We start from the raw sequence: 60,967 nt of genomic DNA, 5'->3' as shown, positions 1-60,967 counted from the left end.
ATTTTTTAATCTAATGAATCAATTTTGTGTTGCTGATAAAAAAAAATGATATGTTTCCAACCTAGAAAGTTTAATATGGATATATGGAGGCTGACTTGAGTCAACCTAGGAGTTCTTATCCTTTTTTCTCTGTCCCCCTACCTTCTCTTTGTATTTTCTCCTCTAATGGTTTATTAATAAATTTTATTTGAAAAAAAAGGTATATTGAAGATGACATGAAGTTAAGACAATAGGAAAAAGAGTCTGTCCCAAAGCAACTCAAGTGACAAAGCAAGAACTGGTAATCCTACATTGTTTAGCAAAAGTACATACTCTTTATAGGGAGCATTAGATACTTCTTGGGTAAGAAACCTTAAGTAGTATAACAAATTATACAAAGAAAGAATTGTAAAGTGTCTTGAAATAAGAATACCACACTAGCTTCCCCACTCTTTCCCCCCTAGACTGGGCTTCTTGGAATAAACTGCTTGCAAGGCTAATCCTAGTGAGGATTCACAGGCTTGGCCTATTAATATACACTTCAATGCCTCCAAATTAGTTGCATCAAATACCTGTTTTGATGAAAATGATATAGTTAAAACTCTAGCATAGATCCCAACATGATATCATCTAGAAAGCTCTATTAGTTGTCATAATATAGACCAAATAACAAAGTAAATTAATTGTGAAGCATTCCTTTGCATCTATCTTTTAACCAAAGCCAATAAACAAGAACTGGAACCATACCATGTGATGTATGTTTTCAGATCACAATTTTGTTGCAATTTGAACCATTCATAAAAGACAGAAGCTACTTTATATATATATATATATATATATATATATATATATTACTTTTAGCATGTATAACAAGAAGCTGTACACAGGGATTAATCACATGATATTGGAAAAACTTGTAACCAATGAACTAGTATCACACAGTGGCAACCAATCAGGTGGTATTAATCAAAATTCATGGGGGGTGTTTGATTGGTCAAATTCCTTCCGGTATCATGTATTTCTAATGAGCATAGATTTTCCCTTAATTAAATTGATTCTAATGAGCATAGTTGTTAGGTGACAGTACAGTGCCTGCCAACCTAGGCAATAGAATCAGAGTAAACTAAATTCTAGGTTAGTTGCTTAGTTTTTTATTCTTTTTTCGATAATAGGTAAAGTAAAATTCATTATAGAAAGAAATCATGTACAACAAGAAGCCGTACACAGGGATTGACAAAATACTGCCCAAGCAGCCCTATACCCTCTGGCCCTGATTTACAAAATGATTTTCAACAGCAAAAAGAGAATTGTAATTTCTATCCAAACACTTTGTTTACAGTGTTTACAGAAAGCCAAGAACAAATTTTCCCACAATTTTCTGAAAAACTGAATCTGAATACTTTGTTTAAGCTTGAAGATTCTCTCATTTATCTCCTGCCAGGTGCACCAAAACACTGCTGCAGAGGTCAGATTCCAGGCAAGCTTTCCTTTCTTGGATAGTCCCCTTAAATACAAGCTATTCACAAAATCCGCTACTGATTCCAGGCAGAAACCTTTCACCTCAAAAAGGCTCCAAGACCACACCTCAAAAGAAAACTTACAATGAAGCATCAGGTACTCACAGATTCCTTATGCTCCTCACGAAGCACACAGTTAGTGGAGTCCAACTGCATACCCTTCCTCACCAAATTGTCCTTGGTTAGGATTCTATTCAAATAGGTAGTGCACATAAAGAAAGACACCTTTGTGAGTACATTTTGAAATATTCTGACCCTCCAACCTGGATAAATAATTGTAGAAGGATTTAACTGAAAAGATTCCAGATTTGTCCCAAACCCAAAGCCTTCTATCCTCTCTTCCCAAGTCCACTTGGATGCTATACAGCCTCTGCAGCAAATCAAACATTGCCTCTACCTCCCAGTCATTCAAATGCCTCCTGACCTGAGGGGCCCAGACCACTTCTCCATTATGCACCTGCATATTCTCAGCCACACTTGCTGCTTTGTTTGATGCTACCTCATAAAGGGAATTATAAACTTCCTTCAAGGGTCTGTCTCCACACCACACATCTTCCCAGAATTTTACTCTAAAGTCGTCTCCAGTTTTGAACTGTACCCCTTTTGAGAAAAGGTGTTGCACTTTCTCAACCACCCACACTGAGCACCCATAATTTTGATTTGAAATGCCCAGCTCCCACATTGAACTACTAGAGCCATACTTTGCCTCCACCACACTTCTCCAAAGACTTCCCTGATTATTACCAAACCTCCAGAACCACTTGCTCATGAAGGCCATATTGACATCTCTCACCCTATGCACACCTAAACCTCCATGCAATTTGGATTTACATGCCTTAATCCAGTTTACTAGATTGTATTTTTTCTTCTCATCCTTCCACCCTCTCCAAAAAAAATCTCTCATTTTCTTTTCTATACAGTTTGCCACACTAGTCAGAATTGGGTACAAACTACAAAGACAACAAGTATAATGGTAATGAAGAAAGCACACTTTTTAGCAAAGTTATTTTGCCTCCATATGACAGACACTTGGCTTTTCAAGAGGCCAATCTCTTAATTCTTTTCTATTCTCTCCACAATAGGCTCCCATATTGTCTTGGAGTTACATCTTGCTCCTAGCAGCATTCCCAAATACTTAGATGGAAGCCTGCACACATTGCAGCCCCACTCTGCCCAACTTTCCAGCTCTGGAACTTCTCCCACAGCCACCAGCTTACTTTTGTGAATGTTCATATGTAGACCTGAAACTACCTCAAACCATTTGAGGAGTGCCATTATGTAGCCAATCTGTTTGCTAGATGCATCACCAAAGATCAGAGTATCATCGGAAAATTGCAAAAAAGGAACCTCCACCCTTTCACTCCCTACTGCAAAGCCTTCAACAAAACCTCCCAAGACAGCCCTTCTAATCATTCTACTCAGGGCTTCTGTTACACAAATAAACAAGGGGAAAGAGGGGCCCCTTGCCTTAGTCCCCTTGAACTTTTGAATCTCCCACAAGATGTTCCATTCACCAAAACTGAAAAGGTTGGCGTGGTCGTACAAACCTTCATCCAGTTTCTCCATTTTGTACCAAAATTCAATCTTTCCAGCACATAATCCAAGAAGTGCCAATTGATGTGATCGTAGGCCTTCTCAAAGTCTAATTTACATAATAAGCCAGCCCTCCCACTTCTTAGCCTAGAGTCAATTAACTCGTTTGCTACCAACACCCCATCCACCATAAGACGTCCTACAAAAGTTCCTTATCTGAAACTATGCTCTGCAACACTGACTTTAGTCTCTTTGCTAACATTTTGGCAAGTATGTTGTAAATACTACCTATCAAGCTTATTGGCCTATAATCCTTGAGCTCTTCAGCCCCTTTCCTTTTTGGAATGAGTGATAAAATTTGAGTTCAGACTTTTTTTAAGTGTTGCTGGATGATAAAATTCCTCCACCTCATGAAATCCCAGCATTGTTTAAAAAAGGCCATAGTGAAGCCATCGGGACCCAAAATCTTGTCCCCTTCCATCTCTTTAATTGCATCCCATACCTCCTCTTCCCTGAATTCCCTCTCTAAACCTCTAGCTTGCTCTTCTGAAATGGTATCAAAATCAAGCCCATCAAGTTTGGGCCTGTCTTATCAGTTCTCTTTATACCGGTTTTCATAAAAGCTCACAATATGATCCTTGATCCTGCTTTCCTCCTCAACCACTTCCCCGTTCACTATCAATCTCTTACGGAATTTTCCCTCTTTTTAGCGCTAGCCATTTTATGGAAGAACTTCATTTTTTTTATCAATAACACCAGCTTCAATAAATTAAAAGAAAAGAGGGAATATGGATACAAGAGGGGAGATAAAATATCTTAGCACCCCAAAAATAGAAAACAAAGGGAGTACAAAGAGAAAAGATTAAAAACTAGCCCAAAAAACAGACTCCCTATTCACTCCTTGCTTGGCCAACCCATCCGCAAATGAGTTGGCACTCCTCTTCACCCAGCTGTACTGAATCTCAATGTCCCTACCCAGCCATAAGAACTGTTTTTTTTCATTGTTAAAGTTCCACAAACCACTGTCCTCTGTCTTCAACCAACTAACCACCACTTTCGAATCACCTTCTAGGATCAAACGGCTAATATTTAATTGCTTTGCTCTTCGAATTCCTTCAAGCGCTGCAAGGATCTCAGCTCTAAGAGAGTCACCTTCTCCAATAGGGCCAGAGAATAAAGCAATAACAATCCCTTCCTCATTCCTGAAAACTCCTCCAATCCCACAGGGCCCAAGATTCCTTACACCGCTGCCATCAAAATTCAGCTCTATAAAGCCCGAGGGGGGAGGGGACCAAAACAGACAAAGAGTCCTCTTGCATCTAGCAATGGAAGCAATCTCTTCCCAGTTTCTTAGCAAGTCATCCATAGGAAAATCTGAAAACAACTCCAAAGATTTTAGCCAGTGGACAGCCCTTAAAAGGATTCGATCTAACATTTTTTCCAATGTTCTTTCCTTGTCAGAAAAAATACGTGAGTTTCTTTCTTCCCACAATGACCAGCATACCACTGCCTTAATACACCTCCACATAGTCTTCCCTCGCTTCTCAGGCCAACTGAAAAAAGGAGAAAACAAACCTTGGATAGTCTCTAGAGGATACCAAGAACACCTAAAGCGGGAGAAAACCCACTCCCATACAGTTTTAACAGCCTTACAAGAGACCATGAGGTGGTAGCCAGATTCCCCATCAGTTTTACAAAGAGCACATCTATTAAGAAGTAGACAATAGTTGGGTCTCTTTCTCTGAAGTAAGTCTAAAGTGTTGATTCTTTCCAGGAAAATTTCCCAACAAAAAAAAACAACCTGAGGAGGAATAGGCCTGCTCCAAATTTCCTTAACCGGAAAGGACAACCAAAAGGGGATAGGAGGCTGAGTTAAGGTTTCAAAGAATAAAGCACAAGAAAAGGTACCAAAGCTAGAAGGGGTCCAAAATCTGGTGTCTTCCTTAGCAGGGTTTAGGAAGACAATCTCAAGGGAGGCTAGCAAAGTTACCATGCTATCCATGTCTATATCCCTAATTGCCCTACGCAGGCCCAGGTTCCACCCAAACCCAGAAGTGGAGGCTGAAGGGACCAAAAAAGAAGATATGGATTCATTTTTCTAGTCTGATAGAGCATAGAAAGAAGGAAACTGTTCCTTCAGAGGAGAATCCCCGACCCAAAGTTGTTCCCAGAATTTTATTCTGTTACTAGAGTTTAGACCATACCTGATCCAAGGGGAGAAAACTGGAAGCAGATTGTGAATGGATTTCCAAGGAGAAGCAACTGAGGCCCTTGCCAAGATCCCAGCCATTGTCTTCCAGCCCATGTATAATAGCCACAATCTTAGTCCACAATTTATCCCTTTCCAATGAAAACCTCCACAACCATTTCCCCAACAGAGCCATATTCCTTTTCTTGAAATAACCAATCCCAAAACCTCTTAGTTTTTTACACCTAGTGACCACCTCCCAACTCACCCTATGATCTCTCTTCTCCTCTCCAGGCTCCCACAGAAAGTTCCTTATTAATTTTTCCAAAAGATTGGAAACCTTTGAGGGGATCTTAAACACTGATAGATTGTAAACAAGAAGGTTAGCTAGGGTAGAGCTAATGAGAGTGACTCTCCCACCTAAAGAAAGATAATTTCTCTTCCAGGCCGCCAGACTCTTTTCAAACCTCTCCACTACCGAAGTCCAAAAGCTAACTCTCTTAGGATTATCTCCTAAAGGGAGGCCCAAGTATGTCAGGGGCCAGTCCGAAATTGCACAACCTAGCTCACCTGCAAACTCCCTTAGGTCCCTTTCATTCACATTCACTCCCGCCACACAACTCTTATCAAAGTTCACCTTGAGGTTAGATATCTGCTCAAAGAAGTTGTATTGTAAACTTTAGATTCCGGATCCAATTGAAGTTCCCTCCTTCATAGAACAGGATAGTATCATCTGCAAACTATAGAAGTGTTAAGGGAACCTCCTCCCTTCCTACTCTCCACCCTCTTATCAAATTCCTCGAGTCTGCTCTATGGATCAACCTCCCAAGCACATCAACAATCAGGGTGAAAAGAAAAGGGGAAAGAGGATCTCCTTGTCTTAGACCTCTCAACACAAGAAAGAAAACCACAGTCTCGTTCACCAGGATAGAATAATGACAAGTCCTAACATAGCCCGAAATCCACTTACACCACCTATCTCCAAAACCAAAACTCCTCAACACCTCCATCAAGAAAAACCAATCAACCAAGTCATAAGCCTTCTCCAAATCCAATTTGCAAACCACTCCCTTTTTCTTTGACTTCCTAAAGCTCTCCAAGCTCTCATTTGCAATGAGAATATGATCGGTGATCTATCTTCCCTCCACAAAAGCACCTTGGTTGGGTGCAATAATAGAGGGAAGCACCTTTATCCTTAGAGACAACACCTTTGCAATGATTTTGTACAAGCTAGTCACCAGACTGATAGGTCTAAAATCCTTTGGTTGTGATGCATCTTTCTTCTTTGGGACCAAAGCAATAAAAGTTGAGTTCAAGCCCGGATTTATTACTCCCCTTCTGGGGAACTCCTCAAAAACTGAACTAAGATCATTCTCCAAAATATCCCAGCAGTCCTGGTAGAAGGCCATTGTGAAACCATCTGGACCCGGAGCCTTTGTCCTATCCAATGAGAATACTGCTTCCTTTATCTCCTCCATATCAAAACTTTTTTTCTAGCCTCTCTCTTCTCTGCACTTAGAGTCGGCCAATCCAATCCTTCCAACCACACTCTCCCATTCATAGGCCTTCTAAAAATAGATTCGAAGTGGTTTACTAGAGCCTCTAAAATTTCTGTGGAGTGGGGACAACACTGCTCCATCAACTTCCAAATTAGAGATGAAATTCTTCTTTCTCCTCCCATTTGGCACTGAATGGAAAAACCTTGTGTTTCTGTCTCCCTCCTTTAGCCACTTACACCTGGATTTTTGCCTCCAACTGATTTCCTCCTTAACCAAGATGTCCTCCATCTGCCTCCTCAAAACCCAACTCAACTTCCTTTCTTCATCTCCAAAGGAACCTCTCTCTTCCTTCAGGTCCAAATCGTCAATTTGCTCCACCATAAGTTTTATCTCTTCTAATCTTCGAAACTCCAGCCTATTCCACTCCTTTAATTGTGATTTTAAGTATTAGAGTTTCTTGTGGAACCTCATTCCCTCCCAATCAACTATCGGATTATCTTGCTCCCACCACTCTCTGATCTTCTTAATGAAACCCGAATGAGTCAACCACATGTTTTCAAACCTGAAAGGGGTAGATCCAACTCCTCTTATTTCCTCCTTGACCAACACTATAGGTCGGTGGTCTGAAGTAAGTCTTGGGAGAGCCCTAGAAGTAATATTGCCCCAATGTTCCTGCCAATCTGTTGAGAACAAAAATTTGTCCAACTTGGAGCAAATTGGCCTTGATTGAAGGTTGGACCAAGTGAAGTTATTATTTAGGAAAGAAAGTTCTTTAAGTTCAGAAGAATCCACAAATTGGTTGAACTTCCTCATACTTGTTGTCACTCTCTGTCTGGGGTTGTTGGTTTCCTCTATAAATCTCACTACATTAAAATCCCCTCCCACACACCAAGGTTCATCCCATAGGCCTCTAATGTCACTCAATTATTCCCATAATTTCTCCCTCTGCCCATAGTCATTGGGGCCATACACTTTTGTTTTTTTGATAAATAACATCAATTCCATTAAAATAATGAATAGAGACAAGAAGATCCCCTTAGAGGCACGAGGAGCAGCCTCTCCAAGCAGCAAATACACAAACTACAACAGAGAAAACACGAATGTTGAAATTAAAACAATAGTTACAATTGTTCCCAAAACAATGTTTCCCTATTTATCCCTTGTTTTGCCAAGACATCAGCAAAAGCATTAGCTGATCTCCCAACCCATTGTACTGTTATAGACATATTTCTTGTCAACCATTTGAATTTCTTTAACTCATTTTTGTAGCCCCAAGTGACATCCTCCGAATTATTTAACCAGTCCACCACTGTCTTAGAGTCTCCTTCAAACCGAAGCTACTCCACGCCCACTTCTTTTGCAAGAAGTATTCCTTGTATTGCAGCTAGCAGTTCTGCCCGGATAGAGTTCCCAACTCCTAAAGGGCCAGAGTAGATTAAGACAACCTCTCCAGCCTCATTCCTTAGTACACCTCCCATCCTAGAGGGACTCGAGTTACCCTGGCTACTCCCATCAAAATTCAGCTTCAAAGAACCAAGAGGAGGGGGGACCCAGCTAGTTATTGCCCTTCCCTTGTAGGAGGAACAGCTTGCTACCAACTTCCAATCCTTCCAACAATCAGTAAAAGTAAAATGGTTAAATAATTCTAGTCTCTTTAACCAATGTAAAGACCTAGACAAAATGCAGTCCTTTAAGGTTTGACTGCTTCTTCCTTTTTCTTGGAAGATTCTGGCCATACACATTTGTTAGTACCCATTCATACCCATCGTCCACTTGTCTGAACTTTAGGGAGACAAAATGATCTCCAATTAGCTCCTCCACACCTATGAGTAAATCTTCTTTCCACAAGGTCAAAATCCCTCCTGAGGAACCCCACGAGGGAGCAGCCACCCACTTTATACCCCTAGAACTCCACACACTCCTTGCCCATCTGCAATCAAAATCCGTTCTTTTGGACTCCTGAAGCATTACCACATCCAGATTAAACTTCTTAATTATCTCTTTAATTGTCGCTCTCTTCCTAATGCTGCCCAACCCCCTCACATTCCAACTTAGGATTCTCATTGAAAACCCTTAGCCTTAACCCTAACTCCTCTAAGATCTAGTTAAACCCTTTTCTTCTATCCCCTTTCACCTCAAACTTCTTATCCCCCTCAATATCTCTTTTCAATCTCTCCACTTCACTCAGCTTTCTCTTCTTTATCTTGTTGTCCTCTTTTTTTTGCATGTAGGCTTTTAGACCATTCGGGTTCTTCAGCTTGCACCCCTACTTTTTCACAAACTCTGCAACTGACTCTTCCCAACTAGTTTCCTCTTTTTCTGAAGTTGCACTCTCCTCACTCCTAGGAAACTTCTCATTCCTTCTCACATTACCTCCAACAACAGCCCTTTTTGTCCCCTCCATGCTCCCTCTCTGCACTTCCTCTCCACTTCACCCAAAAGGCTCTCTATGATTTCCCATATTTTTGCCTCTCTGCAAGTTTTCTCACCCACTCCCCCCCCCCTTGTGGACACACTGTGGCTTCCAGACCAAGGGCTTCCAACTCTTGGTTGGGAGGAGAATCTAGAACAAGGGACACAGAGCGCTCATCAGTAGCCAAAACTGAATTGACAGAGTTGAGGGATTTACCTGAGGCAGAGATGTGAGGAGAGAGCGTAGGCGAAGGAGTGGTAGTCACTTCCTTTTTTGAGAAATTAGAGCACTCTGTCTCCCCAAGTTGGGGGAAGAAAATCCCTGGCGCTGTATCAACGCCCTTTCTGTACCCAAGTATGTACCTCTTTGTGAGGTACCCTTGTTCAGCTCTGAGATGACCCGAGCTACCTCCTTTTTGGCCTCTTGCAAAGCACTAGAACTAGGGAAGGGCTAAACCAAATTTGGGTTAAGATCATTCACCCGCTCCTCCCCCTCCTCCTTTCCCTCCCCCACCAAATCAAATAATCCAAGCTGAAATAATCTCTATTTTGTTCTTCAGATAGAGCTTCGTTTGCCGCATTGCCTAAACTCCCACAGGCTTCCGATCTTTCATCATAGTCAGAATCTGAGCCGCAACTTATCCAACCTTGGTCAGCCTCTTCCTTCTCTTCTGTTCTAACTCTCAAATAGCACAAGTTCGAGCGATCAGAAACGTTGTGTTTTTGTGCGTCGCCAGCCAGCTATCGGACCCAGCACAGAGGACGGCGTCCTTCTGCCTTGCTCGCCATCTGAGCCCCTCCAGAGTCAAGAGGGCGAGACCTAGACGATGATAGATGAATGTTGCCATCTATCATCGCCCCATGCCTACCCCGCCCCACGTGATGACTTAAGTTGTCACATGGGCTTTTAAAAAAACCACCCGATGCTTGCCCCGCCCCACGTGAAGGCTCACCCACTGACCCATCCGGCCCAGCCTTCCTTAAAGTCGATTCAGACAATGACTTTGAGCTCACCCGAACCTTACCCCTTTTAGCCACGTCAACATAGGACAGGCCACCCTCTTTAAGCAACCAAACTTCAAAAAAAATTGAATTAGAAGCCTTAATAGGAAAGCTTCGAGATTTGGGGCACCCCTGTGACTATTCCCCTTCCTATGTAGTTCACCCACACACACCAGGCTTTCCTGCCAGCCCCTGAAGGCCACGTGTACACCAACCTGCAGACTTGTCAACTCCTTCAACCTCTGTTCGTCTTCCCCAAAGCTTCGCTTCATCTTTTGAAGCTAACCAGACCTTGTACCAACCATCTTCTGAGAGAACTTCGAAGGCACAAGGCAAGTACTCCAGCTTGATCCCAGTAACCTTAAGTTCCACAACTCTCAAGTTTCTTAAGTTAACCTCCAACAAAACTACACCCAACGCTCTGACAATTTTCCTTAGTATTTGATCGTTCCAAAGGTTGAAAGGAAGACCAAGAAGTTTGATCAAGAAGCTGTCGACTCTAGATTCAACTTCGTTAAAAACTGGAGCCCAGTTCTGGACCTGAATCAAACTTCCCACTACAAGGAATGTACTGAAATTCATTTTCTTATCGCCATCTAATAAAGCTTTCTTTTCAGCAAAAGTCAACAACACTACATCTTCATCTAAGCCCAACCTCTCTGCAACTACTTCTAAAACCTTCGTCCAATCTTCTATCACCCTATCTGCCACTAGGACCATCCTCTTCTCCCAGCTCCCACTCCCTTCTTCCAAAGCTACTCGTCGGAGGACAGCCGAGCTAGACACCAAAACTTCAGGGTAATGCTTAAAGCAGGGCACCTGATTACAGAGGACAGAAGGATTACAATCCTTCAAGCCAGGGACTTCTTCCACTCTCCCTTCAACCTCCAGAAGAAAAGCCCGAAGATTAAAAGCGAAGGAGGCCCACCCTCTCTGCTTCTGGCCTTCCGGAATACACAACACTTGCCTTTTGTTATTACCAAAGAGTTCGGTAACCATTATAAACCACCCGTTTCCATTCCTCTTTAGCACAGTTTCAACCTCTTACTCCCACGGGTCAACAAGTTTCTCCAACCTTCTTCCCGTAAAGAAATAACAGTTCCATCTACAAAACCTTTCAACCACACACACACCTCCTCCAGTAGGAGAATTGTCGCCCTGCTCCCTTCTCTGATTTTCAAGTGAACCTTCTTCCCATTTGTCCTTCCCTGCTCGAACAGAAAAGATTTGGCTTCAATGATCAACTCCAGTCTCCATTTCTCTGGCAGCTTGAACTTCCTCTCCTCTCCCATGGTACAAGTGAGATTAGAATACCAATGTCAACCCTGCAAAACTCATCAGAATATAAAGCCATTCTCGGTCATACATAGTATAATCTTTCATAAATGGCAAGCCAACTCGAATTGATTGATTTGGGTTTCTGTTATTTAACTTCATATAGATTGAGTTTTTTTTTTCCTCAAAGGTTTGAAGAACTTCATATTTTTATCTCCCTCCTTCAGCCAGAAACACTTAAGAGCATTGCCTCCATCTCACTTCTTCTTGAAAAGCAATTTTATCAAACTCCAATTTTGCATCCAATCTTTTCCTCCGCTCCTCCTATGAGTTCTCTTTCTTCCTCTGCTTTGTCAATCCCTGAAATTGGTTCTAGAAAAAACTTCTTTTGATCCACCCCTTTAAAAGTTTCTTTTTTCTAAGTTTTAATTTGATCCTCTAATTATTTCAGCTTTTTGCTGATCACATGGCTGGCTCGCCCTTCCACCTGTAAATCCTCCCACCACCTTCTCAGCTGATCCACAAAACCTTCCTCCTTGAGCCACAAATTTTCAAACCTAAAGGGTGAATGCTTAGGCTATAAACCACTACAGTCTAGACAAATGAAGGTGTGATCGGAAAGAGGTCTTTTTTTTTAAAATAAGCAAGACTTCATTAATCAATAGAGTAAGTCAGTTCAGTTACAAGCTTCCCATGGAAAGGCGCAAGCTGTGTCCTCTCCAAACTACATGAATAATTCAGAATATATAGAGAACAGATTAAAACTACAGTTAGGCCCAGTACAATTGTTCCCTGTTTGTCCCTTGCTTTGCAAGACCATCAGTCATGCTGTTTGCTGATCTCCCCACCCACTGTATTCTCACAACCAAACTCCTAGTCAGCCAATTGAACATTTTAATTTCATTCTTAAAATACCAGACTACAGAGTCTGGATCTTGTAGCCAGCTCACTACCACCTTGGAGTCCCCCTCTATTATCAGTTGTTCCACTCCTATCTGAATTGCTAGTTGTACACCCTGGATAGCAGCTAGGAGTTCTGCACTAGTAGAGTTTCCAACTCTTAGGGGACCAAATAAATGAGAACCGCATTACCTCTCTCATTCCTCAGTACTCCCACCACTGATGAGCCTGGATTACCAAGGCTACTGCTATCAAAATTCAGCTTCAAAAATCTTTCAGGAGGGAGTTCCCAATCCACACTTACTCTAGACTTTAAAGATGAGCAATTTGCTACTGCTAACCAATTCCTACGAATATCATTAAATAAGAATTGGTGGAATAAGTCCAATGATTTTATCCACAAGATCACCCTATTTAGAATGCACTCCTTCATCTCTTCTAGGCTTCTCTCCTTCTCTTGGAAAATTCTGGGTTTCTCTCTTCTATGATGCCAAGGGAAGAAAGAAGGATCAAAAATCAAACTTACATTAGTTGGCCTAGGCAACCTGCACCCAAATAACGAGAGAAGCCACTCCCATAACTCTGCAGTAAAGGGCAACAAGATATTAGTAAATAGTGACAATCCTCACCATGTGACCTGCAAAGAATACACCAAGTAGGTGAGAGACAAAGAAAGGCCTTCTTTTTGTAGAATATCCAAGGTGTTTGTTTTCCGGTTATACACTTCCCTGCAAAAAGCTATAACCTTGGGGGGAGCGGGACTGCACCAGATTTCCTTGATCGGAAAAGGACGGTTGGGGGAGATTGAGTAAGGGACTTAAAGAATGAAGACAAGAGAAAGACCCATTCAGCCGGTGTGTCCAAATCCGTTTGTCAAGTTCAAAAGGGTCCAAACAAACTTTATCAAGTAGGCTTATCAAATTTGTTAGACACTCAATTTCCTCTTCCCTTAAACCTCTACGGAAACAGAAATTCCGGTTAGGTGCCAATGGATTTGTCAAAGGGGAGTAAAATTTTGAAACAAAATCCTTTTTATACTGAGAGACAGAGAATAGAGAAGGAAAGGGGGCCTTCAAAGGGGCCTCTCCAATCCAAATATCCTCCCAAAAAAGGACAAAGATACCATCACAAACATCATACCTAATAAAACTGAGAAATTGAGGAAGAATACCATGAATTGCTTTCCACGGTGTTGCCAAAGTTGCCCGCCGAGCTACACCAACATCCCATCCGTTTTCTCAGCGACCATGAATACTACCTACCACCTCATGCCATAGTTGACCATGAATAATACTACCTACCACTTGCCACCTCCACAGCCACTTCCCCAATAATGCCTTATTTTTCTTATCAAGTTCCCTAACCGCAAGCCCCATCCTCTTTGTTCTGGCAAACAACCTCCCAATTTATCAAGTGGTATATATATATATATATCAAAACATATTTAAATTTGATATATTTAAAACATTATTTTCAAAAAAATATTGTTATCTAAAATAAATTTTGGGGATTCAGGTCCCCGCAGAGAACCCATCCCTATCGGGGATTGGGGATGGAGGACAAATTTTATCGAGACAATGACGGTTCAGCTCAGAGTCAGAATTTGTAGGCCCAAAGTACTGTTGGGGTAGGTGCCAGCTTGGAATTGATGCCAATTCATGGGCGGGTGTTGGTGCATAGAGTGTGGGTTGTTGACATTTTGAATGTTTATAGCTCTGCAGTGGAAATCAGAAATCTGCATTGGGCCTGTCCGTACTTTTCCGAATTTTATCCCCAGCGGGGATCAGGGATGGGGATGGGGGTTAATTTCAGAACCGGGGTTGGGGATAAAGAATATGATCCCCACCCTGAACCCACCCCATTGCCATTCCTATCTCCATGTTGACACTAGCTACACAACTCTTTCCAAAATTAATACTCAAGTTGGATGACTTCTCAAAGCTTCAACATTTCTATTGGCAAAACCTCAAGAGAAAGGTTGAAGAGCTTCTCTTCCCATTCTGTAGACACCACAAACAACCCAATTTCACCAAGGTCGCATCCTCCTAATTGTTTGTCCAAGTGTATTTGGCACCCAACAAAAGTAAATCCACCAATTCCCACCTTCCCATGAAATCTGTAAAACCCCCCATTCCTCTACTTAATTTGTTCATCCTTTTTTCTCGTAATTGAAGAGAACATTATTGAAATCTCCTCCTATCACCCACGGTCTGTCCCAACCCTCTTTTATTGCATCTAGTTCAGCCCAAAATTCAGCCCTTTGTATTATCATTTGAGCCATAAACTGAGAAAAGAACAAACTCCCAACCTTCTTCCAGGATCCGAAACAAAATTGAGGTTGAGAACCACCCCACCTCCTTACCCTTTGCCTCTAATGAATTTACATCCTAGATCACCACCATGCCTCCTACTATGCCAATAGATGGAAGAAACTCCCAATCACAATCACGCTCTCCCCAAACATTCCTTATTGTCTGAGCTTCCATTACTTCCAGTTTGGTTTCTTGGAGACAGAGAATATTCGTTTTTCATGATCTTAAAAGGGATCCTACCACTATACTCCTTCGGCCTGAATTTAGGCCTTTTATTCCATGATACTAACTTCATTTAAAAGGATAAAGGTTTAGGTGTGCTGCCCTAGCCCTTGCTTCACCCCCATCAGTCCCTGCCGCTTCTTCCTTCCTTCCCACTCTAACTGCTGACCCTACATTGTCATTGAGGGCCCAAGAGAACCTAAACAATTCCCTCTCTATTCTCCTCCCCTTTCTTCCTCTCCCCTCTAGCACCCTCCTCTCTACCTCTATTAGATACGCCTTCATTAACCCCTCCATACCTTTTAAAGATACCCCCAAGAAAGCCCCAAACTACAAATATTTCAAGAGAACCCAAGCAGAAGGTTCCTCAACACAGATTCTATCCTCAAGTGACATCCCTGACCCTTCATTTGTACTATTTTCCTTGCAGCTGAAAGCCTGAAACAAAGACCTCACCAACCGTCAGCCACTCCTTCGTTGGTAAAAAAGTAATAGGGCTCACATCCGGCAACTCTTCTACAACTTCCAATGAATCTTCATCCTCCCCTTGCATGGCCTTCACCATCTCTGAATCAGTGAGAGCCACCCCAACTTCTTCATCTACTGAGTTAGTCTCCTGGTCCTCTGACCTTTGTTGATCATACCTAGTTGAAGGGCATTCGATGGCATCAAAAGGAGCCACCAACTCCATCTTGAGTTGTCTTTTCGCCTGAAACCCCAGCTTGAGAGCCCTTGTGGCTGAGGAAGCATTCAATGACGTAAGGAGTTCAGCTGGAGGGTTTTAAGGCGATTTTTATCGAATTAGTTTGCTCTTGGGCCGGGTTCAAAAATGGAAATGGCTCACTAGAAAAATTGATTAGTTCCTTAGTTTAATGTACCTACATATAAATTGAAAAAAAAAATAGCAATTATCTTTACTAATAACATAAAAATTCCTCTTAGAACATGAGAAATCATCATATCTAAAAGACAATAGTATTTTAAATCTATTAATTTCAATATTTTGAAAATAACACTATAGTAAAATAAGTATTTCATAAAGCAAATCCATATCAAATAAGCAACTAAAAAACTATAATTTTACAAAAGAGAAAGAAAAATGAACAAAGCAGCTATTTTATTTAATATCAGAGAGAGAGAGAGAAAGAGTTTGTAGAAAAGAATAAAACTCTTTTATCCTTCTTTCCTTTTCTCTTCTCATAACCCTTGGATCTTTTTAAATTTCAATAGTAAACATTAAAACAAAGCATAAGTGATACATATAATATATGACAGAATGCATCAACACGCATACTGAAAAGATCCAGCTATAGTAATAATGTTATAGTAAGGCATCTGTCTTGTGATTTTTATTGCACAGACAGGTACCTTTTTGATATAAATCAAGGCATTCAAACTACGCATCCAACCAAGGATGCCTAGTCACCTAGGCAATATTGATGAGTAAACTCCACAGTGCATTTATTGCATGTACAAACTTTTACTATATTTTTTGTATACCTTACAATGGTCAACATCCTCCAGATTAGAGCTGGTCTATTTTATGTGAAAACAATATTTTTGGGGAGAGTAGCACTGGGAATAGCTCTCATTTACACAATTGGGGATGGGAAAATGATTGTGTTCTCCTTGTACTTTATTCATTCTGAATCTTTATTAATAAATTTCATTGATCCAACCAGAAATTGTCAAACAATATATAAATCCAAATATATTTTGGCTTACACAAACATTAAAGGAGTTTTATTTAACATATCTTATAATATGTTGAAATTTGAAATGAACTTTGTAAGGCACAATTCAAGCTATAAATTTTGCAATGCAAAAGTTCACTAACAAGAATTTCACGGGTGTAAATGAAAACTTACAGTGAAAGATCAGCAAGGATAAAATCAGCCTCAGTAGATCCTCCAAGTGCAATGCGAACCACAGTAGCAATTTTTCTTCTTAATGTTTCCATTAGAATCATGAATCTTGTCTATCATATAATTGTAATGGTAATGTCAACTCTTGTAAGGGAGGAATATTCTCAGCAGCAAAGAGCATTATGTGAGGCATTCTCTTGTCATCATGATCATAAAGGACATTTTGTGCATGAAGGTTAGGTGAGCAACTACGGTTGATGAATCTCCCTACATTCCCATATTGTGCTGCATCAATGGTGAAGCCCACATCCTCCACAACTTTACTAGGACTTGTTTGCAAATCTGGTACCAAAGTTGAGAGTTGATCCCAAAGAGTGTGGTCATTATAATTGTGCCTAATATCAAATAAATACTCATCATTGTTGGTTCTTTGCTTAGTCTCCTTATCCTCAAGCAACTTTCCTATATACTCACATATAAAACTTCCAGATGGAATGGAAGTTAAGGATCTGACACCCCAACCCCTGGATTCGGATTTGAAGATCTCTAACTGGAACTTGATGCCATGTTGGCTAACTCTGTTATGGCAAGATGAAGGGCACTTGCATGAAGGACCGCACTCATAAACAAGGGGTTTTACTTCCACAATAGCACCATTATAGTTGAAAGGGATTTCTCCTCCATTCTTGGCTGCACATGAACACTTCTCCGAATCTGAGCACCCATCTGTACAATCACAACCCCTAGGAGGAGATGGGTTGTACCAGTTAGGGTATATCATCTTGGTTATGTACTTGAATGGAAGAGGTTTCTCATCATCTATGGTGTTCACAGCACATATTGGAATCTTCTCTTTCCTATAAGAAATGTCATGCACACAAAGACCATCACGTGCTTTTAATTCCTTCAACTTCTTCACTTCTTTCAAAGCAAGCTCTGGCTGACCTGGAATTCTTCTCAATTGATATTTAAATACAGAAGAGCCATAACGTCCTTTTTCCTGCCAAAATTTTTCAACCTTGTACAGCCCATCATAGGTGTATGTTGCAACAAACTTACCCCTGGTGTCCAAGGAATCAGAGGCCTTCATTTCTTTATAGCCACGAATAACCCTTACAACAGTTCCTGCATCCATGCTATTCTTCAGTGACAGGTTTCCTCGCTCAAGCTTTTGATCTTCGGCTTGCTTATCTCCAGTTGCTGGCTTTCCTCCTGAGCCAGAATATACCAAGACATCAGAGCTGTCCATGTCATCTGCATAACCACCAGAAGCCATAGCAACAATACTTGTTGCAAGGATTTTTCCACCTCGATTTATATAATCTATACCACCTTGAAATGGTCGATGAAGACCAACAATAGCAAGTTCCACCCTGTAATGAAACTCATCACCAACTTCAACCCCGGGGACAGGTCCCAAGATCTTTCCAGTGTTAACCCATTTGTTTTTATCCTTGAGAATACCTGAAGCTGCAAGGTCAATTCGCTTGGAAGGATTTCCTTGATCCTTTGACTTTGATTCCTCTTCATGCAAGAGCTTTCTAAATATCACTTGGAAGAGACGTAGAGTCTCCCTGACTTTGTTACGGGCACTTTTATCACTTGAAGTACTAGGACCAAAGGGAATCAAGCTCAGCTCCAAGTCCTGTGATCTTTTAACTATGGGGACATTTTCAGCTTCTTCTCCATGCTCTAGGAAATCTTCCTTGTCCCTGAGAACCATTTGATCCATCTCTTCATAAGAAGTCTCCCTGGCAACCATTTCACCCATCTCGTCGTAAGCAGTCTCCCTGACAACCATTTGGCCCATCTCTTCATGAGCAGTCTCGTGTGTGGGTGAGAACTTCTTCTTCGAAGATTTTCCTTCTGAATCTCTTGATCTGTCTTTCCTTTTCCTGGAAGCAGAAGCAGATTTATCCTGCTCCCCATTTTCACTTTTCTTTGCTTTATTCTTGGGTGTACCAGTGGTTGGGGTAGATTGAAAAGCCCGTCTTCCCTGCCTCCATGGACAGTTTGGCGCAGCCATCAGAGCCTGCACAATAACCCTGTTATCATAAGAACCAGAAGAACCTTCCGGTTGAGATTGACTTGTAGCCCGACTTCCATCTTTAGACTCCACCACAAGCTTTAGCTTATGACTTTTGTCCTTATCATGTTTTGCTGATTCCTTACCCTCTTTTCCTTCCAAAGCTCCAACCCCTCTCTCAACTTTTTTACTGACTGATGAGAACTTGTTCAACATACTCTCTCTCAAAGGTTTCATGTTAGTTTCTTTTGTATCTTCATGTTTCAACTTACTCTGGGAAGCTGTTCTGACTCGAGCCTTCCCAATTTCTTTATTTACATTCCCTTTCATTTTGTTGTTTTGATCATCTCCATCCCGAATTTTATCTTTGCATTTTTTGGCATCATTCCTGATCTCAGAAGGTGCTTTCTCTTCAAACTGCTCAGTCATTTCTCTGTTTACATCCCTTTTGTATTTATCTTGAGCTTCTCCCTTAACTTCATTGGTAATATCACCTTTCAATTTGCTATTGATATCGTTTTTACCTTGAATTTTATCTCCAATTTGTTCCCTGCTGGAGTTTTCATCAACCAAAGACTTGCCTTTGGATGAAGAAATGACTCTCAAGTGTATTTCCTTACTTACAAACAGAGCATTTCTCCCACAACCTGGTGGGAAATCTCGATTGGCTGAGATTCTTCTCCGAGGAGGATACTTCTTTAACAACTTCTCATTCTTATCTTCAACAACAGGACTGGATGGTCGAGTCTGATCTGAGAAATTCTTAGATGATTGCAATTCCAAAATACTGGTTGCTTGTGGTTCTGAATTTTTTAGTGTGTTCAACAGTTCTGGCTGATCCAAAGCATTTGGCAGAGGCTCTACCCCTTGTGTTGGTTCACCCTCTTCTGCCTGACCTGAACCATTCAACAAATCAGGAGCTTCAAAATTCTCAGTAAAGCCAACATGTATGGCAGGGCTAGGTTCTAAGACAGCAGCACTCTCCACCCCAGATTTTGAGTCTACAGCAGAAACAACTGCAATAGGATCTCCTTCTGTTTGACTGTCATCAGTTCCCGGTGTGATTCCTCCATATCCTTTGGCAAAATCCGAATCAGCAGGCATACGCTCCAAAACAGCAGAACTGTCCACCCCAATTTGTGAGTCTTTGATGACAATATTTACAACAGCATTTCCTTCTCCTGAACTGGCAATAATTCTAGGCACAAATCGTCCACATCCTTTGGGAAAATCTCGGTTTGCTGAGATCTTCCGCCTCTTATACTTGGGAGGAAAATTGTTAAGCACATGAAAACCGTTTTCCAAGGGATGTTTTCGCAACATCTCAGCATTACTGCTACTACCATTAACTAAAGCACCAATTTTGGATGGTTCTGTGGCAGTTTTTACTTCCTCCATTTCAATCTCCACCATATTAAGGGTACGCGTATGGCTAATAACAAAAGAAAAAGATCAATCAGAACAGAGATGGTACTAGAGAACAGCAAAGAGTTTCAAAATTGAACTACAACGAACCTAAACAGATAAAAAAGAATTCATATTTGGAAATTCAATCTACGCAATTTGTTTATTAATTTTTAGGTGTTCTACACATCCATGCTTGAGCATTCATACGATCTAATATGCTACCTACGGTGACAACCCGGGATTCATCAAACTTGAAAAAAAAAAATAGTAAACACACAGAAAGAACAAGACAATCACTAAAAATAACAACCAAGGCAATCCAAAATTGCACCTATCTGACCACACTACGCCGTGGAAACGATAACCGACAAACCCTAATCCGTGAAAGGGGCCATAATCTCATCAAGGAGATGAAATTTGAAGACAGAATAAAAGAAAGGGCAATTACCAGAATCTTCGATGCCGCGAAAACGCGAAAGATGCGACGAAGGTTACCGCAAGGAGAGAAGTAAAGGAATGGTCCGGTGGTTCCAGCAGTGCGAGATGCGAAGGCGAGAGAATCCGTTATAGACTGACTATAGGAGAAACAATCGTTTGCATAATAGCTACTTCGGAACGTCTGCATTTTGACACGCCATAAAATTCCGGCGACTCCACACCATGACTCGCCACGTTATTAGTATTTTTCTCTTTTTTTTTTGGGTAAAATGCAAAATCCTCTCCTTAAGTTTAGTTCGTGACAATTATAAAAACTCCTTCTTTAACAAAATCCTTCTCTAAATTTTTAAAAGATTAAACAAAAACTTCACTTTCATCACTAATTCCGACGAAAAACATTAAACCGATGCATCAACTTTTCCAAATACCCATTTTACTCTAACAAAGTCGCCCACACACCCCAACAAGCTAGCTTTCTTCTTTCTTCTTCACTCAACACATCCCCCAAGCGAGCTAGCTTTCCAAATACCCATTTTACTCTAACAAACGTTAAACAATCATCACGTTCTGCATAGTGACAATGGCAACATGTCTATCTAGAGACCAGCTTCAGTCGGTGCAAGGCCAGTTCGAACATTCTTTGAACAGCTTTTACAGCCTTGCATCGGGAACATTTCCATACTTCTATGCTTTATTTCATAGGGAATATATTCCCAATGTAAGGCCATGATGGTTGTTTGAACGGGCTTTGCATCGACTGAATCTCATTTTCGTCTGTATGGCCTTTTGTCGAAACACCTCTCCATCTACACCATCAAATTATCAAAAACATCCTATCCCTTCACATTCTCCTATATTGGTGCATAGAAGTTGCATCAAATTACAAATGGTGTGGTCTTGACTGCCACTAGCTCCACCCGGCTCTTCTGGCTCCCTCAACATCATCGATCTCAAAGGTGGTAAGGTCTATTTTGATGCCGAATCCAACCACAACAACCTAGACACCACCTTCGTCAAATCTATAGAGGAGATCCCATACAACATCTCCAACACCAGTGCTCAAGGTTGCTCAGTCTCCCAAGGCACCGAAGCATGCGCCACCATTGGTGCTAGAGTCATCCATGTCCCTGGATGGTGAATTGTCTAATCAAACGATGGTTGACAACAACAGCATTGTTAGATTTACGGTGAGAGATGGATGGTAGCGATTTTGGATGTGTTGCTGCTGACTTTGCTAGGGTAAAATAGGTATTTGGAAAATTTAAGGGAGTTTTTTTGTCGAGTTCTTTAAAATTCTAGGGGGGGATTTTGTTGAAGTGAAACTAAAGGGGAGGTTTTTATGATTGTCATAATCATATGTTTTAGGAAATTGACCAACTACTGTGTGTATATTATCTTAAACTTAAAATATTCTTAAGTTGTTAAATAACTATGTGTTTGGTTTGAAGGGAAAGGTAGGTAGGGAAACCTTTACATACATTGTATAGGTTTCTCTTCTTTTCCCTACTTTTTCCTTCAAACCAAACATAGCCTATTGTCTAAAATCTCTCTTTTAACTTTTTGTCATATTCTAATTATATGTGACAACACGTGATTGATATATTTTTTAAATATCCTTTTATGGTTAGGATTACATTAAACAACAAGAAAAATCAACTTCTAGTGAACATTCCAAGCTAATGTTGTTTATTGGTTTAAATATAGAAAAAAAAAATGAAAAAAATGAAAAAAAAAAACGTAGAATTATTAACAGCTATTATGCTGAGCCTGAGTTGGGAAATTGGCAACCTTACTTGACTGAATGCGATTTGCTAGATCTTAATGGCGGGGGAAGATTTTCAATATCTAAGTGTTGATTTTCTGAGCAATTGCAATTTCGTTTTCGTCTTTTCTACTAATGGCTTGGGCAGGGCTCAAATTGGAAGGAATACAAATACAAATATGTAGATTGGAAAATCATGTATTTTTTTATTATTTTGTATGTATTTGTATTTATACTCTTTCCAAACTGAACCTCAATATCAACGGGAAAGGGGTTTTACATCAGAGAATACAACAAGAATGATAAATTCGTGCCACTTTGTGAGCTCATTCATGTAGCAAGCTTTGATATTGGTATATAAATTCACCCCTTTCAACTACCCAAATGTCTAAAAATTAGGAGAATAAATAACCACCTGGGTAGCTGCCAAAGAAAAACCACTTAGATTGTGCACGGTAATATATATTATGTTGTTACATGAAACGAAGGAGAAATTCTACAAATGAAATCAATTCTTTCACTAAAAAAGTGATCGTAGCTATTATCTCTCGAAAAATGGGTGTTACATGTCTCGAGTTAAATCGCAGCCATAGGCATCTATTAGGTTCTTCTCTGTTTTCTCTATAAAAAGTGGGCCAAATTCCACCTAACTTATAACTGAGCACTCGAAGAACGTTGTGCTCCAATACATACACACAAAGGCACAAACAAAGGTGAGTAATGGATTCTGTTGAGGTCAGGTCATTAAGAAGTTTCATCTCCTACCCAATACCCATTGCACGACCACATAAACCCTATGCTCAAAGGTAGCAAATCTCCTTCATTATTACATTAACTTTGTTCGTATTGAATGCATTCACTGATTCATGCCACCTGGTTAAGTCGAGTTCGGATTTTTTTCTCATAGAGTAAGCCTTACACCGACCTCCACATCATGTATTATTGGCCACACATTGGTAACATTTCCTGTATTTATATTTATTATTCGGAGAGGTATTCCCATTACAAGATGGGATGTGGCTGAGCTTGATGTGAGGTGCACTCTGTGAGCACTGAGTAGCATATCCCAATTCACCTCACAAGAATTGCAACGTGCTTTGTCATTGAGAGGTTTTACCGTCTCTTAAACATCATTGTTGAAGCTGCGAAATGTTTCCTCATCTTAAAATTTTTCATTAGTTAGGTTTTATTTTGAAATTTTGATAAATAGTGGAGGGCAAATTTGATATTTCATTTTTTTTTCTATTGGTGCTTAATAACAATGTCAATTGTTAGAAAACTTAGGGATAATTTAAGACAATATGTAAATGGTAAGGGTAGAGTTAGTTAATTTCCTAAACCATAGGGGAACTTTAAGAAAGTTGCCATCCTTTTTATTTAAATAAAAAAACTAGTTGGGACTTGTGCGATGTATATGTTTTATTAAAAAAATGATAAAATAGCTTTATAGCATTTCCAATTACACAATGCTTATCTAAGTCCAATTCAAGCATTTTTCTGTTATGTCTAATTTATTTGCTCACGATTCAAGTTGTACTTTAGTGAGAGTGACTAATTTTCCATGTTCTAGATAAATTTGTATTTTTTTTTGTATCTTAATACTATTTTTTATAAATTTTTAGGATTTTGTGGTTTGTAATTATTTTTGTATTACTTTAAGGTAAAAATATTTTTTTGGTTTATAATTATTTCTTAATAAAGTTAGTTAAGGATAAATTTGATATTTAAAGAAAATTAATGGATTACATCAACATTTTCTATTTCAAATGCTAATGTAAGTAAAATATCTGCACATTTTTTTTCAAAACAATATGAGAGGTTTTTGTTAAGGTCAAAACATATATAGGGGAAGTTCATAGGGTTGTTAGAAAACTCAAGGAGATTTTTATAATTTTTATATTTTTAAATAAAATTTAAGTTGATTTTAAATTAATTAAAACTATATTTAAGGTTAATAAACTTGTATTAATTTTACTTTTTATTAATTCTTATTTTGTTTATTTAATTATATTAATTTTTTTTAATGGAATTTAAGTCCGTTAGTAAAAATTAATTGTAAAACTAATAATTGTTAGATAATTTTGTATTAATTTTTAATTTACTTTTTTACATTTTATTAATTTACTTATTTTATTATAGTAGTAAAAAACCGAAAAACTGGAAAACCAAACTGATCAAAAACCTCCACAAAAACCGGTAGTACCATTCGGTTTCAAAAAATACCCCACCCTGACCCTGAGCACCGTACAAGTTATAGATGATCCAGATTCTACAAAATGATAACAGGCATTATAATGCCTTGGACCAGGATTAGGAGCCCTTCAATAGCGGCTGAAGAGGCCAAATTGAATGATTTGTTATTTTGTCTTCCAGTTAATAAGCATTAGGTATGCTATAAGCTTTTTAATGGATGAATAAGATAGTAATAAGCCATTTATTCAGCCACTTCAGCCATTAAGAGGGTATTCAGTAAATACCCCAAAGTTATTTTTAAATTACCGCTATGTGTTCTTCAGTTTCCTATAGGTGTGCAACTAGGGGTATCAATGGGCCGGTTTTGGGTTGGATTCCGTCCAAATCAAAATCAATTTGGACGGATTGGATGGACCAACAAGAAATATTGAATTTGGAAGGACTGGATGGACCAATATGACATATTGGATTGGACCTGGTCCGTCTATAATGAATTTATATTGGATTGAGCCAATATCTGATCCATTGATAGAAGATAAGAACATAGGTGTCAATGGACCAGGTTTACATTGAAACCAATATAAATTAACAGGAATTTGAATAGATTAGACAGTCTCTGGACCGATCTAAAATATTCATTGAACTAGATTGAACCAGGTCCATTTGTAATGAACTCACATTGGACTGGATCGGATTGGACCAAATCCAGTCCAATTGACACTCCTATGTGCAACTCAGAGGGTTTGGCTGGGTTGAAGGCCCTATTATAAAATATGGGCATTTTGGGCTTAGGTCCAGCCCAGCACCATGTTAAAGCTTGAGCAGGCTACCCCAAGCTAAAACTGGGAAAACGCAGATTGGGTTCGGGCTTAGGTGGGTCGGGTGTAATGGTGTTTTTGTTCACGTTTGGGCCCTCGTTGATGATGTTCAAAATAATCAAGTTTTGATTGACATGGGAATCAGTAGTGGGTGGGTTTCAAATCCAGTAGCCATGATTAGGGGTGTCAACAGTTCGGTTAACTGAATTATTATGGGACTATTTTTTTTTTTTTGAATCGGACCGTATCATTGCTTTTTGGAAAATCGAAAACCAAAATCGAACCAATTTTAATTGATTAATCGATTGGTTTCGATTTGATTTTTGATCAATTTGATTTTTCAGTTTTTTATTTTTTAAATTATAATATATGTTATAAATAAATATATAATTATATAATATAAATACTATTATGTAATGTATTGTATTATAAATAATAAATAATGTATATATTACAATATACCAATCGATTTGATTAACTGCTGGTTTTTTTATATTGATTAATTGAAACAAAATCGATATCCTTGATTTTTTCAACACCGATGACTGAACCAATCGATTCAATTATCCAGGTTTTTTTATTCGTTTTCATCGGTTCATTTTTTTTTTTTTTTGGGTTTTTGGGTTATCCATGACACATGCAGCACAAATGTCATAACTTTCTACATAAGCACTAGTTGTGTTTTTGAATTTGACTACTCAAGCACGAAAAAAACAGCTGTTAATTATAATTCCCAAAGGGTTTGTTGGGCGAGGATGAAGCTTAAGTTGTTCTTGTCCTGATGCAGAGATGCAGAGGAGGGATAAAAGCATCAGACGTGAAGTTGGGAAGCCATGAAATGGTGTGGATCGGTATTTGATGATTGTTGGCTTATGCAAATATATAGCTATATAGGTACGGCTACAGAAATGCAAGTAGCCAACTACTCACTTGACTGCATCAGCAGCTGAATAATAAATCAGTGGATTCAGTGCCCTCTGCTAATGAGGAAATTAAACTATATTTCAATCATTTCTTGCTTAACAGACAAAATTTGGAGAGAACATGGGAACTAACACCATGGTTTCAGAAAACTATATTTCTAAGTTCTTAAAATTTGGGTGAATTTTGTGATAAAATTTTGTTCATTTAGTAATATTTGTATTAGTTCAATAATATTCTCAAAGTTTGGGCGGAATAATATCATAATCCTGAAATTTCAGACAAAGTATATCCACCTCAGACATTTTATATTTCATGTTGTTGGCTTTGTTCGGAAGCAGAATTTTTAAACATTTCAGTTCACCCACATTTAAATACCATGGCCACAACCATGCATCTGAATATAGACAAAATTTTGCAAAATTTTAGAATGTTTTAATCCTGGTTAGCAATGCAAAAATGTTGAACTGTGTTTGTCCCCAAAATTCTATTTTGGCTTAAATTTTGAATTACCTTGAGATTTAATGGAACTTTATCTACATAATTCAGTTTTGAATAAATGAGTATTTTTTAACACTATTTTATTAAAAAAAAATTAAAATATACCACTGGTGTTTTTTTTTATGGCAGAAATAGTGAAATTTTGATTTATTTAGGTGGTGTTTGGCATCGATGCCATTGCTCCAAAAAACAATGACACATCAGCGCCACGCTAGAAAAATCGGTGCTCTAGAAAACAGTAACATGTTTGAAACCATTTTTCCACAAAAAACAGTGCTCCAAGTCACACCTTAGAAATTAAGAAGGCGTAGTCCAGGGAAACACCAAATTTAGTATTCAATTTGGAGCTTGTTGCTGCCAACGAGAACATGATGTGACAGTAATGTGGACTTCCTATAATGGGCATCAGTGCTGAAAATAGATATAGAGCACTGATACCAAACAGAAGATGTTGCTATTACCCCAGAAAACGTCCTACCTAATAATAACATTTCCAAACAAAAGAAAAATCACCATTACTTCAAAAAACGGTGCTTCCAACCCACACATATACAATAACAGTGCTGTAAAAAAATGGTGCTGTATATTCAACATAGATGTCAAACATATGTTTAGTTTTGGTGTGAACAACCGAAATAACTTAACTTTCCCTTAAAAAGAGAGGGAAAAGAACTTGGCTGCAACTACAAAGTTAAACCGTAAAGGGTTGTCACTTGAGCATGCTTTTTGTATAGGAGTTGGGAGTAGTGGTGCTAGGTCTGGTCCTAAAGAACCATCTTTCAGTGTCAGTCCTCAGCATCTAATTTTCTACACGAAACTTGCCACGAGATCTGACTGATGAAGTTACAGTCCGAAGGTAGGTTTTGGTTGCTTAGGTGCTAGCAATGAGAACCAAACAAAGGCCATCAGAACCGTCCAACTGACCTAGCGTTTCCCTTCAACAAGACAAATTAAGCTAAACTTCACCATCTATATAGTTCTATAGTTTAGAGCTATAGAAAATTTATTCAAAGAGTAAGAAATATATTCGGATGATCATAAATTCCAATAATGCATTCCTTCATTCGTTAACGTTGCCATGCCCATCCCTACATTTAGGGTGTCAATGGATTGTTTTTGGGTTGGACCCTGTTCAAATCAAAATCAATTTAAATAGATTGGACGGATCAATAAAACATTGGATTGGGTTGGGTTGAACCAATATTTGGTCCATTAAAAATAAATATACAAGTATCAATCAATCAGATTTGAGTTTGAATCAATTTAATTTAAAACCAATTTGAATAAATTGGAAGGTCTAAACATTGAAATGGGCCTATCTAAAATGATCTAAAATATACAACCGAATTGAATTGGACCTGGTCCATTTATAATGGATTCATATTGGAATGGATTGGATTGGACCAAATCCGGTTCAATTTACACCCCTGCCCACACTGGCATATCCTTTGCCATATACATCTAGTAATTAACTGGCACCATATAAAGAGTAAAGATTAGGATTTGACAGAAAATGAGAGAAACAGAAAATTTAGGGGCAGTTCAAGTAATTTCACAAATTTTGCTAATAACTTTTCCCCAACTTTCTATTTCTCTCTTATTTCCTATTCAAATCAAGCATAGCCCTACTATTGATAAAAAGGAATCTGAATTGCCTATTGTTCCCCTGAAAAATTAAGTTAATGAAATCCACCATAAGCTAAGGCCTAAGACTTTTTTTTTTCTTTTTTTGAATCCAAACTAGGCAGATATTACCACTTCACTTGGTAAGTCACAACTCTCCCTCTGTATAATGTCCCCTTGGCTGTCCATGGCAGCACATGTATAGTGTCCCCTCATGAGAATCTGGACAAATATCTTCAAGAGAAGAAGGTTCTCTCTTTTTCTAACTTATCCAAACAAGCAACTTTCCCTCTGCCAGACACTTTTGTCATCTACCAGGTTCACCAAACCCAACTTTTCACTCACTATTTATATTTTCCAAGATTACTTGCAAAGAACTACCCAATAACACAGCGCCACCTGTCCGGGTTAGTAATAAATCCAACAAAAAGGAAAGTCTAATGGAGGAAATAAAAAAAAGCAAGTTAACAGAGTTTGTTAGCCAACCAGACTGTAAAGAAGAATTCCCCGTCTGTATATTGAAAGTTCCAGGAACCCAAATGGAAAGCTTGAAGAAGAGAAAACTACAAAAGAAAGTTGATTCAATACACAAGGTCATGGGTTCAATCTTCAGCCCTTAGAGGGGAAAACAAGAGAGAGAGAGAGAGAGAGAGAGAGGATCTCTAGCTATCTCGAACATGAACATTAATTCATAAAACCTTATACAGCCAGCTGCTGTTGTTGATGGGTGGGATCATCTTCATTAAAGCAACAGTGGAGCTTTAGGGGAGATTCAATGTACATCTCTCTTTGGATGTAGGAGCAGTAGGTGTGGAAGGTGCTGGGTGTCACATTTAAATGGAAGCTCAATCCAAATAGGAAATCCACTTCAAGATAGTTCATCTCTGTTGTGATAATACCTCCAACTTTAGCATAATAGGCATTGTTGTAATACCTGTAAATTCCCACAAGACAGAGAAATTAGAATTTAGCTCTCTATCAGAGCCAACAGGGAAATTCCCAAAGAATAAAAACAAAAGAGAAACCATTTTTTGTCTTGATCTTTGAAAATACTAAATGACCCCTCAAGTCAACAACAGTGGTACATATCAGGGAAGTAAGGCTAGGTGGGTTTCACAGGGAAATATCGGAAAAGAAAAAGAAAAAAGAGAATCAATATAGAAAGGCTTTTGTATTGATTTCAACTCCATGGAATGTAGAGGACAGCAATGCATAGACAGCATTACCGCATCTTAGGTGGCTGTCTGATAAAAGATGGTGAGGTTCACAACCTCACATGGTTGTATTTTATGCCCTCTTCCGGCTCTGGCGGTGGTTGTTTTTGTTCCATAAACGGTGCGTCTAACATGCGCCGGATTTTCTCCGGTACATTTTAGTTAATTTCAGATTCTTTGGTTGTCCATGGCTCCATGCTAAAGCTAAACTAAGCTATTTGGGTTTTGTCAACTCAAATCTTAGAACTCATTTTCATAAAAATACAATGGTAAAGAAAATCAAAAGACCCAAAATATATAACCTGGAATTCTGAGTTTTCAACCTAAAAAATCCCAGCAAATTCAAACAGGTTTCAATTCGAATCAACTCAAATCCTTTCGTGAACATTTATCTCAACATGGATCCAAAAGCTTCCTAGTTACAGAAAAAGCAGAGCAGAAGAAGCTACACCTAGATGAAGAAAACACAATCATGATAGAGAGGGATAATCATCAAATTTGAATCCAATTATGAGAATTGTAACTACTAGAAAAAACCATTGAGATCAAACGAAGAAAGAAAACAAAAATTGAGATCAATAAATAAAAGGGGACCCAAGAATTTGAACACAATTGGTAACTTACATATCGTCCATGAATTTGGCGGCAACCATGACGCTGGTGATGAGCAATCGATGAACGTTGAAAGAATTGATGGGTAAAGACGGTTGCTTCTGAGCGAAGCGATCAAGATAAATATAAGCGACGACGAAGCAAGAAGGGCTACAATTTGCGTACTTGAAGATTCTCTCAAGGTAGCTCTGAATTGAGATGGTCGGCCGGGTGAGGCCATGAAAGACGGAGATCTTCTGAGGCTCGAATCGGCGGCTGACGTCGTTGGATTCCGACACTCTCTGCAGCATAGACGAGAGGAAGGTGATGACCTTCGGCATCACATGCGGTCTCTCGAGCTCCGCCATTGATGAGTTGTTGTTGTTATTGATTGTTACTGCTGTTTCTGTTGCAGAGCTGCAGATGCGAGTGCTTTGAAACTCTCTCTCTCTCTCTCTCTCTTCTTTCCTTCTTAGCTGTCTTGACAAAGTTGACGAGAGGCGGGTTTCGAGTATATAATGGCCGCTATTTACTGGATTGTCATCGTGGTCGTTAGTAGTTAAATCTATTTACTAAAATGTCCTTATCCATTTCAAGTATGACCAGGATATCCCCATGTATGATTATGTTCTTATTTAAATATTACCCTTTTTTTAACTTAAGCCTTTATTTAGAAAATATAAAATAAATCTAATGGGTTCGTCTAATTTGGCTAACTCTGTCTTTTGTTGTAGAGATGGCGATTATACCAAGAAGACATAATGATGTATTTTTGCAAAGGATCCGGGTATTTTAGGAAAATGGTAAAAGAAAAGATAGTAAGAAATTACCAGACTTTACAGCAAATTGCAAGCGTGATCGGCTTCGGTCAGGCAAGCCCGTACCTACACCGTTTCCAACTATACCTTTCTCAATCTTGGATTGGGAATTTCTCTCTATGAAATAAAACACCTAAATTCCGAGATATTCTCAATACAAGGCTGCTCGAATGGGCTTTGCCCCTGAGCTCTTAACATGCTGGTAAGATACAGATATCCTCCCTATTATCCATGATTGCGTTCTCTCAAATGCCCCTGCTCGCTTATAAAATTACTTTAATACCATTTTCCTCGAATTTACTTACAAACTCACTTAACTCTGCTGAGTTATGTAACTCGTCCGAGTTTACAAATGGGTGGGTTAGTGGGGGTGTAAAAACTAGTGGAGAGTGGAGACTGAAGAGGTGAAGTGGAGTCTCTCTCTCTCTATCGATCGACAAGACAACAATGGGACAGGAACAATGACAGAACGATGACTGCCCCAGGTAGCGACGATATGGTGCTACAGTTGTGAAGTTTAAGGTGTTGTCGGAGTGAACATGGTTCTCAATGTGACAAGGATTGTACTGAGACGATTGATTGATGCTAATGCTATTTCCCCACTTTTCCCTCTTCCCGGAGTTCCAACCGTCTAGGTCTAGCTTTTCTACCTATAACACTGCCCCAACCACGATGCACCACTTGTCAGTTCCCTACACGTGGATGTGGGAGCCATCAATCAGGCTGATGTGGTATGTCGTAATACACCCTTTGGAGTATTTGGAATGCCCTCCCACTCCCCTCTACTTCCTCTTCGGTACTTTTTATCTTTTTACTTCTTAGATTCAATGTTTCTTTCATTTTTATGTGAATAGAATCAATTGAACTGACATATATGAAACAATTTAAGCCTCAACTATACTTAAATTTCAGACCAGTTGATCCACCTTTAGAATTAGAATTGCATCCTGCATAATTTTGTTCATCCCGGCGGTTAGTAATAAGGTTTAAAGTATCGATGCGTATTATGCTGGTGGTTTTCCAATATATTCTTACAGGGGTTGTATCGGGTCAATCACGGCCGGTTCTTCTGAACTGATTTCGAAAAAAAAATAAGTGAAACATAAAAAAAAAATCAACTTGGGCTGATATGCCGTCGATATTTAGAGCCTTGGTTAACAATATAATAAATAATGAACAATTCTTCAGAATTATAAGAAAAGTAGCACATTTAATACCGCATTATTACTATATTACACCTTATTATCCTCATTTGTTATAATTTTACCTTCATGCAACCTTTCTCTACACCTTTTATATTGAACGACGGTGTTTAGTGTCTTTAGTCATTACAGATAATCCCCACAAAGAAAATGAAGTTTATTAAGGAGTCAATGCCTCTAAATCTGAAATTCTGAATCATCTGGAAGAAAAAAAATAAAAAACTGATAGTTCTAGGTAATTTAAGTTAGTGCTTGGGATCGATGCCAATTTTCTATAAACGGGTGTCACATCAACGATTTCAAAATCACTGATTATCTTGTTGTTTAGTGGCCCATTTTTGAAAAATTGGAAAATTGATTATTAAAATCAGGTTGAAAAGAAGAATCATGATTCCTCTTTTTAGGCTGTTTAAAATTATTTTTGGATGATGTGGCATCCCATAAACACCAAAATCACTGATAATTACTACAAAACAAACACAATAATGGTATCAAACAAGCAATTTTACTGATTTCTAAGAAATCAGTGATTTTTGAAAAATTTAAATAGAGGAATCAACGTCGATCCCAAACACCACCTTAAATTTGTGGTGGTTGGGTAGATGGAAGGAGGTGATATTGAACATACCAGTAAAGGGGCCAGTCATTAATTATTAAATAATACATGAGATTAAAAGGCAAAAGACGTACTATAATGTATTGAACTTATAAAGAGGCTAGGGGAATTTGTTTTCACACCTGGAATATTCCCAAGTTTACCAATAATCTTTTAAAGAGGCTAGGGGAAATTAGTCATCTTATTGATTGAAACCAGAATTTTTAGTTCATATTAAACCAATAATAATCAGTTTCTGCTAATTCTTCATGCTAGAGACATGCGTACACATTTAATGGAATTGTTTCATTTTAGTTTTACATAACATTTGATCTCAAGTAGAATGAATCCATTTCTTTTTTAGGTACAAAAAGGGAGAGCACTAACAAAGACGAGGTAGTGCGACTCCAGAATCCTCCCACATAATTCTCCTTTTCTCCCCTGGGTATATGAGATCTCACCTATTATTTTCTATGATATATATAGGGGAGGGAATCTGAGAGTTAAATAGCAAATTATTTTTTTGTTTTCATATGCTCCAAATAATATATGCCAAAATTTCTCTTGTTTCTATCTTCCTTAGGCCTTTAGAGATTCTGACCCACCAATCCAGAAAACTTTCATTAGGCTTGGGGCCCATTTGAGAAGGATTCATGCATTAGAAGCCAGATTTGAGTAGAGAATGTGCAATTTACAAGTAGATAGTTGAAAATCCAAAGTTTATTTGGGGTCAATGTTTAATCCTAAATTAGCAAGTCTCGACCTTGTAGGTATTTTCTCTATGTTCAAGAACCAAAGAAACAGCTTCGCTTTTGGCTGAACTTTCAATTTTCTAGCAAAAAACTTCATAGCTAAAACTTGCTCATTCTCCTTGCCAAGTACTAACATTAGCTTGAAGCTAGGTTGCCGAATTGATGGTGAATTCCTCATTACTACTTAGACCCCATTCAATTCATCATGTATATTAATCTTTGAGAGAAAAGAACTTTTCAGGATATTTTTGTTTTGGAAAGTGATGAAGGAAGATTTGGCCCGACCTTGTAACCACTCAACACGTGACAAAGGCAATAGCTCGGCACAACAGCACACTCAAGGTGCGAGCTCCGAAAGGAGGAACCAGCGGTCCGAACTCCCTACAAGGAGCCTGAACTCCCTGCAAGGAGCCCGAGCTCTCCCTTAGACCCCGAGCCTTACGAACACAAAGGGCAACAACCCGAACTGGCCTGCCCCATGGCAGTTCGGGCCACACCTCCATCCGAACTCAAGACTTCACCTCGCACACCACTCTAGCACTTCGCCTCCAGGACGCCGAACTGAACAACCGTACCGTACCTGACACCGAAGGAGTTCGTATCCTGAGGCGGCGCACCTGACTGACTTGGGATCTGACACTTGACAGCCGCACTTCAACGGCCACCTGCCACCACCACCTGCCACTGCCATTTCCAGTTACAGAGACGGCTCTGACAAAGAGAGCAGTGGCGGTTCTGCCCCAGCAGAGGTGATGACACCCGAACTGGCAGAAGCGCAGGGGTAATCATACCCGACCTGACAGAAGCTTAGGAGTGAGTGCGCGAAGTGGTTATAAAAGGCCCCCTTCCCCCCAAGAAGAGAGGTATGTGATAACTTTGCGCCATCTAGTTTTTATCTTGCCTTTGAGGAAATACTAACTTGAGCTTCGGAGCATTCTCACCGGGTTCTTCCCCGGAGATTACTCGCTTTCTCCTTCGTTTCAGGCACCTTTTACTTCAGCCCGAGGCAAGATCTTTGACAGTTAGGACCGGCCGGATTGCACACCATCAAAAAGGATATTCACCGGGATACTAGAAGGATCCCAGCTCATAGAAGAGATCAAAAACTCACTAACCTTGCTGTTAATATTGATATTCTTTGATTCACTTAAGTTTGAAGTTTGAATAAAGGAAAATTAGAATGCAATCATCTCGGTCCAAGGGGTGTTTATACCACCTTTTGGTGCAATTTCTATGAATCTTGGCTCACAGAGTGATTATGAAAATTAGTGCTAATAAGATCTGTTTGTCATTTTTCAAGTGGGTCTCACACAATTACATCAGAAAAAGGATCAACATAAGAAAGTATAATCAGGTTTCACAGAGAGTGAAATTGGTTGTTCAATTTCATAAATGTCAAGAAGTTTATCAGAGTATCAGAGTGATTTGATTTTGATTCCCGAAAACATTAAAGGGAAAACGAATTTTTTCTGATTTTTAATTATTCTAATCTAAGAAATCACTGAAATCAATAAATCATAATGGTTTATGTTGGTGAAACTCCCTTATGTGGCTCCCAAACAAGTCATTAAGAGAAGAAGAACATACATATGATTCCATAACAAGCACCTTAGAGTAGTAGTTTCTATTGTTTGTAACTAGAATAATTAATAAATTCGATTCTAGGCTTCTTATACATTATTTCAATTATTAATTAATATTCATTAGGATTATGAAAAGAGGGAGTAATTTGGACATAAAAGGAGACAAACCCCTAATAATTAGTAAAACTAATGTTTTAAATGACAAAATTGCCCCTATATGTCTTAATTTTTGTCATTATATATATTGGGGGTATCTTGTCTTTTCACTAGTGATCCAAGACTATCTAGTGTTTTTTTTTTCCCACCCTCAACATTACCCGTTTTCTATATTGAGTATATGATATATCTTTTTCAATATTATATTTTCACATAGAGTAACTCTTCTATGGATGTGTTGAGCATTTCTTTCTCAAGTAAAATACATGCCGGGTCTTTTTTAAATGATGTGATACTATACATGCTTTGAGAAAGATAAATCGCTTGAGGAGTCATCCTGATTGATCCCCTATATATTAATACTAAACTTTGTGAAGCAAAACAATCTTGTAGGTGTGTTAGTGCCTGTTTGGGAGGGCTATCATGCAGCGGCTTTCGGTGTTGAAAGGTAGGTTTCACATAACAATCCATGAAGTTATATTTGGTGAAAAACCCAGAACCCAAAAATGCTTAAATTGAGCTGATCAAAAATCAATTTTCCGGTGAAGTTAGTTTTAGTAGTTTCTTTGAAGCATCGCAATGAACACTAAAGGCCTCCCGAACGGGCCCTAAAATTAATATGAAATGCTTACACATGACTACTGATCAGTTAGCTAGAGGTGGAGCCTGAAATGGGTGGGTCCTCTTGTTCAAATATATATAAACAGCTGTTATCTTTTATCTTTGTGGTGGAGAATGCTTTACTTGCATGAAGAAATTCATTTTGAAGGGACATTCCTAGATTGCATAAGATCAAGTTCACTTGAACAAATAATGCACCGTTTTAAGAGGAATCATCATCTGATGACACTAATGGAATTAGAAATGAAGTCATTTTAGGATTTTTAAATCTTGTCATATGTGCCTCTTAACATTAGGTAGCTAGACCTTGGGTTTGAATATATCATTTACACAAAAACCAACCCAATTGAATTGAATGGTGAGAAAATAATTGAAGGGTGTAATGATGCAAACTGGGTTCTTTTTCTTTTATTGTCAATCCAAATTAAGATGAAGCTAACATGGAGAAGGATACTACACGTGGCTAACCAGACCGGTGGTTGCCTATCAGCGCAGAAATCATCCTGAACAAGTAATTAAAGAAAAGTTGAACCTTAATTAATTAGGCTCAATGTCATCACACTCTCACGTTTTTACCTAACTTTGAAGAATTGAACCCTAAATGTTATGTCATGCATCATTAATACATTTTTAGTAGATTAGTGACCATGCATGCACGACACTCAAATTAAGAGAGATTATTGAACCTTTTGAGTAGTAGGACTGAAGAAGAAAGAATGCGTAATATATTCATTTATCAATGCTTGTTTGGATGATTTGCTGGACCAATCTGTGTAAGTCCTTCCTAATTTTGTCTTTTCATTTTAGAAGCAGCTGGAACTCTACCCGTGATGTTACTTAATGTCTTAACCTCATAAACAAATAAATGATGCTTTCTGATCTTCATTCACCAGTCTAACTGATATACCCTGATTGATGATCACAATTTTTTCAACGTCCAACCCCAGTTTTGGACCCACCAACTAATTTGAGAAATCTAGTCAATAAATGAATGGTCATGATCTACTTTTTCACATTGTATATTGATGATCATACATGTGAAGGAATTGGGTAATTTGAGGTAAGAGATGGGGGCAGTTGAGGTAATTTGAGAAATCTAGACTCCAGAGTAGACTGTAAAGAGTGTAGTGACTCATGAGGAGGAGCTTCTGAATGTGTTGTCCATGTGAAGCCTCCCTCTATAACGATCCGCATAGTTCGCTGCCACATTTAAATACACTTATAAATGAAGAAAGTAGGGCAAATGAGGAGAGGCCTCCCGCCTCCTATGACCCTATAAAAATGATATGTCCACATGAATAAAAATTAATAAGCATCTATATGCCCTTAACATGGACAAGAAGTCAAGGGCCCTAGGTTCTCCATTTAGATCAATTGGGTTTAAATTTTGCCACCTGGCAAACTTGCAACCCTTCGCGGAGGGTCTCAATCACTTGGACGTCCAACACATGTTAATGGGTAGGTATCAATCAATGAATGCGTTGCTCTTAAGTAGAGTCCCTTTCTTTTCATTATTATTATTTTTTTAATAAATGGTTCACCAAGTTGCTTAAGATTTAACGAATCAAGTTCAACGCAGAGAATATGAAAAAAGGCTTTAACACAACACTTGGAGGGGCAACACACAACTAGACACATCACATTGACCCACATTAATGGGTGTTGCCATGTTCATTCTTTAAGTCAAAATCAAGTTGTCCTAACCATTTGATCTGTACTAATAATCACTTGGTGGGCTATCTTCTTTACGTAATTAAAGGGGGGGAAAGGGGGTCGAACCCACAGGAGTCAGATCTTAATGAAAATATAATACCATGTGCCTGGGTGTTTGCATTTCTGACTTGGCAACTACCAAGTACAATTGTGGCAAGATTGTAATTTGAAGGATGGCTCCCAATGAGTAATCCATTTCAGTAGTACGTGTTTGTTTGCAGTTGCACGTACTCATGCTTCTTGTTTTATGAGGGGGATACATTCAATTAAAGCTTGCACTGTGTTTGATAATATATGTCCCTGTTATAGAGAGAGATAGCATGGTTTTTAAAATCGATCCGGTGATCGAACCGGCCAGGGGTCCGGTTATTAGGTTGAATACGTTTAAACGGTCAGTCCGTTTTAACAAAAAATAAAAATAGTTAAAAAATAGTTAAAACCGTTCAAAGATTTTGGGGAAAAAGCGATTTTAAGGAAAAACAGAATTAATCGAGTGATTGGTTCCTGGTTTTTCTGATCTAACTGTCCGGTCCAATTCGGTTTTGAAAACCATGAGAGAGAGAGAAAATATTTTGCACAAATTTGTTTCTCCATTGTTATTTCATGCCCATTAAACTAATATCCTTCCACCGACGGAGCAAATGAAGCTTCAGGAAGAGAAGGCCAAAAGATGGAAAATCTCACTTGCAGAGACGAAGACTGGTCCCTACCACCACAGGGAATTGACAAATGCCACACTCCTGGCTGTGAGTTGTTGCTGAATGAATCTTAGTGAATTAGAGAAACCTAATTACTACTACCTTGAAAAGAGCTCATTTTAGATTTTGGGCATCCAAGACTCTTTCAGTCAGTGGTCCACTTGGGCTTCTTCCATTAATACCGACCACAGAAAACATAAAACAAGACCCAGCCTGGTGTCCCTCACTTGGAATGGTCCCAGTATGTTTTTGGAATGCAGATACACGGCCAAAGAGTACTGCAAGCGTGCCTAGAGTTGGTTGAGCTCCATCACTACTATCTCATCTATATCTATTCATGTAGCAGTTTAATATCAAATCTCTCCACCATTGGTTGAATTAATTAATAAGAACCAAGAACCCACCCAAATTCGATTCGATTTTTATGTATTTGGGACCCAATATATGGTTGCGATTGAATGATCAGTAATTGAATGTAGAGCTGATCTGCTTATGGATTCTCTTTTCAGACCATTTTTTTTTTGCTACAGAACGTGAGGGAATGATGAACATTCGATGGGGGACCCTCTGAACTTTCAATGTGATTCCAGTTCACATCATCGCCATACATACTTCATTTTGTTTTGAAAGCACTCCACAAGTTATATCAGGGGTTCAGAAATTCAACATTTAATTCAAAAATTCCCACAGACATAAGTGAAAGAGTTTTGGGGGTTTTGACTTTATGCACCATGAATATGAGTTCAAATCAGCCCCCCACAATATCCACAATATCCCACAGTACATCTCTACCGTGTATTTGAAACATTTTTTTGATGATAATACTAAAAATGATGAAGCATCATCAGGAGATATTTTCAATACACAGAAGAAATGTGCTGTGGAACGTTGTGGGAAATTATCTTGTGGGGGGATTTCAACTCCTTGAATATATAAAGTATTTTAGGATAAGTTAGTTTGTTATTTTAACAAGGATGCAAACAACTGAGAACTATTGTCTTTAGGGGTTCAAATGGATCGGATCATGATCCGATCTGATCCTGGCCGAATTCATATAATCCCTGGTTGGATTGATTCAGGTCACCCTTTATCTGATCCGATGTGTTATTTATTTATAAATATATTATTTGTATTATATTTGTATAAATTGGTTATATTATTTATTGTTTTATAAAAACCATGTATATATATGATGAAAATAATTAAAAAATACTTGTATTTTTTGTTTTTTCTTTATTTAAATTGGTATATTTTATTTTTTAATAATTTATTAATTTTTAAAGAAAAATAAGTTGGATCAAATTAGATCAGAAGATCTGGTAGGATTCAAATTCAGATCCGACATGAACAGTGTCAAATTGGATACAAATGTACCCAAATTTGAATACGATCTAATCCGTTTACAAGATTTGCAAAGGTTTCCCTACCTTTTCCTTACTTTCCCTACCTTTTCCTTAAAACCAAACATAGCTTTACGCTCCATTTGGAAGGAGTACAAATACAAATATGTAGAGCACAAAACCTTATATTTTGTATGAATTTGTACTGTACATATTTGTATTTATACTCCTTTCAAACTGAACCTCAGTTTGAAAAGAGTATAAATACAAATATGTAGAGTGCAAAACCTTATATTTTGTATTATTTTGTACTCCTTCCAAACAGAGCCTAAGAGATAATTTAAGGGCTCAAAAAATTTAATGATGAAGATCATGCTGAAAATAAGCATGAAACAATATGAAAAAAAAAAAAAAAAGATGTAGCCACATTATCAAAACTGCTGAGTGCTACTCCTCCGGTAAGGATGTAATGTAAGATGTAACTGCCGGGGAAAAGTTGTGAATTCGAATCGTAGAGTTTTATTGGTCAGGCGTTTTTCAGATATCTTATCTTTTCCATATCATAATCGAACCCAATTAAACGTAGGACTGCACATGGACTGGGCCATGGTAAATGGTCCCAGATAATTTAATTAGGACTAAAATTTCATTTGAACTTGGCCTACAGCCAAAAATGAAGCCCACTATCAGTAAACTGACAATCATCTAGAGCCCAATTTGTTTTACAAATGGACCTTAAATTAGGGTGGGCTAACTCATAAGTTTGAAAATTTAAATAACCAGGCTGGAATGTCTGTCTTGCCTTTTGATCAATCAAACCACTTTTGCTACGCCAGTATTGTCGTGCTAACATAATCAAAACCTTTCATGTATTGTTTTGGCTCCACCTTGAATTAGATGAAGTGACGTTTTGATTGGGCCACAGCAATATATCTAAGGCCCTGACTCTCAGTCTTACCTTGTGCTGCCACATTGTCATTGCAAAAATGAATTCTTGGCCTATGTGTCTTTTCTTTGTATATTAATTAGGGGTATAATTCGAGTTGGTCTGAATTAGCATTTTACATTTCTTCGGTTTGGATTAGGTCCATTTGAATTTTGAAGAAAAAAAAGTTTAATCTGATCCCACTCAAGTTGTACCTCTATTTATACATGTTTTTTTTTTTAGATTTTTGAATAAAATAATATTAAACAGCAAAAAATATTTAGTTGTATGCAATACACGTATTTACTAGTCCATTGCTTTTTTCCCCTCTTGACCCTCTTGAAAAAAAATTAAGCTTTTAAGATTCGCTCTATTCGTTTCAATTTCAATTGTAAAACGGATGGAAATTTTTGGTATTGAGGTGTATTAGATATTACGAGTAAGCAAAAGTCATTTCCTGATAAAAATCAAAAAGAAAAAAAAATTATTTCCTGATAGGGGTGTCAATGGGTTGAGTCTGGCACCGATTTGACCCAACCTGAGCCCCACTCGGCCTGAATCCAACCCGATCTTAGCTTCTGCAGCAAAACGCAATTGGTAAATAATAGCATCACTGTCTAAAATAAGTTGTAGAGAGGGCCTATTATCACTTATGAGACTTCCTAACTTGAATCGAAGGTGCCGGCTAACTTGCTGGTAAGGGAGTAGGAATTGGAATCAGGATCGGAATCAAAATCCCTTACAAATGTGAAATCTGAATCACTTATTCCTCTTGTCTGAGAATCAGAATTGGATTCTATTTGGTTTAGACAGAAATCGGAATTGAATTCTATAAGAGATGCACCATTCTAGGAAGGTTGGCATAAGGCAAATGAAAATAAGATTTGGGGGTTTAAAGTCTTTTTTCTAAAATCAGGGAGTTTGGAATGGCCATTCTCTCAAATGGGAAAATGGGCTATATGCCTATACCGATTCTAATTTCAGTGCCTTATTCTCACCAGCCATACGAACCCTAAGATCATACCATACCTCCTCTACTATTCTGCTGATCAGGGAAATGTAAATTTCGTCTTCGAGACATCTCACTTGCCTTAAAACTTCAATTACATCCCTGTTATAGCTGTTTCGCCTTCTTCCTCACTAAGAGAAAGAAAGGCAATACACAATTTTGAGATTTGATCCATCATCCATGATCTTCTTCCGTGGACCCATGGTTACACAGGATGACAAATAGCTAGGAATACACATCTAAGGGTACTTTCTTTTCCATCATCTCGGTGGTCATTGAATAGGCTTCGTCATATAGTATGAGGTTCATGTATAGAGTCATCATGACATTATAAGCATATCCTTCTCATGTCCCTCATGTCTAGGGGTAGATTCGAGTCTAACTGAGTTGAATATCTGGTTATTCAAGTTGGATTCGCCAAAAAATTGTTGGCTCGAGCTCAATTCTAGTTAGAGGCTTGAGCTAGAGGCTTAAAATCGAATTCAACTCGGCCAAAAAGCTTGTACGTTTGAACTTGAACTCAACTGTGAGCCTAAGTTCCTATAAAAAATAAAAATTATACATAGAAAATTTATTTTTTTATATATAAAAAAGTAAGAATTAAGAAAAATTATTTATTATCATAGATATAAAAAAATTGTGTATATATAATATTACTATTATACATATAAAAATATAAATACTATATATATAATATTATTATATATAATATGTATTTATGTATGTATGTATGTATGTATGTATGTATGTATGTATGTATGTATGCATGCATGCACGTATTAGTCTCGATTACACTTGTAAGCCTCACGAGGCGAGTTTCACTGGGCTTGAGCTTGGCTCGAAGCTCGATTTAAACCAAGCCAAATTGAGTTTTTCATTAGCCGAACTTGAATAGCTTGTGAAAAGCTCAATTCGTCTCCACCCCTACCCATGTCTGCTATAGCGTTCTGTGACTTTTCTCTCATTTTAATCCAAATATAGTGTTTATATCGTAAAGTTGGTTTCAATGTTGTGTTTTTTACTAAAAGGTCATTTGTTTATGATATGAAATATCAAAGTCATTTCTAGTTTATTTTATTAATATTATCGGAAAAAATCTATGTTGGTGGAAAGACACGATACTAAAATTGTTTTGACCAATCAAAGCCCTCCCATCATGAATTTCGATAAATATCTCTGATTGGATATCACTTTTATGATATTAATTGATTGGTTTGGAATACTTTTGGTATCATGTCTTTCCAATATCATAGTTGAACTCATACTACTAATATATCATATTAGAATCCAAATTTGATTTGATTCTAATATATATCCAAAACTAGGGGTGTCAATAATATTTGAAAATCCAATTTCAAATTCAATATTCGACATAATCGAGTCGAATTCGGATAATTTGAATATCTAATCGGTCGAATTCGGATATGATATGATTCAATTTGATAAATATATGAATTCGATCAATTATTTAATTCTTACTTATAATATATAAAATTTTTAAATGTTTTATATAATTTATATATAAAATAATTAAATTATATAAATAATTTATATATTTATATACTTTATATAAATAAAATATTTATTTTATATATTTATTAATTACCTAAAATAATTAATTGATCAAATTCAAATCGAATTGAATTAAATATTTGAATATTTAATTAAATTCAAATATTAATTTTTAATATCCATCAAATATTAAATTTTCTAATTGGATTCGAATTCGAATATTACCTAGTCCGATTCGAACAAAGATTTAATTCGAACCCGGATATAAAAGAATGAAATGAACTTCCGTGAGACTTCAACCTATGATTTGTTAATAAATATAAAATACTCAAACAACTTTGTATTTATGGGGTGGGTCCATTTTAGAATCCAATTATTGTTTATTAACGATTGAATTAAGATAGGATTACTTTTGACCCAAGTTAGTATATTAAACACTTCATATTCAGCTAAATAGATGATGGTTGCCCATCAATTAGCAAATTTTTGTCTCTTCTGTGTTGAAAACAGACCTGAGGAATCTGCAATCTGCACAGCATCTCTTTTATTGAGAGCCAAAGCCAAAGGGAGAAAGTGTGTGTACAAAGCATACAATTTTGATAGTTACAAAAATGTAAATTAAACTCAGTTTAATCCCTTTAAAGTCCGAAAATATCTACAGTACTAAGCACTCTTCTTCCTCACGAACTCATCTACATTACAGTTACACACTCCCAGGATCCAAAACTCAGTATTATATATTCACCCACGAAGATCATCATCCCTTGCTAGTAAAATAGCATGAGTAAGAATTATGGGTAATCCAATGGCGACGGAAGCAAGGAAATGAACGAGGGCGTGAGTGAGGACGAGCTCGACCACGGTCAAGATGAGCAGCAAGGCCACAAGGATGTAGAGCATGGCCTGAGTGAGGACCAGAACCATGGCAATGAGGACGAGGGTCGGAACAAAGATGACTTCAATAACTGCTGGAGATTTTGGCTCAGCGTTAGGGGATGTCATCACCTCTGAAAGGCGTAATGCCACCAACAGCAGCAAGAAGATGCCGGCGAGGGCCGTCACCACAAGTAAGAAGATCAACGCAACCCGGCGTCGGGGCAGGAGGCTTGCAAAAAGTATTGCCCACATGATGAGAGCGTAATAGGCCCAGAAGCAGCGGAAGTTCTTGATGATTCGACTGAACGGGACGCCGAAGCAGTGGAGCAGCTGGGATTCTCTCCGACTGCGAGCTGGGTCGGATTTCGCTTCACCACAAGTCATCACGGAGGCCGGCCGGAGCAATTGAAGCGTTGTGCGGAAAATATGCTTCAAGTTCAAGCAATGGCAGGGGCCGAGTCCCGGAGGAGAGTCGGAAGGAAGAGAGTGGAGCGACCTGTGATACGGACTGGAATAGAAGTTTTTGCAATTGCAGCTGCAGGTGTTGGTCAGTACTCAGCCGTCAGCGCGCGCGCAGGTGATAAGGTCGACTGGCAGTTTTATATTGTATTATTAAATTAAAAGAAAATCCCTGAAAACCCAAAAGAGTCCTTGTGGGAGGAATTTTGCGATTACTCTACGAGGGTAATTTTGGATTATCACCACAAGAAGTGCCTATCCGGCTATCCCTTTCGAAAAAAACAAGGGGTGGCCAAAACCGGGTGCCTTAGATATTTTGTTAGGCATGTTTATCTTAGAAATGGTAGGGCCACTCTGCCCCACTTGATGACTTTATGGTGATAGGATCATAGGATATAGATATACAGGACAAATCACTGGGCCTACGCCAAAACTTATTTACAAGAGTACAAGACTACAAATCTGTTGACATCTTTACCATTCGCCCAATTGGGAAAGAGTAAGATTAATTGATGGACCAATGAGAAATACTGAATTGGATCATCAGCTCAAACTTAATAGTCAAAGTATACTTTTTTTATTGGATTGGATTGTCGTGGTCCATCCATGATGGATTTATATTAGATTGAGTCGAACTAAATGAATATCTTGGAAGATAAAAATATAGGTGTGGTTGGATTTGGGTTGAAATCAATCTAAATTAAAATTAATTTGAACAGATTGAATGGTCTAAACATTGAATTGGATCGATTTAAAATAATTTAAAATATTAGTTGAATTGGATTGAACCTGATCCATCTGTAATGGATTCGTATTAAATTGGATCAGATTGAACCAAATCTGATCCAATTGACACTCCTATATTTCTGGGCTTCAAATACTTTATGACTGGCATGGGGCGTTAGCGTTATCATTATATCCACAGCCCGGCATACAGCCATTATGTTCAGCTAATCCAAATTATTTCAGAGATAAAGTGGATTGGCTTCTTGGCTACTGACTTTTAAAGGTGGACTCTGCATGGATAGCGTTTAAGTTATGTTTGGTGAAGAATCCTTGAGCCCAAATTGACTGTTGGTCAATCATTTCTCTTTATAACTTATCCTGAGTGCCTCAAAGCATTTATGTCCTGGTTATAAACATTAAACCATAATATTTTAATAATATCATATAATGTTAATACTTGTAAAAGATTAACTTTTTTAAATGTTTTAAATTTTAATTTAACAAATATAATAAGATTTGCCATTTTACCCTTTTATGTTTACTTGTTCATCACTGAATATCACATGCTCTTGCACTAGTACCCAAGAAATACCCAAAAAATTAATGCAGAAGCAATTGAAGCCTTAAGGTTATGTTTGGTATAAAGGAAAAGATAGAGAAAGGAAGGGAAAGGCGGGAAAACCTATACAAGGTTTTTAAAGGTTTCCCTACCTTTCCCTTTCTTTCCCTATTTTTTCCTTCAAACCAAACACAACCTATGGAAAAGGAAATAGTTGCCCTAAACTAGATATAGATTTATTGACAAAAGAAATTAAATCTAGATTATTAAGCATGCCCATGGCAAAGGAATCATTTTACACATTAATATATCAACTGTACTAGCAATTTGGCACGTGCAATAGGCGAGGGCGAGGACCAAGTTTTACTAATAAATCTTTTAACTAGGAAAAGTATAACGCTAAATAATTCATATTTTTGTTTTGTTCAAACTTGAAACATTGGTAGGATCGAATAATGTATTGGCATGAGGTACAAACAGCCAGAGGCTGAGCCAAAAAATTTTTATAAGGGGGGCCAAAACCTAAATGAAGTATGGATGGACCCACAAGGGAGGCAACCATTGAGGTAAAGAGTGGGGGGAGAGGAAAATTTACATAGGAAGTGGAGATTTTCTGACCCATGGGGGGAGGGGGGGCATGGTTCAGTCCCCCTGGCTCCGCTCCTGAAAACAACATCATCTCTTCTATAGGGATGCCTCCAATTTACAACTCATCAACTACTGATTTATTTTAATGATGGATTGGTCATAAAATATGCATAAGAAAAATCTACAGTTTTTTCAAAATCGGACCGAATTGGAAAGATCAGGAACCGGTTTCATTTCACCCTTAAAACTGTTTTTTTTTGCAAAAAAATCGTCAATTTGGTTAGTGCATCGCTCCTGGGTGGTCGAACCATTGACCTGAATAATGGTTTTTGACCATTTTTTGTTTTATTTTTAACTTTTTTTGTTAGAACAAGTTGTTTGTTTGGACCGTTCGACCCATGAATCTATCCCCATGATGATTCCCTATCAAGTCTGATTTTAAAAACCTTGGTTATCCCCCAAGAAATCCACAAGAGGGTGGCATCAAAAGGCCCTTGGATACCCTACCCCCAGTGCAGCTGCTCATTGAGAATATTTCACATATTTCGATGTTATTATTCATGGGGAGATGTTCCTAATATACAATTGTAATGCCTTGTGGTAGGTGTGGGTAGGAGATCGTTTTTCTTTTTCTTTTTCTTTTAGTTTTAGTAGAAAAGGAGTTGTGATCATATGTTTGAATACTTTTTAAATCCATGGTTGTCAAAATGATTTGTTGTACATTGAAGGGGCTAAAAGAGCTCGGGGTACACCAAAAAGGATATGGGTAGAAATTGTAAGAAATTATTTAAACACTATTAATTTAATAATGGACATGGCTCCAAATAGAATGGATTGAAGAAACAGAATTTATGTAACTGATAACATATAATTGGATAAGGCATGGATGATGATGATGAGTTGTCAAAATGAACTTTATTTCATAGTTTGTCCCTCCTTCCTTTGAACAATTACTTGCTCATTATAGTTGTCACAACGTTGATTATGATCTTTTATGCAACTAGTAAGCATGCATGCGCTTTACACATGACAATTCTAGATGATGATAATAATAGTAATAATGTATTCAAAATTTTTTATAAATATATGTTTTTTTGTTTTTTATTATTAATCGGATATAGATTGCAAAATCCAAATTTGATTACGTAAACACCTCATCCAAATATGTGATAATTGGGTTGAGTTGTGAAGTTTCAAGTGTCATAAGCATGCCTACCTACTTGGCTAGATTCTTCTTTTTGTAATGCTTTATCTTTTTTATGTATCTTTTTATTTTGTTAATTTATCAAGGAAATGTAAGATTTAAATAAATAGAATTGAATGAAGTAAAAAGTAGTTGTTCAATTTACAATTTAAATCTTACAATTATATAGGAATAAATTCAAAATGAAGTATTTTAATTAAAAAAAGTTCCATAATCTTATTCATATTTTTAATAGTAGTATAAACATAGAATTATAGATGTGTTCATTTTTTCTATAATTTTCTTTTTGTATTTCTGTGTTTAAAAATAATTTTGATATGTCACACTTCTTGTTTAATATGATAATTATATGATATTATACATGTGCCTAAAAATCCTTTTGCAAAACTTAAGTTTTTTTTTCATTTTTGTATTTTTATTTTATTAATTTTATTATGTATTCATTTATTTATGACCTTAAATGTTAACACATTTTACCCAAAAGTTGAACTATTGATCTTTGCTAACAATAAAATAATTTCATTTTTGGTTAGTGCATCACTCCTGGATTGGTCAGAAAATATGTATAAGAAAAATCTACAGTGTTTTCAAAATCGGACCGAATTGGAAAAATCAGGAACCGGTTTCATTTCACCCTTAAAACTGTTTTTTTTTTTGCAAAAAAATCGTCAATTTGGTCAGTGCATCGCTCCTGGGTGGTTGAACCATTGACCTGAATAATGGTTTTTAACCATTTTTTGTTTTATTTTTAACTTTTTTTGTTAGAACAAGTTGTTTGTTTGGACCGTTCGACCCAGGAATCTATCCCCATGATGATTCCCTATCCAGTCTGATTTTAAAAACCTTGGTTATCCCCCAAGAAATCCACAAGAGGGTGGCATCAAAAGGCCCTTGGATCCCCTACCCCCAGTGCAGCTGCTCATTGAGAATATTTCACATATTTCGATGTTATTATTCATGGGGAGATGTTCCTAATATACAATTGTAATGCCTTGTGGTAGGTGTGGGTAGGAGATCGTTTTTCTTTTTCTTTTTCTTTTAGTTTTAGTAGAAAAGGAGTTGTGATCATACGTTTGAATACTTTTTAAATCGATGGTTGTCAAAATGATTTGTTGTACATTGAAGGGGATAAAAGAGCTCGAGGTACACCAAAAAGGATATGGGTAGAAATTGTAAGAAATTATTTAAACACTATTAATTTAATAATGGACATGGCTCCAAATAGAATGGATTGAAGAAACAGAATTTATGTAACTGATAACATATAATTGGATAAGGCATGGATGATGATGATGAGTTGTCAAAATGAACTTTATTTCATAGTTTGTCCCTCCTTCCTTTGAACAATTACTTGCTCATTATAGTTGTCACAACGTTGATTTTGATCTTTTATGCAACTAGTAAGCATGCATGCGCTTTACACATGACAATTCTAGATGATGATAATAATAGTAATAATGTATTCAAAAATTTTTATAAATATGTTTTTTTGTTTTTTATTATTAATCGGATATAGATTGCAAAATCCAAATTTGATTACGTAAACACCTCATCCAAATATGTGATAATTGAGTTGAGTTGTGAAGTTTCAAGTGTCATAAGCATGCCTACCTACTTGGCTAGATTCTTCTTTTTGTAATGCTTTATCTTTTTTATGTATCTTTTTATTTTGTTAATTTATCAAGGAAATGTAAGATTTAAATAAATAGAATTGAATGAAGTAAAAAGTAGTTGTTCAATTTACAATTTAAATCTTACAATTATATAGGATTAAATTCAAAATGAAGTATTTTAATTAAAAAAAGTTCCATAATCTTATTCATATTTTTAATAGTAGTATAAACATAGAATTATAGATGTGTTCATTTTTTTCTATAATTTTCTTTTTGTATTTTTGTGTTTAAAAATAATTTTGATATGTCACACTTCTTGTTTAATATGATAATTATATGATATTATACATGTGCCTAAATATCCTTTTGCAAAACTTAAGTTTTTTTTTTCATTTTTGTATTTTTATTTTATTAATTTTATTATGTATTCATTTATTTATGACCTTAAATGTTAACACATTTTACCCAAAAGTTGAACTATTGATCTTTGCTAACAATAAAATAATTTCATTTTTGGTTTGTTTTGAATATGTATTTAATTTTCATTATCATTAAAAATAACTTATTTTTTTACTTGATTAATAAAAATACCATAAATGTGTCTAATTTTTCTTTATTTTTGTAATTTTCTATATTCATTTATCTTTTAAAAATTTTATTACCTAATTATGACTTTATAAGTTAATCAATTTGATTCTAATGGTTGAATTAATTGCTTAGCCACCATTTTGATAAAGGATGTTTTTTTTTTTTTGAGTCAATATTGAATATATGGGTTTATATTGTTAAAAATATTGACATAGATCTAATTAGTAGCATTTATTAGTGAAAAAGAACTTAAATATAGGATTTAATAAGAGAAAATGAGAGTTAATACCTTAAGTTAAAAAACTAAATGAGAGAGAATTAAATTAGGTGGAAAATAATAATTGAAGTTACATTTTCAACCCTTACAATGAGAGATGGAGTAAATAGACAAGTATAGGCATTTTAATAGCCGTTAAAGTTGGCATTAAAGTTACAATAAAATGACTTTTATACCATTTCTCAAACAATGAGATAGAGGGTAATTTTAGTGCAAAAAAAGTTTCACACTACATACACACTTTTATATATAGTATAAATGTTGCTTTTGAACTAGTTGGTCCATTAGGTTGGACCAATTAGATGATGGGTGGGCCCTTGTACTTCAAATATGGGTCAGGTGGCATTAACAAGCTTTAGTTGGATCCACCTTCCCTCCAAAATAAAATAAAATAAAATGCCATCTTTCCTATGTTCCCATGTTTGGGGTTTTTGTATCCATAATTAGCTAAACCTCTCATATAACTCCTTTTAAATAGACTAGTAAGTAGGTACGTGCCTTGCACGTGACAATTCTAGATGATGATAATTATAGTAATAATATATCCAAAATTTCTATAAGCTTTATATATTTTTTATTTTTTTGTTTAATTTTATTATTAATCAGATGTAGATTACAAAATCTAAATCTGATTGTATAAAAAAACTTTATCCAAATATGTGATATTCAGATCGAATTGTGAAGTTTCAAGTATCATTGATAGGTCTACTTGATTGGCTAGACTCTTCTTTTTGTAATGTTTTATCTTTTTGATGTATTTTTTCTTTTATTCATTTATCAAAAAATGTAAGATTTAAATAGAGGGAATTGAATGAAGTAAAAATTAATATTTCAATTTACAATTTAAATTTGCAATTAAATAGGGACTAAATTAAAAAATGAGTATTGTAGTCAATGTTTTAAAATTCGGACTAGACCAGAGGTCGAATTGTTTGGCCCAAGAACCAGTCAAGTCATCGGTTCCATTTTTGCTCTAAACCGCTGCTTACCAAAAACTTGTTGAAATGGTTAGAGAATCGCTAACCCGAATTGTTTAATCGTTAAAATGTAACCTGTTTAACGGTTCTCAGGTTGCTTTCAAAATAATTATAAAATTTTTATTTATTTTAAAATAGAAATTATAAAATAAAAAAATTGAAAAAGAAAATTTCATATCTCATAATCTTGTTTGGTTGTTCCCAATGGCCAAAATTAGTGAGGGTTTTTAATTTTTCCATTTTGATTTTGAATTTGTCATTTATGTGATTGTTTTTAAGTTGTAACAACAAAAACAATTGCAACTCTAATGAAGAAATTGAGAAAATGATGCATGAGATGAGAGATTAAACACTAATCTTATATTAAAATCTAAGATACACTAATAAAACAAACAATTTGGGATTTGAGAGAGACTTAGAGAGATGAAAGAGATGTAAGAAGAAGGCAAACAATGTTGTTGTGGCAGTAATGATGAATTTGGAGATAACTGACATTTATTTTTGTTCTTCTTCTTTTTATTCTTTTTGTTCTTCTTCTTTTTCTCACTTCTCAACTTTAACCAACTGTCTCATTCTCAAAGTCCCACACTCCCTTCTCATAATAATGTATATATGTAGTGGACTTTAACCTAATCTTAATCTAACGAACAAAATAAAAAGTTACATTATATTTTATATCTTATCAATTTGACCAATTTAAACTGGATGGTTGAACCACTGACTCAAAAATTGGAAGCCAAAGCGATTTTGTTTCTGGGTCGATTTTTAAAACCTTGATTTTAGTAAAAAAAAGTTTCACAATCTTATTCATATTTTTAATAGTAGTGTATATATAGAATTATATATGTGTTCAATTTTTTGATAATTTTTTTTTTGTATTTTTGTGTATAAAAATAATTCTGATATATCACACTTTTTTTACCCCAAGCTTTACTCCAGGTGGAGGGGTGGCCACCTTAAGATTTTATTAACCATTTTCAAAAAGCAGAAATAAGGATAAAACAGGGGAGGACATGTCCCGCCTTACCCCATATCCAGAATAAAAATTACTCTCCCCAAGACTCTCAACCTATCCCACAAATACATAAGAAAAAAGAAAAGCAAGAGAGAGGCAAAACATACCAAAGAAAGGCACTTGGAGAATCAGACATGACAAGAAGTTACGAAAATCTTCAAAAAGGAGTTGCCGAAAGTCTTGGAGTGTTATAGATGGATGTGTATTGGGTGTATCTCGCTTCGTCATTACCTATGTTGGCGAAAAAATCAGCACATTTATTACCTTGTCTTAACCTGTGGGAAAATTGAATAGTGATGGAAGAAAGTAAGGATTTTATCCCCCTTATATCAATGATATAAGTTGCTGCCCAGGGGATGCTGGCACTACCTTTCAATATGTCCACAAAAGTCTTATTGTCACTCTCAACTTCAATCTCTAGAATGTCAGGGTCAAAACAACATTTTAGGCCATCAAAAGGAGCCATGGGGTTACTAACTTTGGATAGGGGTTTCTCTGTGATGGCATCAATGTCCCTTTGCCACTTTTTGACTTTGTTTATCAGGGAGGTAGCAGATTCACCTTTCCCTTCATAGGTGCGCTTACACCTTTCATTCCAAAGAACCCATAAGATAATTAATGGAATGATACGAATAATTTGATTTATTTCTAGCAATACTCCACCAGTATTTGATTTATTTCTAGCAATAATTAATGGAATGATACGAATAATTTGATTTATTTCTAGCAATACTCCACCACTATTTTATCCTGTCCCAAATCAATTGAGTTGGGTATATGGGGAATATCTAGAAGAGGCAAGAAATCATAATTAAAAAGATGGAGAAATTCATAATTCCAAAAGAGGCAAGAAACCAAGGAGATATTATATATTACCTCTTTGAGCCAAACCAATAAGGTATCTTCTTCACATTGAAAGCGTAGAAGCAAATAAGTATGATCAATGACGAAAATAACTTCTTTTTGTAGCTTGAAACGGTTCAGAAGAAGGGAACGGGTTTCAGGGATAGGTGGTCGGCCATAGGAGCATTTGGCAACGAGAGCAAACTTGAAAGGTTCACAAGCCTTTTGAACTTCTTCATTAGGAAAAAAATATATATTGCGGGTTCCCCAAACTGTGTAAATGTAGGAGCTTTGACACCGAACTTGACTTGTTCAAGGGCACAGGATTCCGCAACCACGGCAGCAAAAGTCCCTCATGGGACTACCTAGGGGGAACTAGCAAGAATGGTTTTGCTTTTGAGTTAGTTTTAAAATATATTGATTTATATTTTTAAAAATATTGACATAGACCTAATTAATAGCATTTATTAGTGAAAATAAACTTAAAATATAGGATTTAATACCTTAAATATAAGGCTTATTGAGAAGAAATAAAATAAGGTGGGAAGTAATAATTAAAGTTACATTTTCAACTCTTACCATTAGAGATGGATTAAATACACAAATATGCCCATTATAATAGTCACTAAAGATGATATTAAAGTTATAATAAAATGACTTTTATACCCTTTCTCAAACAAAGAAATAGAATGTAATTTTAGTTCAAAAAAAGTTTCATACTATATTTACATTTAGGCTCCGTTTGGTTTCCAGGAAGATTTGGATAGGATGGGATGGGATGGGCTGGGATGAGAAAGTGTGAAAATTTCACTTTCCATCATTTGGTTATACATGGGAAAAACGTGGGAAAATTATTTTTCCCATGCTTGTTTTGTGGGAAAATCATGCAAGGAAAAATCACTACTACAGCTCCAAATATTAACAAATGATATGTAGCATCATACTCTGCTAGATGGCCCTTGTCCAAGTTCAAAGATCTCTAGGTAAGAAGAATCTGATGGACAATAAATATAATTTTTATATGCATTAACCACACAAAACAAAGAACATGATTGGCTATTGTTACTATCAACTTATAAGTTTGACATCTTCAAAAATACGTCCCAAAATGAGAAAATTTGATTTCAAGAAATCAATGCATAGTCCTTGAGTTTGTCATAGGTTTATCATAAATTTCTACAAATTTGCAGCTTCCATTGCTCTATAATGCCAAGTGTTCCTGCAACACAAGAAAAATAGCAAACATATAAAAAAGTGATTATATTTGCCAAAAAAACATAAAAAAAAAAAAAAGTGGTAAACTGAATTAAGTTTTATCTCAAATACAAAGTGGGTTGACACAGAAATCATCCAACTATTTGGCCTTTTGGGCCACAAGGTGAGTAGGCCAAGAAACTAGGTGAAGAGAAGCAATTAGGCATTCAGTCTTCTAACTTCCACTGAATCAGAATTCACAAAGCATGCTATAAAGCAAGCTTTCAAAAAATCAAAATGGCATCATAAAATAAAGGTAGACTCACAAAGCATCCTAAAGCAAGCTTTCAAAAAAAAAAAAAACGCACGAATGAGAACATTTACCATATTCTACTAAAGAAGGTAGACTCACAATGTTTTTACTTCATGCTTTAGCATTTCAGAACAGTTGTTCGTTTTCTCCCTATATATGCAATAATTTGACTTTGCCAAGCCCAACCATAACAAAAGATATACAAATGTAAAAAGGTTAACAGAACTTGGATCGGTATTGCCCGGGCACTAGAGTAAGTATTCCATATTGTTGTGTGCTGAAACTTCTTTGGAAGAGTTATTCCCTCAATTATTTCGACTAGACAAGAATAAGGATGCCTCAGTTGCGGAGTTTTATGAGATTATTGGGGGGAAATGTGATTTGGAGTTCCAGATTCAGGAGAAGTTTCCGGGATTGGGTTGTTGGGCTGCTTCAGTTGTTGAAGCATCAGTCTGTTGAGGTAAATCAGATGGACAAGTGGAGAATCTGGAGATAGAGATGGAATTATGATGGACATTTTTCTGTTAAATCATCTGTGTGTGGGTCGAATGGGTCAAACTAAATGTGCTTTCCAACCAAGCAGGTCTGGAACCCAATGTCCCCTTGAAGCTGAATTTCTTGGTTTGGGCTGCAGCCCTTTGTAAGTGTCTTACCAAGACTTTTTATTTTGAGATGCAATTTGCTGATCCAGGACTTAAAGCTTGGCCTTTGTGGCTGGGAGACTGAGTCTGTTGACCATCTTTGCATCCATTTCCTGGTAATTTGTTGAGATCTGGTGGCACTTCATCAAAGCTACTGGTCTGAATTGGTCCATGCCTTGCTCAGTAAAGGATTGCTGCTAGACTAGAGATTACCTGGCCTAGTAAGAAGGTGACTGTGTGGGAAGAAAGGAATAGTAGACTCTCTAACATTAAAAGAAAAGGCATTGTAGATGACTTCAAGCACCAGAATATGTTCCTGTTGCTGAACTCGAAGAGCTTATGGGATGTGCAATGTGATGTTTGTCCTGCCCTCTCCTCTTGGGTGTATGTTGTATTCTTTTCTTGTGTGTGTTATGCAATAAAATTCTTACTTAACCTTTTTTCAAAAAAAAAAAGAAAAAAAAAGAAAAAGAACTTTGGGAATACCAATTCCAATCTATTAAAGCATGATCATGGAATATGTAAACACTAGACTTGCGTTAAGAAATCAAAATACCAAAAACAAAACTCTTCTACCTGAAAGACTACTGCTTTTGGATTCTTAGCAAGTGAACTTTCTGCATTAGTAAAATCAGCATGATGTCAAACTATATCATTCTTTTTTAAAGGTTTAAAATAGGATACTACGAGTATATAGAGAGCTATTGAATGATTGCCACTTCCAGATTCCAGTAACTTTCATGTCACCTACAGATTGAACTACAGGGGGGAAATTGTTTTGAATCCTTGGAGAGGAGAGAGAGAGAGAGAGAGAGACCTCAACTTAATCTAGGGGCTCTCCTGTTAACTACAATCATAGAGCAAGATCCCAACTAATTCTGAAGGAAACTCCTTATCACGGCATCTTTTATTGATACAACTATTACATCTTTTACTATACTGAAAGCACAAATATGATACACCTAAACGCAAGTCTGCAACTATGCCCATAAATAATAATCAAGAAACAGACTGCATCATCTTTGAGAGTCAAACCTAACTTCTCTAATGTGCGACAAGAGGAAATATTGTGCAGAGACTTCCTTACAGATCAAAGAACATCATAATTTAACTAGGGCAACAACCCCATGGAATTGCACCTACGGTTAGAACGGTAATAACTACAGAGAAATGAGTCATACACCACTAAACAATCAACTACTAATATTCTACATGGTGAATCTGATATGTCTGTGTGTGGAGCAAAACACAGGTAACGAGAAAGGGACAGCATGAGGGACACCGGGCAGAGAAAGGGTCACAGGTTTGCAATGTGAATGGAGATCATACTTGGCATATGACTACTCCATGAGGGACACCGGACACTTGCGACTACTCCAGAAAAGCCCAAACGGCCTTCACGTGTCCGGTTTTTGCGTACTTTTCAGTGATTTTCTTTGAGCTCCTACAGTGCCTGGGCAAAACAGCTTGAGAACAGTGGAGTTTCTGCGAGATCCTGGAATGCCTGGGCAAAACAGCTTGAACAGAGTCCAAAATCGTTGTGAACAGTCGAAAATCACTGAAAAGTCGCAAGTGTTGATTTTCGACTCGTTGCTTGGGCAAAACGGCTGGAACACTGTTCTCAATTATTTTCTTAGAGATCCTGGAATGCCTGGGCAAAACGACTTGAACAGAGAAAAGGTAACCAGGGCAAAACGGCTTTTTAACTTGTTTATTTCCTTCATCAATAAAAATCTTTAAATTTTGTATTTTATTTCCTTCATCAATAGAAATAATTTTTCTTCTTTATCACACTTGTTTTTCTTTAATACGATTAATATAAAATATTAAAGATGTGGTCAAATGTTTCTTATAAAATTTATATAATTTTTGTAAACAATCACTTTTGAATTAGTTTTAATTTTTGAATTTCATTTCCATCATCAATAAAAAAAGTTTTGTTTATGACACTTTATTATGTAATTCTTTAGTTTTGTATTTTTTTCCTTTGATATTTATGAATATATCAATGTTTTAAAAACCAACCCAGAACCAGAACCACTTTGGCTACTAGTTTTCGAGTCAGCGATTTGACCGTCCCGTTCAAACGGATGGCCCATTCTAATTTTAAAAAATTAAAAAATAATTAAGATAAAAAATAGTCAAAAATCATTGTTCGGGTCGAATGAGTCGATGATTCGACTGCTCGGGTTAGTAGGTCATTGACCAAGTCAACAATTTTTGGCCAAGGATTGGGTTAAGGGTGAATTGGAGCCCGTTGCTTGGATGATTCTCGGGCCGAACGATTTAACCATCCAAGTCAACAATAGTTTGAAAACACTAGAATATATAATATAAGAGATGTGCCCAAACATTTTGTACAAAATTTCTTTATTTTTTCATATTTTTGTGTTTTTTTTTATCTTGTTTTAATTTTTATTATTTAATTATGAATTTATGATATCAAGAGTTGACACATTTGACCAAGAATGTTGAACTATTGACCTGCCACCAAATAAGAAAACAATTTCATTTTGGGTTTAGTTAAATCTTGTATTTCATTTTCATTGTTAATAGAAATAATTCTCATTTATAATACATATTTTTCTTTAATATGATTAATATAAAATATTAGTGAATTTTCATATTTATATATTTTATGTTTTTTCATAATTTATATTTTTATTATTTAGCTTTGACACCAAGGGTTGTTACACTTGACACAAAGGTTGAACAGTTGACCTGCCATCAAATAGGAAAATATTTTCTTTTTTGGGTTAGTTTTGAAATTTGTATTTCATTTCTAACGTCAATAGAAACAAATCCTATTTATCACACTTATTTTTTAATATGATTTATATAAAATATTAGAAATATGCCTGGTTGAATTGCTTACACACCCCTAAGATAGAAGAACCATTTCATTTTTTGGGTTGTTTTACAAAACATGGATTTGTTAAAAATATTGGATATAGATCTAATTAATAGAATTTATTGGTGAGCAAAAATAGGCTAAATAGCTTAATAGAGGACCCAATGAGAGAGCTGAAACTTAATACCTTAAATAAATTATTATCTATAAAATTTTATTTATTTAGTTTACTAAATTATTTATTTGTTAAAAAATAATTACTTTATCATGCCACTATATAAAACAAAAACAATGAAAGTCATATCTTTATTTTCTCTCAAATCTCTCTCTCTCTCTCTCTCCTCAAGCCCAATATTTAGGATGGTAAATGGGTTGGGTCTGGTTCTATAGTGTGTACCAATCTCATCCCAACAAACTTTTATTTATTCATTTATTTATTAAATTAAATTAAATAAATTATTATCTATAAAATTTTACTTAATAGACTCAAAACCATCCTTATCAATACTCTCTCTCTCTCTCTCCCAAAGCCCAACATTTAGAGCTATCAATAGATTGGGTCTGTTTTGGGATAGCTTATACCAATCCCGTCCTAGTAATAAATAAGCCTTTTTTATTTATTTTGTTAAATTAAATAAATAATTTATTTATTTATCTACCACACTCTCTCTTTCTCTATCTCTCTCTCCCTCCCTCGAGCCTAATATTTATGTCTGTCAAAGGTTTAGGTATGGTTCGATATGGCCTATACCAATCTTGTCACAATAAAGTTTTATTTATTTATTCATTTATTTTCTTAAATTAAGTGAATTGTTGTGTATATTGTGTATAAACTCTTATTTAATTATTTGATTTACTAAATTATTTATTTAGTAACAAAAATTATTTATTTGTTAACAAAAATTAATTAACCATTTATTTATAAATAATTTACTAACAAAAAATAGACCCAGAATTGTCCCTATTAGTCTCTCTCTCTCTCCTTAGCCCAATATTTAGTGTTATCAACGAAATTTGTGACAGTACCATTTATTGATTTTCTAAAAAATTTTATTATTGTTATTGTTTTTTATTTTTATATGATAGAAATGAAAATCAAAGGAACATTGTCTCAGAATTTATACGTGACAAATGTAGCATTAATTAATGTTGACAACATTTGATCTAAATGACTTTAAGAAGAAAAATAATGTTAATTTCCTAGAGAAAGAGGGTGATGGTGGATAATTGTTAGGAATGGCAATGGGGGCGAAGTGGGGATGAGGAGTCACTCCCTATCATCCCATCCTTGCAAAAATCCCTACCCCATCCCTACTTGTGGGGACAAGGTTATATCCTCACTCCTTGTGAATTTTCTATGATGTTAATCATTTTGTTTTTTGTTTTCTTTTTTATTTTATTTAAAAATTAAAATAAAATAGTTAAAATTTACAATCTCATACTAAAAAAAAATCCAAATATATTTTAACACATTCAATCATATTTTTAATAAATATTAATATACATGCACAAATAGATACATGTATACATATAAACATATATAAGCAAGGATCCCCACAGGGTAGGGATCAGGGGTTTCAAGGAAAATTTCCATCCCTAATAATTGTTGCTATATTGTTAATTTCCTAGAGAAACAATACTTTTATTTTCTTATTGTATATATTGTTATTCTTATTTATTCTCAAGTGGCCCTATTTGTCTATTTGTAGTTGTCAAGAGAAACTCTACAAGAAATTTAAAAGTATAATAATCACCCAACAAAAAAAAGTGATTATCCACTCTATAGTTTCTTATTTTTTTTGTATATTATTGATAATTATTGATTTGAATAATTATCATGTAATCAATTGTTCTTTAAAGTTGTATAATCTTTGTACAATAGGGTTTATAGAGAAAAGTCTAATTTTTCATAATGTAATTTTTCTTGATTTTGTTTTAAGAAATTATTTTTAATATTAAATAACTTTTAATATTATATACATTCACATTAAATATGCATGCCTTTGGAATGGGATCTACTCCTCACACTTGGGCGCCTCACATTCACATCCACAGTGCATTGGGAACATCTCCCGTGAAAAATAACTTATAAGTATGAGAGATATTCCCAATGCAGGCGGGTGTAAAGCGCCATACGTGAGGAGCAGATCTGGTCTCATGCCTTTTGTCCAGCATATTTTATAAGAAATCACGATCTGCTACCATCTGAGCGCTCTTCACAAACATCACAGCATGTTCTAGCAGATGTGAGTCAAAATATGATGTAAGGTCAAAGTGAAGAGCGCTATGTAAAGAGAAAGATTTCAAACTCAGATCGGATCTATTCCTCACAACGACCTCACATGCACATCCTACCATGCATTGAGATTTGAGAAGGAAGAAGGAGATGTTCCCATATTTATAAGTTATTATTTATGGGAGATGTTCCCAATGCATGTGGTATCGAGGAAGAAGGAGCACTATCCCACCGTATATTAGAATATCTCCTATGAATAACCACACTTGTGTATTTCTAATAAATTGTAGGATGTGTGTGAGGTCGGTGTGAGGCCTCCTGTGTGATGAGCAGATCTGGCCTCACAAGGGGAATGGGAAGAGGGGCTGCTGACATGGACTTGATTGCGAGAGAAGAGGTGAGATGGGGGCGATCGGCGATATGCCTCTACCGAAAAAAAAAACCCCACAGTTTGGTTTCATACAAAACGGCGGGAAACCGAGAGTAAAGCATTAAGCATTCGAAAACCCTAGAAATGGATAGTGATGACGATCCTCTTGCCTGGATTGTTCGTGAGTGTAAGTATTCTTCCTCTCAGGAAGATTGTCTTCGTTATTGCCAGTTCTACGGCGAATCTCAGGAAGATCTGGTATTTTTCTCTAGTGGCGAATTGGCGCAGCCCGATGACAGAATTCCAGTGTCCTCCACTGAAATCTTGATATGCTCTGTTCCGGAAAGTTCGAGCAACAAAGATGTTCCACCAGAAGACGATTTTCAAACCCCACCAGAGGAATCTCTCTTTGTTAGCTCGGGAGCTCAACGGAGGGTTGATCTTGATAACAATGTTGATTTGGGAACCGATCCTGTTGATGTTGATTGTGCGATTAATGTCGTCAAGGAAGATGG

General features: G+C 36.7%; 3 protein-coding genes across 3 annotated transcripts; all 3 read right to left on the bottom strand.

Annotated features, from left to right (window-relative positions):
• Positions 1–245: 245 nt before the first annotated feature.
• LOC104598395 (uncharacterized) lies at positions 246–21,063 on the bottom strand. Its single transcript, XM_010260431.3, is given in 4 exon segments — positions 246–551; positions 16,708–16,839; positions 16,841–20,162; positions 20,586–21,063. Coding segments are annotated over 2 exon segments (3,405 nt in total). The 5' UTR covers positions 20,144–20,162; positions 20,586–21,063; the 3' UTR covers positions 246–551; positions 16,708–16,737.
• On the bottom strand, positions 2,550–3,062 carry LOC148790727 (uncharacterized). The gene has a single exon (XM_088890343.1). It carries the CDS (start codon positions 3,060–3,062, stop codon positions 2,550–2,552), a length of 513 nt encoding a protein of 170 aa, XP_088746469.1.
• Positions 21,064–28,884: 7,821 nt separating the features above from the next.
• LOC104598396 (cyclin-U4-1-like) lies at positions 28,885–30,695 on the bottom strand. The gene is made up of 2 exons (XM_010260432.3): positions 30,232–30,695; positions 28,885–29,327 (listed from the first exon to the last, which is right to left on the bottom strand). The coding sequence occupies exons 1-2, from the start codon at positions 30,564–30,566 to the stop codon at positions 29,093–29,095; spliced, it is 570 nt and encodes a 189-aa protein (XP_010258734.1). The 5' UTR covers positions 30,567–30,695; the 3' UTR covers positions 28,885–29,092.
• Positions 30,696–60,967: the final 30,272 nt, after the last annotated feature.

The sequence above is a fragment of the Nelumbo nucifera genome, chromosome 6 (genome assembly GCF_055504915.1).
Source record: "Nelumbo nucifera cultivar China Antique chromosome 6, China Antique-T2T, whole genome shotgun sequence".
In the NCBI taxonomy this organism is placed as follows: Eukaryota; Viridiplantae; Streptophyta; class Magnoliopsida; order Proteales; family Nelumbonaceae; genus Nelumbo; species Nelumbo nucifera.
Note: the sequence above shows the minus strand (reverse complement) of the source record. Positions and strands in the feature narration are given on the sequence as shown.

What these genes read in the sequence shown, in the direction of transcription:
- LOC148790727 (XM_088890343.1), bottom strand. Translation starts at nt 3,062, where the DNA reads ATGGAGAAACTGGATGAAGGTTTGTACGACCACGCCAACCTTTTCAGT.
- LOC104598396 (XM_010260432.3), bottom strand. Translation starts at nt 30,566, where the DNA reads ATGGCGGAGCTCGAGAGACCGCATGTGATGCCGAAGGTCATCACCTTC. An exon ending in GCCAAATTCATGGACGATAT is followed by an intron (nt 29,328 to 30,231) that starts GTAAGTTACCAA and finishes GGGAATTTACAG; the next exon opens with GTATTACAACAATGCCTATT.